Raw genomic sequence first — 72,089 nt, 5'->3', positions numbered from 1 at the left:
AGTAACCAGTTCTCAAACAAGTAATCTCAAATCACTCAGGTATTGAGGATTTAGTGTCTAATAATTTTAATGAAATTTACTTATGACAAATTTTCATCTCTTACAGTAAAGTTTCATAGGTCTGTCCGATACTAGTCTTCCCAAAGTAAGTATCTATGCAAATGATTACGACATTGCCATGTCCACATAGTTCAAGAAACAGAACTACTAGTCATCTTGCATTCTAGTTGTCTAACGTTTTCTATGCGTCCATCTTTATAGAAAACTCCGACCAGGGACCATTTTCAACTTTTGACATTCAAGTTCACTTGATAGACATTTCTTAGTCACAGGACTGGTCCTGGCAGTCTATCTTGAATATTTCTTCAAATTGAAGGGACTCATCATTTAATAAACCACAAATTAAATGGAAAATGAATTCTATTCATTTATTGTGAATGATTAACCAATAATGTTTTACAAAGTATTAAACTCTAAAACTTTAAAACATTAAACAAGCATCAAAGACTTTCTCCAATATGCTTGATTCCCATAGCTGCAGTGTGCGAGTTGTGCTTCGCCTGCGGCAGAGGTTTAGTCAATGGATCTGATATGTTGTCATTAGTTCCAATCTTTCTTATCTCGACTTCTTTTCTTTTAACGAACTCTCGTAGAAGGTGAAATCTACGAAGTACATGCTTGACTCTCTGGTGGTGTCTAGGCTCCTTTGCCTGTGCAATAGCTCCGTTATTATCACAATACAGGGCTATTGGTCCTTTAATGGAGGGGACTACACCAAGTTCACCTATGAACTTCCTTAGCCATATAGCTTCCTTTGCTGCTTCATGTGCAGCAATGTACTCTGCTTCAGTTGTAGAATCCGCAATGGTGCTTTGCTTAGCACTTTTCCAGCTTACTGCACCTCCATTGAGGCAGAAGACAAACCCAGACTGTGATCTGAAATCATCTTTGTCGGTTTGGAAACTTGCGTCCGTATAGCCTTTAACAATTAATTCATCATCTCCACCATAGACCAGGAAGTCATCTTTGTGCCTTTTCAGGTACTTCAGAATATTCTTGGCATCAGTCCAATGTGCCTCTCCTAGGTCAGACTGGTATCTGCTCGTAGCACTGAGTGCGTACGCAACATCCGGGCGTGTACATATCATAGCATACATTATTGAACCAATCAATGATGCATATGGAATCCCATTCATTCGTATACGCTCATCAAGTGTTTTTGGGCACTGAGTCTTGCTTAGAGTCATTCCATGAGACATGGGTAGGTAGCCTTGCTTGGAGTCTGCCATCTTGAACCTATCAAGCACCTTATTGATATAAGTGCTTTGACTAAGTCCAATCATCCTTTTAGATCTATCTCTGTAAATCTTGATGCCCAATATGTACTGTGCTTCTCCTAGATCCTTCATCGAAAAACATTTCCCAAGCCAAATCTTGACAGAGTTCAACATAGGAATGTCATTTCCGATAAGTAATATGTCGTCGACATATAATACTAGAAAAGCAATTTTTCTCCCACTGACCTTCTTGTATACACAAGATTCGTCTGCGTTCTTGATGAAACCAAAGTCACAGACTGCTGCATCAAAACGTATATTCCAGCTCCTGGATGCCTGCTTCAATCCGTAGATTGATTTCTTTAGCTTGCATACCTTTTTAGCATTCTTTGGATCCTCAAAACCCTCAGGCTGTGTCTTAAACACAGTTTCTGTTAAAACGTCGTTTAAGAAAGCGGTTTTGACATCCATCTGCCATATTTCGTAATCGTAATATGCAGCGATTGCTAACATTATCCGAATAGACTTTAGCATTGCAACTGGTGAAAAGGTTTCATCGTAATCCACACCGTGGACTTGCCTGTAACCTTTTGCAACCAATCTAGCTTTGAAAACTTCAAGTTTCCCATCCTTGTCCTTTTTCAGTTTGAAAACCCATTTGCTTCCAATGGCTTGGTAGCCATCTGGCAAATCGACCAAATCCCATACTTGGTTTTCACACATGGAGTCTAATTCAGATTGCATGGCTTCATGCCATTGCTTGGAGCTAGGGCTCGTCATAGCTTGTTTGTAAGTTGCAGGTTCATCACTTTCAAGTAATAGAACATCATAGCTCTCGTTCGTCAAAATACCTAAGTACCATTTCCGGTTGAGATCTATATCTCTGCGATCTACGCGGGGTTACATCTCTAGATTGTCCTTGATTCTCACCAGATACTTCTAAAGATCTCTGAGTTTCATCTTGAATGTCATCTTGAGCATTCTCTAGAGTTTGTTGTTCGACTCGAATTTCTTCGAGGTCTACTTTTCTCCCACTTGTCATTTTGGAAATGTGATTCTTTTCCAAAAAGATACCATCTCGAGCAACAAACACCTTGTTCTCAGATGTATTGTAGAAGTAATACCCCTTTGTTTCCTTTGGATAGCCCACAAGGATAAATTTGTTAGATTTCGGATGAAGTTTGTCTGAAATTAATCGTTTGACGTATACTTCACATCCCCAAATCTTAAGAAAACACACTTTTGGAGGCTTTCCAAACCATAACTCATATGGAGTCTTTTCAACAGCTTTAGAAGGAGCTCTATTTATAGTGAGTGCGGCTGTATTTAGTGCATGTCCCCAAAATTCTATTGGAAGTTCGACCTGACCCATCATTGATCTAACCATGTCTAGCAAGGTTCTGTTCCTCCGTTCCGACACACCGTTCCATTGTGGTGTTCCAGGAGGAGTAAATTCTGATAGAATTCCACATTCTTTCAGATGGTCATCAAATTCATAGCTCAGATATTCACCGCCTCTATCAGACCGCAGTGCCTTAATCTTCTTGCCTAATTGATTCTCTACTTCACTCTGAAATTCCTTGAATTTGTCAAAGGATTCAGACTTATGCTTCATTAGGTAAACATAACCATATCTACTGAAGTCATCAGTGAAAGTGATAAAGTAGCTGAAACCACCCCTAGCATTTGTACTCATTGGTCCACATACATCTGTATGGATTAAACCCGATAGTTCAGTTGCTCTTTCTCCAACTTTAGAGAAAGGTTGCTTTGTCATTTTGCCAAGTAAACATGATTCGCACTTACCATAATCCTCTAAGTCAAATGGTTCTAGAATTCCTTCCTTTTGAAGTCTTTCCATGCGTTTCAAGTTAATATGGCCTAATCGACAATGCCACAGATAGGTGAGATCTGAATCATCCTTTTTGGCCCTTTTGGTATTTATGTTATAAACTTGTTTGTCGTGATCTAATAAATAAAGTCCATTGACTAATCTAGCAGATCCATAAAACATCTCTTTAAAATAAAACGAACAACTATTCTCTTTTATTAAAAAGGAAAATCCCTTAGCATCTAAGCAAGAAACAGAAATGATGTTTTTAGTAAGACTTGGAACATGGAAACACTCTTCCATTTCCAAAACTAGCCCAGAGGGCAACGAAAAATAATAAGTTCCTACAGCTAATGCAGCAATCCGTGCTCCATTTCCCACTCGTAGGTCGACTTCACCCTTGCTTAACTTCCTACTTCTTCTTACTCCCTGTGAATTGGAACATAAGTGTGAGCCACAACCTGTATCTAATACCCAAGAAGTTGAATTAGCAAGTATACAGTCTATAACGAAAATACCTGAAGATGGAACGACTGTTCCGTTCTTCTGATCTTCCTTTAGCTTCAAGCAATCTCTCTTCCAATGCCCTTTCTTCTTGCAATAGAAGCATTCGAATTCAGAAGTGGGTTGACTGACCTTCCTCTTTTCAGACTTGGTGCCAGTTTTCTTAGTTGGGCTGGCCTTGTTGCCACCTTTCTTAGCATTCCTCTTCTTTCCAGATTTCTTGAACTTGCCCCCACGCACCATAAGCACATCTTTCTTATCACTTTTGAGCGTCTTTTCAGCGGTCTTCAGCATACCGTGAAGCTCAATGAGCGTTTTGTCTAGACTATTCATAATGTAGTTCAGTTTGAACTGATCATACCCGTTATGAAGAGAATGGAGGATGGTGTCTACAACCATTTCCTGAGAGAACTGCTGATCCAGCCGACCCATATTCTCAATGAGTCCAATCATTTTGAGAACATGTGGACTTACGGGCTCGCCTTTCTTAAGCTTGGTCTCAAGAATTTTCCTATGAGTCTCGAATCTTTCGACCCGAGCCAGATCTTAGAACATGTTCTTTAACTCACTGATGATCGTGAAAGCATCTGAGTTGATGAACGTTTTCTGTAGATCTGCACTCATGGTTGCAAGCATTAGACATTTCACATCCTTGTTGGCATCAATCCAACGATTGAGGGCTGCCTGAGTGACCCCTTCGCCTGCGGCTTCGGGAATCGCCTCTTCCAGGACATACTCCTTTTCTTCTTGCATAAGAACTATTTGCAAGTTCCTTTGCTAGTCAAGGAAGTTTTTCCCGTTCAACTTCTCCTTTTCGAGAATTGATCGAATGTTGAATGAATTGTTGTTTGCCATAATTAAAACTACAATTGAAAAAGAATAAACAAATAAATAATCATTCACAGTTTCTCTTAATAAACTTAAATTTTAGCATACATGCATAATTCAATGTTCCTTAAGCATTTTATTCAAGTTATGTGTTCCGGCATGTGTGAATAAAATGATTCCAAGATCCTAAAATACATTGAAGAATTAAGCACATTATGTATTTAGACTCAATTCTAAAATCTTTTAGGTAAGCAAAAGCCTTTTGCTAATAGTCTAGAAACTACTCTTGGTTGATAGGTACGTCTAAGAACTTATTAGGTAAACCTATCGATTTTTCCACGACATAAAAGGACTCCTTACTTATATCGTTGAGTTTCACCAAAACTAACATGTACTCACAATTATTTGTGTACCTTACCCCTTTAGTATCGATAAGTAACACCTCGCTATGGCGGAAACCTATTACTAAGATAGATGTAAAGGATATCCAAGTAAGTGTTATTTTGGCATGGCACCTTTTAACTCAATTTTTAAGTTTGGAACTTAAGGCTCTTACTATGTTGGTTAGATTTTAAGTGAACTAAAATCCTTAATCATGCAACATAATCAAGCTTCGATCTCATGAATATTTAAGACATATTTAAAAGCAATAAATAACTTAAAGCATGCATAAGATAAATGTGATCTAGTATGGCCCGACTTCATCTTGAAGCTTTAACTTCAAAGTCCGTCTTGAAAATGGATTGGAAACTCCGTCTTGAATTTCGCCGTGGGAGGCGCCATTTTCTTCAAATAGGATAAGCTATAATTAAACTAATTACAACTATTTGATGGTACGCAGACCATATTTGAATTGAAAAACAAATTTGGTGCTTTAGTCCAATTACATTCAAATTAATGGTATGCAGACCATATTTTCTATCCTATTTGGGCCATACTAGTCACTTCATAACCTGGAAAACATTACATATACAATATATACCATTCATCCATTCATTATCATGAATGGCCCACATAATTGGTTAGTTAAAACACATTGTATGCATCACATAAATATTTGCAGCAATTAATTAAGGGCACCAATAACCTATCAATTATTCAGTCCTTATTAATTCTAATGAAGTTGTTTAACCTTAAAGGATTTGTAGACCTAATCAAGAGTTTATGACTAAAAGTGCTCCCACTTAAACCAATAAATTCATATGCTTTACTAATTTTAAACATAAAAATGTATTTCTAGTCTAACCGGAAACATACAAATTTAATTAAAATTTAAAGCTCATATAAATTTATAATTGAATCCATTTATTTAATTTATTTTTCAGTTGAATTAAACGAATTTAAATTAATTCAAGGTTTAATTTTAGTAAAATAATTAGTATAAATAAAATTTATAATAATTATAATATTCAAAATTAAAATCCGAGAAAACAATTTAAATTATTAATTTTAAAATTAATTAAAATTATTTCCGAACTGAAAATTTCAAATTAAAATTCAAAACGACTCAATCGTAACACGACGAGCACTTGGGCTTGCGCCCAAGCCCCGTCGAGTGCACGAGGCTTAACGCCCCTCGACCGATCGTACAGCACCACGCAAGCAGGCCACACGCAACGCAGCAAGCACAGGCCACGTTGCGCGCAGCCCGCTCGCTCGTCGCGCCTGCTTGCTTCGCGTCTGCTTGCTTCGCTGGGCGCGGCAGCGCGCGCTGTGGCGCAGTACGCTTGCTGCCCACACGCGTCTGCTCGCTGGCTTGCGCCTTGGCCCATCGCCCTGTTAGGTTATGATACATATGACATTACATAGATCATGCGGAAACAACCATTAACCCAGGACAACATATTATTTACACATAATCATATAGCATAATTTAGATGCATACTCTTTGTTGCGTGCCCTCCCTAGCTGCGCCCGAACCGAACAAGAACAAGTCTTTAGGACTCCAAGTGTCGTCCCTCCGTAGATAGTCCACAGCACGTCCGGATCCGCCTTAAGATTGACCAACTAGAATCGCCCTTAAGGTACTAGAAAATTTCGGCACTTTTATGAGCAAGATGTGTGTTTTAATTTTCTCTCAAAAACTCACTTTTTGAATACTTTTAAACTTGTTATAAATTGTGAGCCCTAGCCTCATATTTATAGGGGTATGGAAAGGGAATCGAAATCCTATTCAGATACAAATTAATTAAACCTAGAATCCTACAAGAACTCTAATTTAATTAATTTTATCAAATAGAATTAGGAATTTAATCATTAACCGAACTCTGCATGTTTTAGGAAACGTGCACGAACACAAACACTTGCACACACACGCACGGCTGCCACGATGGGCCCCATGCGTGCGCGCGAGCAGCCCACGCAGCGCCCGCGCGCGCTGCGCGCTGCGCGTGCTTTGCGCGCTGTGCGCGCTGCGCAGCCTGCTGGGCCTGGCCTTGCGCTGGGCCTGGCGTGGCTGTTTGTGCGGCGCGCTTGGCTTGCTGGGCGATGGCCTGGCTTCGTGCTGGGCCTCTGTCCGGCAGGCCTCGTCCGATGCTTATTCGTACGATGCGCTTCCGATTAAATTTTCCGATTCCGGAATTCATTTCCGATACGAACAATATTTAATATTTCCGATTCCGGAATTAATTTCCGTTTCGAACAAATATTTAATATTTCCGTTTCCGAAATTATTTTCCGATTCCGGTAATATTTCCGATTCTGACAATATTTCCGTTTCCGGCAATATTTCCGATTCTGGCAATATTTCCATTTCCGATAATATTTTCCGATACGTACCATGTTTCCGTTTCCGGCAACATCTACGACTTGGATAATATTTATATTTCCGATACGATCCATATTTCCGTTTCCGGTAATATCATCGTTTCCGGAGTATTCATTTCTTGCCTGTGACGATCTTAGCTCCCACTGAAACCAAGATCCGTCGGTTCCGAATATTCATAGATGGAGTATTTAATGCCATTAAATACTTGATCCGTTTACGTACTATTTGTGTGACCCTACGGGTTCAGTCAAGAGTAAGCTGTGGATTAATATCATTAATTCCACTTGAACTGAAGCGACCTCTAGCTAGGCATTCAGCTCACTTGATCTCACTGAATTATTAACTTGTTAATTAATACTGAACCGCATTTATTAGACTTAACATAGAATGCATACTTGGACCAAGGGCATTATTTCCTTCAGTCTCCCACTTGTCCTTAGGGACAAGTGTGCATTTACTAATTCCTTTGTCGCTCGATGCTTGCTCTTGAACATAAGGTAAGAGTTGTCATCCTTATTACGTCCAGAGGTGTTCCTCGGTTTCAGAGTTCAACTGATCAAATAAACAGATAATCATAGCCTATAATTCATCCGAGCACGGCCATGCATTTCACAGTTTCTAGCTCTCCGAGTGGCCTTGTACAACTTTTAAGCATCTCATCCCGATTTATGGGAGGACAATCCCAATCTTGCGATCTTGAGATTAGACTTCGTTTGATAGGTGATTACCTGAGCGTTGCCTTTATAGCCTCCTTTTACGGTGCGACGGTTGGTCAACGTCAAAGCAACCAGTTCTCAAACAAGTAATCTCAAATCACTCAGGTATTGAGGATTTAGTGTCTAATAATTTAATGAAATTTACTTATGACAGACTTTCATCTCTTACAGTAAAGTTTCATAGGTCTTGTCCGATACTAGTCTTCCCAAAGTAAGTATCTATGCAAATGATTATGACATTGCCATGTCCACATAGTTCAAGAAACAGAACTACTAGTCATCTTGCATTCTAATCGTCTAACGTTTTCTATGCGTCCAATTTCATAGAAAACTCCGATTAGGGACCATTTTCAACCTTTGACATTCAAGTTCACTTGATAGACATTTCTTATTCACAGGACTGGTCCTGACAGTCTATCTTGAATATATCGTCAAATTGAAGGGACTCATCATTTAATAAACCACAAATTAAATGGAAAAATGAATTTATTTCATTTATTGTGAATGATTAACCAATAATGTTTTACAAAGATTTAAACTCTAAAACTTTAAAACATTAAATAGAGACATCAAAGCCATTCTCCAATATGCTTGATTCCCATAGCTGCAGTGTGTGAGTTGTGCTTCGCCTGCGGCAGAGGTTTAGTTAATGGATCTGATATGTTGTCATCAGTTCCAATTTTGCTTATCTCGACTTCTTTTCTTTCAACGAACTCTCGTAGAAGGTGAAATCTACGAAGTACATGCTTGACTCTCTGGTGGTGTCTAGGCTCTTTTGCCTGTGCAATAGCTCCGTTATTATCACAATACAGGGCTATTGGTCCTTTAATGGAGGGGACTACACCAAGTTCTCCTATGAACTTCCTTAGCCATATAGCTTCCTTTGCTGCTTCATGTGCAGCAATGTACTCCGCTTCAGTTGTAGAATCCGCAATGGTGCTTTGCTTAGCACTTTTCCAGCTTACTGCTCCTCCGTTGAGGCAGAAGACAAACCCAGACTGTGATCTAAAATCATCTTTGTCGGTTTGGAAACTTGCGTCCGTATAGCCTTTAACAATTAATTCATCATCTCCACCATAGACCAGGAAGTCATCTTTGTGCCTTTTCAGGTACTTCAGAATATTCTTGGCAGCAGTCCAATGTGCCTCTCCTGGGTCTGACTGGTATCTGCTCGTAGCACTGAGTGCGTACGCAACATCCGGGCGTGTACATATCATAGCATACATTATTGAACCAATCAATGATGCATATGGAATCCCATTCATTCGTCTACGCTCATCAGGTGTTTTTAGGCACTGAGTCTTGCTTAGAGTCATTCCATGAGACATGGGTAGGTAGCCTCGCTTGGAGTCCGCCATCTTGAACCTATCAAGCACCTTATTGATATAAGTGCTTTGACTAAGTCCAATCATCTTTTTAGATCTATCTCTGTAAATCTTGATGCCCAATATGTACTGTGCTTCTCCTAGATCCTTCATCGAAAAACATTTCCCAAGCCAAATCTTGACAGAGTTCAACATAGGAACGTCATTTCCGATAAGTAATATGTCGTCGACATATAATACTAGGAAAGCAATTTTGCTCCCACTGACTTTCTTGTATACACAAGATTCGTCCGCGTTCTTGATGAAACCAAAGTCACTGACTGCTTCATCAAAACGTATATTCCAGCTCCTGGATGCCTGCTTCAATCCGTAGATTGACTTCTTTAGCTTGCATACCTTTTTAGCATTCTTTGGATCCTCAAAACCTTCAGGCTGTGTCATAAACACAGTTTCTGTTAAAACGCCGTTTAAGAAAGCAGTTTTGACATCCATCTGCCATATTTCGTAATCGTAATATGCAGCGATTGCTAACATTATTCGAATAGACTCTAGCATTGCAACTGGTGAAAAGGTTTCATCGTAATCCACACCGTGGACTTGCCTGTAACCTTTTGCGACCAATCTAGCTTTGAAAACTTCAAGTTTCCCATCCTTGTCCTTTTTCAGTTTGAAAACCCATTTGCTTCCAATGGCTTGGTAGCCATCTGGCAAATCGACCAAATCCCATACTTGGTTTTCAGACATGGAGTCTAATTCAGATTGCATGGCTTCTTGCCATTGCTTGGAGCTAGGGCTCGTCATAGCTTGCTTGTAAGTCGCAGGTTCATCACTTTCAAGTAATAGAACGTCATAGCTCTCGTTCGTCAAAATACCTAAGTATCTTTCCGGTTGAGATCTATATCTTTGCGATCTACGCGGGGTAACATTTCTAGATTGACCATGATTCTCACCAGATTCTTCTAAAGATCTCTGAGTTTCATCCTGAATGTCATCTTGAGCATTCTCTAGAGTTTGTTGTTCGACTCGAATTTCTTCGAGGTCTACTTTTCTCCCACTTGTCATTTTGGAAATGTGATCCTTCTCCAAAAAGACACCATCTCGAGCAACAAACACTTTGTTCTCAGATGTATTGTAGAAGTAATACCCCTTTGTTTCCTTTGGATAGCCCACAAGGATACATTTGTCAGATTTTGGATGAAGTTTGTCTGAAATTAATCGTTTGACGTATACTTCACATCCCCAAATCTTAAGAAAAGACACATTTGGAGGCTTTCCAAACCATAATTCGTATGGAGTCTTTTCGACAGCTTTAGACGGAGCTCTATTTATAGTGAGTGCAGCTGTATTTAGTGCATGTCCCCAAAATTCTAATGGAAGTTCGGCCTGACCCATCATTGACCTGACCATGTCTAGCAAGGTTCTGTTCCTCCGTTCTGACACACCGTTCCATTGTGGTGTTCCAGGAGGAGTCAATTCTGATAGAATTCCACATTCTTTCAGATGGTCATCAAATTCATAGCTCAGATATTCACCGCCTCTATCAGACCGCAGTGCCTTAATCTTCTTGCCTAATTGATTCTCTACTTCACTCTGAAATTCCTTGAATTTGTCAAAGGATTCAGACTTATGCTTCATTAGGTAGACATAACCATACCTACTGAAGTCATCAGTGAAAGTGATAAAGTAGCTGAAACCACCTCTAGCATTTGTACTCATTGGTCCACATACATCTGTATGGATTAAACCCAATAGTTCATTTGCTCTTTCTCCAACTTTAGAGAAAGGTTGCTTTGTCATTTTGCCAAGTAAACATGATTCGCATTTACCATAATCCTCTAAGTCAAATGGTTCTAGAATTCCTTCCTTTTGAAGTCTTTCTAAGCGTTTCAAGTTTATATGGCCTAATCGACAATGCCACTGATAGGTGAGATCTGAATCATCCTTTTTGGCCTTTTTGGTATTTATGTTATATACTTGTTTGTCGTGATCTAATAAATAAAGTCCATTGACTAATCTAGCAGATCCATAAAACATCTCTTTAAAATAAAACGAACAACTATTGTCTTTTATTAAAAAGGAAAATCCCTTAGCATCTAAGCAAGAAACTGAAATGATGTTTTTAGTAAGACTTGGAACATGGAAACATTCTTCCAGTTCCAAAACTAGCCCGGAGGGCAACGACAAATAGTAAGTTCCTACAGCTAATGCAGCAATCCGTGCTCCATTTCCCACTCGTAGGTCGACTTCACCCTTGCTTAACTTTCTACTTCTTCTTAGTCCCTATGGATTGGAACATAAGTGTGAGCCACAACCTGTATCTAATACCCAAGAAGTTGAATTAGCAAGTATACATTCTATAACGAAAATACCTGAAGATGGAACGACTGTTCCGTTCTTCTGATCTTCCTTTAGCTTCAAGCAATCTCTCTTCCAATGCCCCTTCTTCTTGCAGTAGAAGCATTCGGATTCAGAAGTGGGTTGACTGACCTTCCTCTTTGCAGATTTGGCGCCAGTTTGCTTAGTTGGGCTGGCCTTGTTGCCACCTTTCTTAGCATTCCTCTTCTTTCCAGATTTCTTGAACTTGCCCCCACGCACCATAAGCACATCCTGCTTATCACTTTTGAGCGTCTTTTCAGCGGTCTTCAGCATACCGTGAAGCTCAGTGAGCGTTTTTTCCAGACTATTCATACTGTAGTTCAGTTTGAACTGATCATACCCGCTATGAAGAGAATGTAGGATGGTGTCTATAGCCATTTCCTGAGAAAATTGCTGATCCAGCCGACTCATATTCTCAATGAGTCCAATCATTTTGAGAACATGTGGACTTACGGGCTCGCCTTTCTTAAGCTTGGTCTCAAGAATTTGCCTATGAGTCTCGAATCTTTCGACTCGAGCCAGATCTTGGAACATGTTCTTCAACTCACTGATGATTGTGAAAGCATCTGAGTTGATGAACGTTTTCTGCAGATCCGCACTCATGGTGGCGAGCATTAGACATTTCACATCCTTGTTGGCATCAATCCAACGATTGAGGGCTGCCTGAGTGACCCCGTCGCCTGCAGCTTCGGGCATCGCCTCATCCAGGACATACTCCTTTTCTTCCTGCATAAGAACTATTTGCAAGTTCCTTTGCCAGTCAAGGAAGTTTTTCCCGTTCAACTTCTCCTTTTCGAGAATTGATCGAATGTTGAATGAATTGTTGTTTGCCATATTAAAAACTACAATTGAAAAGAATAAACAAATAAATAACCATTCACAGTTTCTCTTAATAAACTTAAATTCTAGCATACATGCATAATTCAATGTTTATTAAGCATTTTATTCAAATTATGTGTTCCGGCAGGTGTGAATAAAATGATTCCAAGATCCTAAAATCATTGAAGAACTAAGCACAGTTTGTCGACTTAATCCTAGAACATCTTAGGTAAGCAAAAGCCTTTTGCTAATAGTCTAGAAACTATTCTTGGTTGATAGGTACGTCTAAGAACTTATTAGGTAAACCTATCGAATTTGCCACGACATAAAAGGACTCCTTACTTATATCGTTGAGTTTCACCAAAACTAACATGTACTCACAATTATTTGTGTACCTTGCCCCTTTAGGACCAATAAGTAACACCTCGCTGAGCGAAAACTATTACTAGATTGATGTAAAGGATATCCAAGCAAGTGTATATTTTGGCATGGCACCTTTTAACTCAATTTTTAAGTTTGGAACTTAAGGCTCTTACTATGTTGGTTAGATTTTAAGTGAACTAAAATCCTTAATCATGCAACATAATCAAGCTTTTGATCTCATGCATTTTAAGACATATTTAAAACAATAAATAACTTAAAGCATGCATAAGATAAATGTGATCTAGTATGGCCCGACTTCATCTTGAAGCTTTGACTTCAAAGTCCGTCTTGAAAATCTCCGTGGGAGGCACCATTTTCTTCAAATAGGATAAGCTATAACTAATTACAACTATTTGATGGTTCGCAGACCATATTTGAATTGAAAAATAACTTTGGTACTTTAGACCAATTACATTCAAATTAATGGTACGCAGACCATATTTTCTATCCTATTTGGGCCATACTAGTCACTTCATAACCTGCAAAACAGTACATATACAATATATACCATTCACCCATTCATTATCATGAATGGCCCACATAGCTGGTTAGTAAAACACATTATGCATCACGTAAACATTTGCAGCAATTAATCAAGGGCACCAATAATCTACCAATTATTCAGTCCTTATTAATTCTAATCAAGTTGTTTTAACCTTAAGGATTTGTAGACCTAATCAAGAGTTTATGACTAAAAAGCGCTCCCACTTAAACCAATAAATTTATAGGAAAATTTGGTATTATTAATCCAATCTTTGGCCGGTTTTTTTTTATTAATCCCGCCTACGACATATTTTTTTAATAATCCCACTTTTACTACCCAACGACTTTTATTGAGCTTAAGTGACAGATAACCGGTGAAAAAATCATCGAGATGGTGATGAATTGATGATGATGACTGAATATATCGAGAGAGAGTACTTCCACGTAGGGACATATTACCGCCTACAATAGGTTTATGACGTGTTGGGCCCAATAAAAGTCGTTGGGTGGTAAATGTGGGATTATTAAAAAATATGTCGTAGGTGGGCTTAATAAAAGAAAATCGGCCAAAGGTTGGATTAATATTACCAAATTTTCCTAAATTTATATGCTTTACCAATTTTAAACATAAAAATGTATTTCTAGTCTAACCGGAAACATACAAATTTAATTAAAATTTAAAGCTCATATAAATTTATAATTGAATCCAAAAAGTTTAATTTAATTTCAGTCGTATTTAAATTAATTCATGATTTTAATTTTAGTAAAATAATTAGAATAAATAACATTTATTATAATTACAATATTCAAAATTAAAATCCAAGAAAATAATTTAAATTATTAATTTTAAAATTAATTAAAATTACGTGAACTGAAATTTTCAAATTAAACATTCAAAACGATCTTTAATCGTAATGCAAACACCCTACGCGTTGCACGCCCATGGGCCGCACGCACACAGCCATTGCTGGCCATGTGCGCGCGGCCCATGTGCTCGTCGCATAGCTGCTGCATCCCCATCGCAAGCCTCCGCACGCATTGTGTTAGGTTATGATACATATGACGTTACATAGATCATGCGGAAACAACCATTAACCCAGGACAACATATTATTTACACATAATCATATAGCATAATTTAGATGCATACTCTTTGTTGCGTGCCCTCCCTAGCTGCGCCCGAACCGAACAAGAACAAGTCTTTTAGGACTCCAAGTGTCGTCCCTCCGTAGATAGTCCACAGCACGTCCGGATCCGCCTTAAGATTGACCAACTAGAATCGCCCTTAAGGTACTAGAAAATTTCGGCACTTTGTGAGCAAGATGTGTTTTAGTTTTCTCTCAAAAACTCACTTTTGAATACTTTGAAACTTTTTTATAATTATGACCCCTAGGCCTTTATTTATAGAGTTATGGAAAAGGAATCGTAATCCTAGTAGGATACGAATTAATTGAAATTAGAATCCTACATGAATTCTATTTAATTAAATTATCCAATTAGGAATAGAAATTTAATCATACACTGACTCTTGCAGATTCAGGAATCACGCATGAGCACAAACTCACACACACACGGCAGCCACAAGGGCTGCCCATGCGCGTGCGAGCAGCAGCCCACGCAGCACGGCCCACGCATCCGTGGCCCTTGGCGCGCGCTGGGCTTGTGGCGTGCGTGCTTGCTGGGCGATGGCCCGGCTTCGTGCTGGGCCTTCGTCCGGCAGGCCTCGTCCGATGCTAATTCGTACGATACGCTTCCGATTAAATTTCCATTTCCGGAATCTATTTCCGATACGAACAATATTTAATATTTCCGATTCCGGAATTAATTTCCGTTTCGAACAAATATTTAATATTTCCGTTTCCGGAATTATTTTCCGATTCCGGTAATATTTCCGATTCTGACAATATTTCCGTTTCCGGCAATATTTCCGATTCTGGTAATATTTCCATTTCCAATAATATTTTCCGATATGTACCATGTTTCCGTTTCCGGCAACATCTACGACTTGGATAATATTCATATTTCCGATACGATCCATATTTCCGTTTCCGGCAATATCATCGTTTCCGGAGTATTCATTTCTTGCCTGTGACGATCTTAGCTCCCACTGAAACCAAGATCCGTCGGTTCCGAATATTCATAGATGGAGTATTTAATGCCATTAAATACTTGATCCGTTTACGTACTATTTGTGTGACCCTACGGGTTCAGTCAAGAGTAAGCTGTGGATTAATATCATTAATTCCACTTGAACTGAAGCGGCCTCTAGCTAGGCATTCAGCTCACTTGATCTCACTGAATTATTAACTTGTTAATTAATACTGAACCGCATTTATTAGACTTAACATAGAATGCATACTTGGACCAAGGGCATTATTTCCTTCAGTCTCCCACTTGTCCTTAGGGACAAGTGTGCATTTCCTAATTCCTTTGTCGCTCGATGCTTGCTCTTGAACATAAGGTAAGAGTTGTCATCCTTATTATGTCCAGAGGTGTTCCTCGGTTTCAGAGTTCAACTGATCAAATAAACAGATAATCATAGCCTATGATTCATCCGAGCACGGCCATGCATTTCACAGTTTCTAGCTCTCCGAGTGGCCTTGTACAACTTTTAAGCATCTCTTCCCGATTTATGGGAGGACAATCCCATTCTTGCGATCTTGAGATTAGACTTCGTTTGATAGGTGATTACCTGAGCGTTGCCTTTATAGCCTCCTTTTACGGTGCGACGGTTGGTCAACGTCAAAGCAACCAGTTCTTAAACAAGTAATCTCAAATCACTCAGGTATTGAGGATTTAGTGTCTAATAATTTAATGAAATTTACTTATGACAGACTTTCATCTCTTACAGTAAAGTTTCATAGGTCTTGTCCGATACTAGTCTTCCCAAAGTAAGTATCTATGCAAATGATTATGACATTGCCATGTCCACATAGTTCAAGAAACAGAACTACTAGTCATCTTGCATTCTAATCGTCTAACGTTTTCTATGCGTCCAATTTTATAGAAAACTCCGATTAGGGACCATTTTCAACCTTTGACATTCAAGTTCACTTGATAGACATTTCTTAGTCACAGGACTGGTCCTGACAGTCTATCTTGAATATATCGTCAAGTTGAAGGGACTCATCATTTAATAAACCACAAATTAAATGGAAAAAATGAATTCCTTTCATTTATTGTGAATGATTAACCAATAATGTTTTACAAAGATTTAAACTCTAAAACTTTAAAACATTAAACAGAGACATCAAAGTCATTCTCCAATATGCTTGATTCCCATAGCTGCAGTGTGCGAGTTGTGCTTCGCTTGCGGCAGAGGTTTAGTTAATGGATCTGATATGTTGTCATCAGTTCCAATTTTGCTTATCTCGACTTCTTTTCTTTCAACGAACTCTCGTAGAAGGTGAAATCTACGAAGTACATGCTTGACTCTCTGGTGGTGTCTAGGCTCTTTTGCCTGTGCAATAGCTCCGTTATTATCACAATACAGGGCTATTGGTCCTTTAATGGAGGGGACTACACCAAGTTCTCCTATGAACTTCCTTAGCCATATAGCTTCCTTTGCTGCTTCATGTGCAGCAATGTACTCCGCTTCAGTTGTAGAATCCGCAATGGTGCTTTGCTTAGCACTTTTCCAGCTTACTGCTCCTCCGTTGAGGCAGAAGACAAACCCAGACTGTGATCTGAAATCATCTTTGTCGGTTTGGAAACTTGCGTCCGTATAGCCTTTAACAATTAATTCATCATCTCCACCATAGACCAGGAAGTCATCTTTGTGCCTTTTCAGGTACTTCAGAATGTTCTTGGCAGCAGTCCAATGCGCCTCTCCTGGGTCTGACTGGTATCTGCTCGTAGCACTGAGTGCGTACGCAACATCCGGGCGTGTACATATCATATCATACATTATTGAACCAATCAATGATGCATATGGAATCCCATTCATTCGTCTACGCTCATCAAGTGTTTTTGGGCACTGAATCTTGCTTAGAGTCATTCCATGAGACATGGGTAGGTAGCCTCGCTTGGAGTCCGCCATCTTGAACCTATCAAGCACCTTATTGATATAAGTGCTTTGACTAAGTCCAATCATCTTTTTAGATCTATCTCTGTAAATCTTGATGCCCAATATGTACTGTGCTTCTCCTAGATCCTTCATCGAAAAACATTTCCCAAAGCCAAATCTTGACAGAGTTCAACATAGGAATGTCATTTCCGATAAGCAATATGTCGTCGACATATAATACTAGGAAAGCAATTTTGCTCCCACTGACCTTCTTGTATACACAAGATTCGTCTGCGTTCTTGATGAAACCAAAGTCACTGACTGCTTCATCAAAACGTATATTCCAGCTCCTGGATGCCTGCTTCAATCCGTAGATTGACTTCTTTAGCTTGCATACCTTTTTAGCATTCTTTGGATCCTCAAAACCTTCAGGCTGTGTCATAAACACAGTTTCTGTTAAAACGCCGTTTAAGAAAGCAGTTTTGACATCCATCTGCCATATTTCGTAATCGTAATATGCAGCGATTGCTAACATTATTCGAATAGACTTTAGCATTGCAACTGGTGAAAAGGTTTCATCGTAATCCACACCGTGGACTTGCCTGTAACCTTTTTCAACCAATCTAGCTTTGAAAACTTCAAGTTTCCCATCCTTGTCCTTTTTCAGTTTGAAAACCCATTTGCTTCCAATGGCTTGGTAGCCATCTGGCAAATCGACCAAATCCCATACTTGGTTTTCAGACATGGAGTCTAATTCAGATTGCATGGCTTCTTGCCATTGCTTGGAGCTAGGGCTCGTCATAGCTTGCTTGTAAGTCGCAGGTTCATCACTTTCAAGTAATAGAACGTCATAGCTCTCGTTCGTCAAAATACCTAAGTACCTTTCCGGTTGAGATCTATATCTTTGCGATCTACGCGGGGTAACATTTCTAGATTGACCATGATTCTCACCAGATTCTTCTAAAGATCTCTGAGTTTCATCCTGAATGTCATCTTGAGCATTCTCTAGAGTTTGTTGTTCGACTCGAATTTCTTCGAGGTCTACTTTTCTCCCACTTGTCATTTTGGAAATGTGATCCTTCTCCAAAAAGACACCATCTCGAGCAACAAACACTTTGTTCTCAGATGTATTGTAGAAGTAATACCCCTTTGTTTCCTTTGGATAGCCCACAAGGATACATTTGTCAGATTTTGGATGAAGTTTGTCTGAAATTAATCGTTTGACGTATACTTCACATCCCCAAATCTTAAGAAAAGACACATTTGGAGGCTTTCCAAACCATAATTCGTATGGAGTCTTTTCGACAGCTTTAGACGGAGCTCTATTTATAGTGAGTGCAGCTGTATTTAGTGCATGTCCCCAAAATTCTAATGGAAGTTCGGCCTGACCCATCATTGACCTGACCATGTCTAGCAAGGTTCTGTTCCTCCGTTCTGACACACCGTTCCATTGTGGTGTTCCAGGAGGAGTCAATTCTGATAGAATTCCACATTCTTTCAGATGGTCATCAAATTCATAGCTCAGATATTCACCGCCTCTATCAGACCGCAGTGCCTTAATCTTCTTGCCTAATTGATTCTCTACTTCACTCTGAAATTCCTTGAATTTGTCAAAGGATTCAGACTTATGCTTCATTAGGTAGACATAACCATACCTACTGAAGTCATCAGTGAAAGTGATAAAGTAGGTGAAACCACCTCTAGCATTTGTACTCATTGGTCCACATACATCTGTATGGATTAAACCCAATAGTTCATTTGCTCTTTCTCCAACTTTAGAGAAAGGTTGCTTTGTCATTTTGCCAAGTAAACATGATTCGCATTTACCATAATCCTCTAAGTCAAATGGTTCTAGAATTCCTTCCCTTTGAAGTCTTTCTAAGCGTTTCAAGTTTATATGGCCTAATCGACAATGCCACAGATAGGTAAGATCTGAATCATCCTTTTTGGCCTTTTTGGTATTTATGTTATATACTTGTTTGTCGTGATCTAATAAATAAAGTCCATTGACTAATCTAGCAGATCCATAAAACATCTCTTTAAAATAAAACGAACAACTATTGTCTTTTATTATAAAGGAAAATCCCTTAGCATCTAAGCAAGAAACTGAAATGATGTTTTTAGTAAGACTTGGAACATGGAAACATTCTTCCAGTTCCAAAACTAGCCCGGAGGGCAACGACAAATAGTAAGTTCCTACGGCTAATGCAGCAATCCGTGCTCCATTTCCCACTCGTAGGTCGACTTCACCTTTGCTTAACTTTCTACTTCTTCTTAGTCCCTGTGGATTGGAACATAAGTGTGAGCCACAACCTGTATCTAATACCCAAGAAGTTGAATTAGCAAGTATACAGTCTATAACGAAAATACCTGAAGATGGAACGACTGTTCCGTTCTTCTGATCTTCCTTTAGCTTCAAGCAATCTCTCTTCCAATGCCCCTTCTTCTTGCAGTAGAAGCATTCGGATTCAGAAGTGGGTTGACTGACCTTCCTCTTTGCAGATTTGGCGCCAGTTTGCTTAGTTGGGCTGGCCTTGTTGCCACCTTTCTTAGCATTCCTCTTCTTTCCAGATTTCTTGAACTTGCCCCCACGCACCATAAGCACATCCTGCTTATCACTTTTGAGCGTCTTTTCAGCGGTCTTCAGCATACCGTGAAGCTCAGTGAGCGTTTTGTCCAGACTATTCATACTGTAGTTCAGTTTGAACTGATCATACCCGTTATGAAGAGAATGGAGGATGGTGTCTATAGCCATTTCCTGAGAAAATTGCTGATCCAGCCGACTCATATTCTCAATGAGTCCAATCATTTTGAGAACATGTGGACTTACGGGCTCGCCTTTCTTAAGCTTGGTCTCAAGAATTTGCCTATGAGTCTCGAATCTTTCGACTCGAGCCAGATCTTGGAACATGTTCTTCAACTCACTGATGATTGTGAAAGCATCTGAGTTGATGAACGTTTTCTGCAGATCCGCACTCATGGTGGCGAGCATTAGACATTTCACATCCTTGTTGGCATCAATCCAACGATTGAGGGCTGCCTGAGTGACCCCGTCGCCTGGAGCTTCGGGCATCGCCTCATCTAGGACATACTCCTTTTCTTCCTGCATAAGAACTATTTGCAAGTTCCTTTGCCAGTCAAGGAAGTTTTTCCCGTTCAACTTCTCCTTTTCGAGAATTGACCGAATGTTGAATGAATTGTTGTTTGCCATATTAAAACTACAATTGAAAAGAATAAACAAATAAATAACCATTCACAGTTTCTCTTAATAAACTTAAATTCTAGCATACATGCATAATTCAATGTTTATTAAGCATTTTATTCAAGTTATGTGTTCCGGCAGGTGTGAATAAAATGATTCCAAGATCCTAAAATCATTGAAGAACTAAGCACAGTTTGTCGACTTAATCCTAGAACATCTTAGGTAAGCAAAAGCCTTTTGCTAATAGTCTAGAAACTATTCTTGGTTGATAGGTACGTCTAAGAACTTATTAGGTAAACCTATCGAATTTGCCACGACATAAAAGGACTCCTTACTTATATCGTTGAGTTTCACCAAAACTAACATGTACTCACAATTATTTGTGTACCTTGCCCCTTTAGGACCAATAAGTAACACCTCGCTGAGCGAAAACTATTACTAGATTGATGTAAAGGATATCCAAGCAAGTGTATATTTTGGCATGGCACCTTTTAACTCAATTTTTAAGTTTGGAACTTAAGGCTCTTACTATGTTGGTTAGATTTTAAGTGAACTAAAATCCTTAATCATGCAACATAATCAAGCTTTTGATCTCATGCATTTTAAGACATATTTAAAGCAATAAATAACTTAAAACATGCATAAGATATTTGTGATCTAGTATGGCCCGACTTCATCTTGAAGCTTTGACTTCAAAGTCCGTCTTGAAAATCTCCGTGGGAGGCACCATTTTCTTCAAATAGGATAAGCTATAACTAATTACAACTATTTGATGGTACGCAGACCATATTTGAATTGAAAAATAACTTTGGTGCTTTAGACCAATTACATTCAAATTAATGGTACGCAGACCATATTTTCTATCCTATTTGGGCCATACTAGTCACTTCATAACCTGCAAAACAGTACATATACAATATATACCATTCACCCATTCATTATCATGAATGGCCCACATAGCTGGTTAGTTAAAACACATTATGCATCACGTAAACATTTGCAGCAATTAATCAAGGGCACCAATAATTTACCAATTATTCAGTCCTTATTAATTCTAATCGAGTTGTTTTAACCTTAAGGATTTGTAGACCTAATCAAGAGTTTATGACTAAAAAGTGCTCCCACTTAAACCAATAAATTCATATGCTTTACCAATTTTAAACATAAAATTGTATTTCTAGTCTGACCGGAAACATACAAATTTAATTAAAATTTAAAGCTCATATAAATTTATAATTGAATCCATAAATTTAATTTAATTTCAGTCGCATTTAAATTAATTCATGATTTTAATTTTAGTAAAATAATTAGAATAAATAACATTTATTATAATTATAATATTCAAAATTAAAATCCAAGAAATTAATTCAAATTATTAATTTTAAAATTAATTAAAATTACGTGAACTGAAATTTTCAAATTAAATATTCAAAACGATCTAATCGTAACGCAAACACCCTACGCGTTGCACGCCCATGGGCCGTACGCACACAGCCATTGCTGGCCATGTGCGCGCAGCCCATGCGCTCGTCGCATAGCTGCTGCTGTCCTATCGCAAGCCTCCGCACAGCGCCCCATCGCACGCGAGCTATCGCTCGCAGTGCGCGCGCGCGAGATCGCTCGCTGGGGCGCGACATCGCTCGCTGGGCGAGCGACATCGCGCGCTGTGCGCGCGAGCCATCGCTCGCTGGGGCGCGACATCGCTCGCTGGGCGAGCGACATCGCGCGCTGTGCGCGCGAGTTGTGCTGGGCGCAGCGCTCGTGGCACGCGAGCTTGCGCTCGCTGCGCGCGAGGCTGCGCGCACTTGTGCGAGGCAGCGCGCGTTGTGGCGCAGCTCGCTTGCTGCCCACACGCGACTGCCTTGGCTCGCCCCTCGCCCATGCCCATTCGTTCATTGCTCGTGGCACACGACACAAGGCAGGGCTGCTGCCTTGTGCTCGTGCACTACGCCCTTGCTCATTGCATTCGTGCCGCACGGGCGACGAGCTCCCTTGCTCGTCGTCGCATGCCCGCATTATACAACACCCCTTAAGGGTAACACGAAGCGTCCATTGCTTTGTGCGTGCAAGTTATTTGAACGAATCGCATAAAAATTTAAAATTTATATTTAAAATTAATGACAAATTAATAAATATTATTAATTTCATAATTTTAGGGCGAAAAAATCGAAAATTTATTATCCAATTGATTTCCGATTGATATGGATTCAAGTCTAGGTCATAAAAATTTAAAATTTATCGTAAATTTACAATTTTTATGGTGGTTTTTAATCATAGGTTTCTAATTAAATTACAATTAATTATGAAAATCAAATTAATTCTAAATTATTCTAATTTTCAACAAATTAATCATAATTACAAATTAGATTGCATAATTAACAAGACTAGGCATTCAAACTTGTTAAACATATGCAGTAGGTCAATCAAAAATTCAAGATTTATCAACAAGAATCGCAAATATTTAATTTAACATCTTAAATTTACGAAATTTTGCATTCGAAAAACTAAAACCTTCGAAAAGTCATAGTTAGGCTTCGAATTTGAGAATTCTGGGTTCGGCAGAAAAATACTATTTTTGTCAAAATTTTAGAATGCCTTTTACATGCGGAATTGACACAAAAATCACTCAATTCGGATGAGTAACGAAGAAACTGCCGAAAAACTGCATACGTATAATTAAATAAACGCAATTTGCAATTAATTAACAATTACGAAAATTAATCACCCCTTTTAATTCTTGCAAATTTGTAATATTTAACCATGTTCATGCAATTTAGATTATGAAAATAATAAGGGGCTCGTGATACCACTGTTAGGTTATGATACATATGACGTTACATAGATCATGCGGAAACAACCATTAACCCAGGACAACATATTATTTACACATAATCATATAGCATAATTTAGATGCATACTCTTTGTTGCGTGCCCTCCCTAGCTGCGCCCGAACCGAACAAGAACAAGTCTTTTAGGACTCCAAGTGTCGTCCCTCCGTAGATAGTCCACAGCACGTCCGGATCCGCCTTAAGATTGACCAACTAGAATCGCCCTTAAGGTACTAGAAAATTTCGGCACTTTGTGAGCAAGATGTGTTTTAGTTTTCTCTCAAAAACTCACTTTTGAATACTTTGAAACTTTTTTATAAATTATGACCCCTAGGCCTTTATTTATAGAGTTATGGAAAAGGAATCGTAATCCTAGTAGGATACGAATTAATTGAAATTAGAATCCTACATGAATTCTATTTAATTAAATTATCCAATTAGGAATAGAAATTTAATCATACACTGACTCTTGCAGATTCAGGAATCACGCATGAGCACAAACTCACACACACACGGCAGCCTCAAGGGCTGCCCATGCGCGTGCGAGCAGCAGCCCACGCAGCACGGCCCACGCATCCGTGGCCCTTGGCGCGCGCTGGGCTTGTGGCGTGCGTGCTTGCTGGGCGATGGCCCGGCTTCGTGCTGGGCCTTCGTCCGGCAGGCCTCGTCCGATGCTAATTCGTACGATACGCTTCCGATTAAATTTCCATTTCCGGAATCTATTTCCGATACGAACAATATTTAATATTTCCGATTCCGGAATTAATTTCCGTTTCGAACAAATATTTAATATTTCCGTTTCCGGAATTATTTTCCGATTCCGGTAATATTTCCGATTCTGACAATATTTCCGTTTCCGGCAATATTTCCGATTCTGGTAATATTTCCATTTCCAATAATATTTTCCGATATGTACCATGTTTCCGTTTCCGGCAACATCTACGACTTGGATAATATTCATATTTCCGATACGATCCATATTTCCGTTTCCGGCAATATCATCGTTTCCGGAGTATTCATTTCTTGCCTGTGACGATCTTAGCTCCCACTGAAACCAAGATCCGTCGGTTCCGAATATTCATAGATGGAGTATTTAATGCCATTAAATACTTGATCCGTTTACGTACTATTTGTGTGACCCTACGGGTTCAGTCAAGAGTAAGCTGTGGATTAATATCATTAATTCCACTTGAACTGAAGCGGCCTCTAGCTAGGCATTCAGCTCACTTGATCTCACTGAATTATTAACTTGTTAATTAATACTGAACCGCATTTATTAGACTTAAATGCATACTTGGACCAAGGGCATTATTTCCTTCACATTGGTGCTCGCTGCGCGCGCCAGCGCTCATCGGCCGCGAGCTATCGCTCGCAGTGCGCGCGCGACATCGCTCGCTGGGCGCGCGAGCCATCGCTCGCTGGGCGGGCGACATCGCTCGCTGTGCGCGCGAGCAATGCTGGGCGCAGCGCTCGTGGCACGCGAGCTTGCGCTCGTGGCACGCGAGCTTGCGCTCGCTGCGCGCGAGGCTGCGCGCTCTTGTGCGAGGCTGCGCGCGTTGTGGCGCAGCTCGCTTGCTGCCCACACGCGACTGCCTTGGCTCGCCCTTCGCCCATCCCCATTCGTCCATTGCTCGTGGCACACGACACAAGGCAGGGCTGCTGCCTTGTGCTCGTGCACTACGCCCTTGCTCATTGCATTCGTGCCGCACGGGCGACGAGCTCCCTTGCTCGTCGTCGCATGCCCGCATTATACAACACCCCTTAAGGGTAACACGAAGCGTCCATTGCTTCGTGCGTGCAAGTTTTATGAACGAATCGCATAAAAATTTAAAATTTATATTTAAAATTAATGACAAATTAATAAATAATATTAATTTCATAATTTTAGGGCGAAAAAATCGAAAATTTATTATCCAATTGATTTCCGATTGTTATGGATTCAAGTCTAGGTCATAAAAATTTAAAATTTATCATAAATTTACAATTTTTACGGTGGTTTTTAATCATAGGTTTCTAATTAAATTACAATTAATTATGAAAATCAAATTAATTCTAAATTATTCTAATTTTCAACAAATTAATCATAATTACAAATTAGATTGCATAATTAACAAGACTAGGCATTCAAACTTGTTAAACATATGCAGTAGGTCAATCAAAAATTCAAGATTTATCAACAAGAATCGCAAATATTTAATTTAACATCTTAAATTTACGAAATTTTGCATTCGAAAAACTAAAACCTTCGAAAAGTCATAGTTAGGATTCGAACTTGAGAATTCTGGGTTCGGCAGAAAAAAACTATTTTTGTCAAACTTTTAGAATGCCTTTTACATGCGGAATTGACACAAAAATCACTCAATTCGGATGAGTAACGAAGAAACTGCCGAAAAACTGCGTACGTATAATTAAATAAACGCAATTTGCAATTAATTAACAATTACGAAAATTAATCACCCCTTTTAATTCTTGCAAATTTGTAATATTTAACCATGTTCATGCAATTTAGATTATGAAAATAATAAGGGGCTCGTGATACCACTGTTAGGTCAAAAATCACTCAATTCGGATGAGTAACGAAGAAACTGCCGAAAAACTGCGTACGTATAATTAAATAAACGCAATTTGCAATTAATTATCAATTACGAAAATTAATCACCCCTTTTAATTCTTGCAAATTTGTAATATTTAACCATGTTCATGCAATTTAGATTATGAAAATAATAAGGGGCTCGTGATACCACTGTTAGGTCATATGATACATATGACATTACATAGATCATGCGGAAACAACCATTAACCCAGGACAACATATTATTTACACATAATCATATAGCATAATTTAGATGCATACTCTTTGTTGCGTGCCCTCCCTAGCTGCGCCCGAACCGAACAAGAACAAGTCTTTAGGACTCCAAGTGTCGTCCCTCCGTAGATAGTCCACAGCACGTCCGGATCCGCCTTAAGATTGACCAACTAGAATCGCCCTTAAGGTACTAGAAAATTTCGGCACTTTTATGAGCAAGATGTGTGTTTTAATTTTCTCTCAAAAACTCACTTTTTGAATACTTTTAAACTTGTTATAAATTGTGAGCCCTAGCCTCATATTTATAGGGGTATGGAAAGGGAATCGAAATCCTATTCAGATACAAATTAATTAAACCTAGAATCCTACAAGAACTCTAATTTAATTAATTTTATCAAATAGAATTAGGAATTTAATCATTAACCGAACTCTGCATGTTTTAGGAAACGTGCACGAACACAAACACTTGCACACACACGCACGGCTGCCACGATGGGCCCCATGCGTGCGCGCGAGCAGCCCACGCAGCGCCCGCGCGCGCTGCGCGCTGCGCGTGCTTTGCGCGCTGTGCGCGCTGCGCAGCCTGCTGGGCCTGGCCTTGCGCTGGGCCTGGCGTGGCTGTTTGTGCGGCGCGCTTGGCTTGCTGGGCGATGGCCTGGCTTCGTGCTGGGCCTCTGTCCGGCAGGCCTCGTCCGATTCTTATTCGTACGATGCGCTTCCGATTAAATTTTCCGATTCCGGAATTCATTTCCGATACGAACAATATTTAATATTTCCGATTCCGGAATTAATTTCCGTTTCGAACAAATATTTAATATTTCCGTTTCCGGAATTATTTTCCGATTCCGGTAATATTTCCGATTCTGACAATATTTCCGTTTCCGGCAATATTTCCGATTCTGGCAATATTTCCATTTCCGATAATATTTTCCGATACGTACCATGTTTCCGTTTCCGGCAACATCTACGACTTGGATAATATTTATATTTCCGATACGATCCATATTTCCGTTTCCGGTAATATCATCGTTTCCGGAGTATTCATTTCTTGCCTGTGACGATCTTAGCTCCCACTGAAACCAAGATCCGTCGGTTCCGAATATTCATAGATGGAGTATTTAATGCCATTAAATACTTGATCCGTTTACGTACTATTTGTGTGACCCTACGGGTTCAGTCAAGAGTAAGCTGTGGATTAATATCATTAATTCCACTTGAACTGAAGCGACCTCTAGCTAGGCATTCAGCTCACTTGATCTCACTGAATTATTAACTTGTTAATTAATACTGAACCGCATTTATTAGACTTAACATAGAATGCATACTTGGACCAAGGGCATTATTTCCTTCACGCCCTTGCCTACTCGCCCACTGTGCGCACAACACTCGACACAAGGGCAGCGTGTTGCCTTGTGCTCATGTGCCATGGCTCTTGCTCGCTGCATTGTACCGCATGGGCGACGAGCTCCCTTGCTCGTCGTCGCATGCCCGCACTATACAACACCCCTTAAGGGTAACACGTAGCATCCATTGCTTTGTGCGTGCAAGATTTATGGGCGTGTTATATAAAAATTTAAAATTTTTAATTCAAAATTAATGACAAGTTAATAAATCATATTAATTTCATAGTTTTAGGGCGAAAAATCGAAAATTTATTAATCAATTATTTTCCGATTAACATGGATTCAAATCTAGGTCATAAAAATTAAAAATTTAACATAAATTAACAAATTTTATGGTGGATTTTAATCATGGATACCTAATTAAATTATTAATTAATTATGAAAAACAAATCAATTCTAAATTATTCAAATTTCAACAAATTAATCATAATTACAAATTAGGTTGTATAATTAACAAGTCTAGGCATTCATAATTGTTAAACATATACTGTAGGTCAATCAAAAACTCAAGATTTATCAACAAGAATCGCAAATACTTAATTTAACATCTTAAATTTACAAACTTTTGCGTTCGAAAAACTAAAACCTCCGAAAAGTCATAGTTAGGCTTCGAATTTGGGAATTCTGGGTTCGGCCGAAAAACAGTATTTTTGTAAAACTTTTAGAATGTCTTTTACATGCGGAATTGACACAAAAATCACTCGATTTGGATGAGTAACGAAGAAACTGCCGAAAAACTGCGTACTATAATTAAATAAACGCAATTTGCAATTAATTACGAAAATTAATCACCCCTTTAATTCTTTGCAAATTTGTAAAATTTAACCATGTTCATGCAATTTAGATTATGAAAATAATAAGAGGCTCGTGATACACTGTTAGGTTATGATACATATGAAAATCATGCGGAAAAACCATAAAGCCAGGAAACATATTATTTACACATAATCATTTAGCATAATTCAGATGCATACACTTTGTAGCGTGCCCTCCCTAGCTGCGCCCGAACCGAAAAAGAACAAGTCTTTAGGACTCCAAGGGTCGTCCCTCCGTAGATAGTCCACAGCACGTCCGGATCCGCCTTTATTAAATAAAATCTATCTACCAGGATTAGGATTTAATCATAGAACAAATTCTAATAGCTTTAGGATTTGTATTGCACACAACCGTACACGAGCACGAGCACAAGCACCACCCGCGCAAGCCTTGCAGCCCACGCGAGCTGCACTTGCTCGCAGCCCAAATGTCGCAGCCCAGATTTGCTCTACGCGCGCCAAGGCCTTGCTGGGCCTGGCCTTGCGCTGGGCCTGGCGGGGCTTGGCTGTGTGCGATTGATGCGTGTGGCTTGCTGGGCGATGGCCCGGCTTCGTGCTGGGCCTTCGTCTGGCAGGCCTCGACCGATGCTAATTCGTACGATACGCTTCCGATTAAATTCCCGATTCCATAATTTATTTTCGATACGAACAATATTTAACATTTCCGATTCCGGAATTAATTTCTGTTTCGAACAAATATTTAATATTTCCGTTTCCGGAATTATTTTGCGATTCCGATAATATTTCCGATTCTGACAATATTTCCGTTTCCGGCAATATTTCCGATTCCGGCAATATTTCCATTTCCGATAATATTTTCCGATACGTACCATGTTTCCGTTTCCGGCAACATCTACGACTTGGATAATATTTATATTTCCGATACGATCCATATTTCCGTTTCCGGCAATATCATCATTTCCGGAGTATTCATTTCTTGCCTTTGACGATCTCAGCTCCCACTGGAACCAAGATCCGTCGATTCCGAATATCCATAGATGGAGTAATTAATTCCATTAAATACTTGATCCGTTTACGTACTATTTGTGTGACCCTACGGGTTCAGTCAAGAGTAAGTTGTGGATTAATATCATTAATTCCAGTTGAACTGAAGCGGCCTCTAGCTAGGCATTCAGCTCACTTGATCTCACTGAATTATTAACTTGTTATTTAATACTGAACCGCATTTATTAGACTTACCATTAAATGCATACTTGGACCAAGGGCATTATTTCCTTCAACACGTGCATAGCCTGCTCCCAGAAGGGCTATGTTGCTTCTCCCAGATTTGCCTCCCTCTACTTGTACAGTCTTACCTTTGGCAGCGCAACACAAGGCATGTAGTTCTCTTTCTCACATCTGGCCACATATATGAATGTAGGATTACCTTTAACTATAACATTTCCGATGGCACGAGCTTTTAGTGACTGCTTTCACTGCTGATTCTGAGCGACTATGCAGGATGCCTGTTGCAGACCGCTTCCGCATCGAACACACATTATGTATTTTTCACTCTCACTCTTACATATGCTCTCTCTGTTGGATGTTTCCTTGATTGAAGTTGCATAGAACAAACAAATTACATGCTAGGATTTCAGCAACTGTTACATATACAATAACGCTTCCTCTAATGCTCAGGATGATGCCCCCACTATTGAGGCTGCAAAGGAGTTGTTGCGTACCAAGCATGTCTTGGTTGAGGTTGGCCCAACAATATCCCCCTCCAAGAGAAATGCTCTACAGTGGTGCCTTAACAAGTGGCATTAGAAGAGCCTGACCTAGAGGATGTTGCTGAGGCTGTTGTTGAGGATACTATAGAACACATGCATGTTGAGGCTGATTTGGAACACACCCATACTGAAGATGGTTTAGAGCACACTCCTGATGCATGAACGGTTCGTTAAGTCCTACCTTTTGTATGTAAACATGGTCTTTTAAGGAACTATTATGTTTTTGTGAAAGTTAATTAGTTCCACAACCATGTGCACCTTTTGCAAACAATCATCGCTTATGGTTGGTGACTTTAGTATTTAGCCTATCTTGTGTGGTGGGGATTTTTTTGAGGAACATAAAACAATCATGCTTTTATGTTCCTGCGAAATAACCAATTGCACCTTTTGGATCCCATGTAAAATGTGTAATAGGGATGTGAATGTAACCTACATTCACTGATTATCAATGCTTATTTTGTTCTGTATTAATGTTCTTGGACATTATGCAAGAAACACACTCTAATTATGTACATGCACAAATCTTGCAACAGGCTTCAATATTTATCACAGTTAGTTTGCAATCATACATGTGCCTAGCTATTGTCGTATACTAATTCCGCTCAGGATTTGCTTTGCATTTCGATATTCTTTTAACACTGACTTGGGGGACCGTGCACAATAACGCACGGGCCAACAACTAGTAAATAAAAATACTAACATCTTAAATGCATACATCCGGTAAGACCAATATACAAGTATCTAACCACTTAACTCTAGATTACTTTTCTTAAGGTTACAATTTTCCAACCGCGTTGACTTTATGACACTTTTAAACACAAACACCTCCCCTTGGCTTGGTTAGGTAATTAATGGACACTTTTAAGTCGTTTAGTCAACCCCAATTAAATTAAACAAGGTCATTAGATATGAATTACATAACATATAGTGTATGCAAAGGAAAGCTAACCTTTGTCTTGGAATTATGGCATCTTAACGCATATATGGACCCACCATAACCCAATCCAACGGTCCAAGTAGCTAGCAAATCGTAATCTTAATAATTTTTCTATTAATTTTTTTTTTTCTTTCCCTATATTTTCCTTGTTTGCTTCAAAATATCAAAAAGGAAACATACCTAATTAATTAAATTAAATCAAGAGTAAATTGCAATATACTAAAAATCATACCCCAAATTATACCAAAATAAACTAAAAAAGTATTATCTTTGAAAATAATGCTAGCACCATGTGCTAATATAGATTAACTTTCTATATATATGTACTATAAAGTTTACAAATGTTAATAAATCATCTTCAACTCCTTTATAGTTTCAAAGAAAAAAAATGGATTATGACTTATATCCAAGCAAAATCATGGAGAGGCAATCAACAATAGGGAGTATAGGGTCATGCTCTTCTAGGCTATACTACGGGCGGCTCTCGGAAGGCAAGGCGTTTGAATGGGAGGCGCGGCCAGGGAAAGCCATCACGCCTCAACCGGATAATATCTTACCGCCTCTTAGCCCACCACCGGCGGTGTTAGCAATGGGCCTACCGAAGCCATGCTTCGACGTGGTCGATGATGAGCCTAAGGCAAAAAAGTGGTCTAGTGCATGGTTAGTAAAGAAATTCAAGAAAACAATGACGGGTCATTATAACTATAAAGTTGTAGGGTTTCCTAGAAGGATGTTCTCTAATAATGAAGGGAATAAACAACAAGAACAAAAACAAGAACAAGAACAAGATTGGAAATTCGAGTCGCAAAGGTCGTATGATCATCATCGTTGTGAATCGGCACGGTATTCGAGTTCTTCGTTTGCATCAACGTTGACGTGTTCATCAAGTAATTCGTTTAGAGATCATCAGAAGACTTCAACCAATGGTGATATTCAAAGTAAGGCGTTGTTTCGTGGGAAGCCTTTTACTTGTAACCCTAGAGGGTTGAGTGACATGGTTGTATTTTTTGTGAAAAAGTCCTGATGTTTTAATTTACTTTTTTCTTTTATATATGCTTTTTATTTACTAATTTAGAACCTTTGTTTTCTATGATTTGAGATGTTATTTAACTTGAAACTTGTGTCATGCAATTATATGTCTTCATAATTAATCTAACGGTTTTTCTAACTTGTGCATGGTGATAGACTTAGAAAGTTAGAAACCCGTAAAAAAATTGCTATCATATTATTAATTTCCTTTGTTTCAATAACTATGTGATTCTTATTTACGTACTTTTTTATCTTTTTTCTAATCTCATTTCCTACTTAAACAAAGAAACACTTTCCTACCTTCCTACTAGAGCTGTCAAAAACTGACCCGACCCGAGAAACCGACCTGAATCGACCTGTATTTTTAAGGACCCGGATCCGACCTGAGACCCGAAATTTTGTTAAAATAGGAAACCCGTAACCCGATCGTATCCAACCCGTTAAAATCGATAACCGATTTCGACCCGTTAATGCATGACCCGGACCCGAACCTGATACCCGACCGAAATATAACCGATAACAAAACTGAGTCAGCTTACCCGACCGAAAAATGACCCGAACCCGATTCAACACCCGACCCGATTTCAACCCGAAACCGATTATAACCCGATGAAACCTGTTATTGACTAAATTCGCGACAACCCGTTATCCGAATTTACGCAACCTGTTGACAACCCGGTTTGTCATTGACCTAACTAAATAATAACTTAAATCAAGTTAATATATTTTTTATAATTACCTAATCTAGAACAAGTGAAAAGCGTTAAACCAAATTTAACTAAATTTATAAAAGTTAATTATAAGCTTAAAACTTGACTAATTCTGATAGCTATCGACCCGGTCTTAACCCGTGTTCTATAGTGACCCCGACCTGAATTTTAACCAACCCGGTAATTATCCGATTCGAACTTGACCCGACTCGTTAAGACCCGAACCCGTAATTGTACCCGATTAGAAAAAGACCCGACCCGAACTCGAACCGAACCCGACCTATACCGAAATGAAAAAATAACCCGACATGACCCGACAAATTTTCAACCTGACCGAACCCGACCTGAACCCAACCTGCACCCGGTGATAAAATGACCCGACACGACCCGACCAGATTATGACCCGAGACCCGAGACACGAGATGACCAAACCCAGACCCGACTCGAGTAACCGTTTTGACAGCTCTACTTCCTACTACTATAAATATTATTTCCTGTCTTTATTTTGTTAAGGTTATTTTTAAAGATAGTTTTAATTTTATAAAAGGCCTATTCGGCAAACATGTTTGCGTAATACCAAGTATTTTCTTTTATAAAAAAAACCATTTGGAATACTTTTTTTTAAGTTTGAGAAAATTACAGTAGTACTTGTGACGTTTTTTTTATATTCTTGCGGAATATGGTGCATTTTTTTTGACGAATAGAGCTTATTGGATCTGATTAAACCTGATTTCAAATCTTTTTTGACATGGATATACGATTAGACCTGATCGATTGCAAATTTTTTGACATGGATATACGATTAGACCTGATTTCAATAAAGTAAACTTGAGTGGATAAACTTAGAGGAATTGAAATTTATAACGCACAATTAGAACTATTTAAACTTATTGTACATGAATTTTATTTTATTTTCTTGTTAAGGTGAAGAGAATCCAACCCAATATGTTACTCGTGTTTATAAACGTACTCTTTACACACTCTAAGCAGTTTGGACTTGTTCTTCTTTTTGGACGGGGTGGACTACTCTTATGGCAAATTCAAAATTCTTAAGCATTGGAGGAGTTGATGTACGTAAATAATCCACTAAAAATGTTTTAGAAGGTCAAATAACAACCTACCCTATAATTCCTCATATCCGTTGTAAATACCTAACTAACTAAGGTGAACAGATTTTCAAAATTTCAAACCCACAAATGACAAATCCAATAACCTTACCTTAAACCAACAACTTAACAAGTTTATAGCTCATTATTTTGAACCAAAAACCAAAACCAAAACCAAAACCAACGTCTTCAAAGATCAATTTTCTACAGAATGCAAACCAAAAACAGGAAGCAGCCTAGTTCAAAGCTTAAATCCTTTTACCTTTCATGTCGAAACCATTTACGATGTTCAAACTCATCATCAACATCTACTAAGGTAGTTGTAACACCAATTCCAATCTCGAAAAAAGTAACCCTAGCTTCTCATCATCATAAAAGGAGATCATCACCCGCGAATTATCCCTCTTCTCTTAGAGATGATCATAGGAATGAATTGGTTGAAATGCAATGGAAACGAGTGCACAAATTGGAAAGAGAGTTAGTAGACGTTGAGGAGTGGCTTTGTACTGAATTAGCGCGATTAAAGAGATACTTAAGGACTAATAACAACACCAATTATGAACCACATTGTATTACTAAATTTGTTGGTGATCAAAGGGGTGTTAAGTTTGGAAGATTAGACGGCGATGGAGGTTATCTTTACTCGTTCAATGGTAACAAGGTTCTTCATGGGACTTGCAAGGATTTGGTTATCCAATTTTCTTCTCCGTCACTAGTCCCACAAGAGATTGGATCCAATGTTTCAGAGGTAATGTACTAACAAAGATGAACTTAATTAAGCTTTTGTGCGATATTTAGGGCTTGTTCGGTATTTTGTTTGTTTCCGGTTTTCTGTTTTTTTACAAAACTAAAAACCAAAATATGAAAACTGGAAAAAGTAATTCACAGTTTATTGTTGTCAGTTTTCTAAATCAACATATAGATTACTATAGGTATGACTATTTTTTAGTTTATGATTCAATCTAAATCATACTGACTTATGAAACCAAAAATTGAAAACTGGCAATGATAGCGAACGGACCTTTAGTTTTTTGTTTTCTCATTTGAATTAGTCGTTCATATGTTATTCATGTCGATTTTGAAAACTATCAACTCAAATCAGATATCACTTTTTCTATTTTCTAAAATGTAAAGAAAGCATTAAAAGTTATCTTGGACCTTGGATAGTCTACATTCTATAGGTAATTCCTTAACAATGCCGATACCCCAAGTCAAATGTGGGCTTATCATGTACTCGAATTGCTCGAATTGAATATTGATAGTGTGAGTATGTGTTTAATATGTTCCCCTTTTGGAGATGTATATTTAGCATAACTTGTGCGGAAGATAATGGAATCTCTTAATGGTAACAAATACTTCTTAATTAATAATTAGAAGATGAACAAAATTAAGCTTCAATTCTACTTTGTTACAGGTATTGAATCAAATGGCTGCAATGGGAAAAGAAAATCTAGTCAGTTGGTTGCTTAAGTCGATGCCAATGACCGACATTTCAATAAAAAACACACATAAATTGACAATAAATCCATGTAATACTCCAAATGATTTATTGGAAGCTATTCTCCTAGATGCACTTAAGAAGGTAAGGAACCTTGTAATTGAAGGGCTCCATATTCAAAAGGGTGATAAAGAAGTTGTAAAACAACGACAACAAATTGCTCGAAGAAGAAGCAAAAATGGTGAAAGAAAGCTTGATGATCAGGCTAAGGGTGACGCGGTTCTTATTATGGCAATGCTTATACAGCCGAGAGATCCTCAGAAAGGGTATGAACCAGTTAATGAGATGATGATTGGTTTCGTCGAGGCAGCGAAAAATGCACAAGATGATGAACAAAGTGGGTTTGTTATTAAGGGAGTTCATGTTGCTGGATTAGTAGCTAGGAAAAGAAATGGCCAGGCTATTCACAATTGTTTGTGGTATTTGTCTGCCTAATTAAGCTTATTTTACTTGAGACTTGTAATGGAAATGAATTTCACGATTTTAATGTCTAATTATACAACAAAATCCAGGGATGATTCTGAAGGGATATGGTGTAATTTTCTGTAATCTAATATGCAATGCACGTTATGTACAATGCACGTCTTAGACCACGTAACATTGGTGGGCGCATGTACCAAGCAGTCCGTACATTGAACCAAACAAAATAAAGGTATGTGCAATGCACGTTTTAGAGCATGTACATTTGTGATACCTCTTCTCTCTCTACAAGATACTCTTTCCCAAAAGAGCCTTTTTTCCAAAAACACCCAACATTAGTGAGTTCTTCAATCTCTCTTTTTTACTATTAGTGATTGCATAATATATTCTTTATTTATTCAACATCATAATTGTCTTTCACAAACAAAATAACTCTCAACTTGTCAACAAGAATCAATTCTTGGAGGTGTCTTGGCTAAAAGCTACCTTGAAATAACTCTCCATGAAAAACTACTCAGAAGCCTCTCAAAAACCTCAATGTTAACCAAGAGATAGTTCTAGTTGAAGAGCTACTTGGAGAGCCTCCAAGAGCCCCGATGTACCTGATCAAGGTGAAAGAAGTCTAATTGGACTCTCTGGAGAGAAAATCACTTTGTACGGAGTACTGGATATAAGTCTAGTTGGACACAAGTCACAGTGGGTAAAGAAAAAATATCGCAGAAGAAAAATACTCCATATATATCAGCAATTGCGCGTGTTAACTAGCTTAATTTTACCGTCACAGCCTAGACAGCTGATTACTGATCGATCACATTACATAAACGGTCGATAGTTGAATACTCAGCCGGATGCTGAACATATTAATGCCAAAATATAGAGCTTGGACATAAATCACATTAACATGTTAACTTTAACCTACACTAAACTGATGGACTAAGAATTGTATAATCAATAGTTTCAAGCCCCCCTTTGCCTAAATGAAACAACATATATTACATGATTTCTACATGAATAGCGCCTCTTCACAGATAACTTACAAGGTCAAGTGGGCGTTGGTTGCTATGGCCGAAGGTTATGTTAGATGATTTTCCGTACACCTAGAAGTTCCAGTAGTGCATAAGCAATGAGATCACTCTGTAGCTTGAATTACTTGTCCTTGATGATTACTGCTGGAGAGAAAAGATAAAAGCTCTTTAACAGTTTAACCAAGATGCGGGAAATACAACAGCTAGTCAGCTACTAGATGGTAGTCCAAGTTAAGTCCTGAACAATTACAGATATTTTACCTCTGGTGTCGATATGAATGATTCCCTGAAAACATAAAAACAGGTCATCAGGACTCTTTGCAATGGTTTAACTGAGAGATCAACAAATAATATTAGGCGGATTATGTTGATTGTAGCCTACCTACGCCTCTCTGACTTGGCATACTGTTTGGACATCATGGATGCCTGGAAGAAGAAACACCACAACGTAGATTAAGCATTTGATCAATATCATATAGACAGAGTACATTTTTTTTGTTGCATATGCTAACTGAGATTTATGACTTTTAAATTGAAAATTCATAAGCAGTTTGGAGTATATTATCTAAGCCCTGAAAATATTTCCCATTTACTTGGTAGTTTTGGCAGTAATCCCTATGGCGTACTTTTGAGAGAACATCAAAACCCTATTTCCGAAAAGGTTGGGTACAAAATCATTTTATAACTACATGGATAACAAGAGTCACTTAGTAAGGCTATGATACCTGCTCTTGAATTATGCTTCTTGCCTCGACAAGTTGCGCTTCAAGTTCAAGCTCCCTTTCACTGACTTCTGAAGTAACATCAGCTCCTTTTTGTGCATCTTGAAGCTGACATAAGCGCTCCTTCAATGATCAAATAGGGAGCCAACAATTAAAAACATGTCAGACAAGGCAATACTAAGAGAACATCTACAAAATGACGGGGGAAAGGGGAGGATACACCAGAAGAACCTTTATTGAAGACATCTTTGCACGAAGGTTTTCTTCAATTTGACCCCTGCCCATGTGGAATGGAAGGTCAAAGACATCCTGCAATAAGGACAAGGACAAAAACAATAATTACTTTCAAATACACTGGATAAGAACTCATCTATTTTGAATTTGACAACTTGAAGTACCGTCTTTCCGCCAAAAGGAGACTGTGAAAGGTCATTATCATGCTTTTCAATGGTGGTGAGAGGTTGCTTCGATGAACCATTCGGAGCATTAAGGAAACCACGCATATCCTCCTGTCATCATGATAAGCCAAAATTTCAAGGTCATTATCAACTTCAGATATGTGTTATCAAGTTCAGCTGAACAGATTCTTATCTCTGCTTACTCCTCCCCTCCCCCCCCCCCCGCCTGTTCAATTATCATTGAGAATAACAATCTCATAAGTTAATTGCATATTCATTATTCAAATGACATTTAATTTTCTACATTATAAAGAAAGGAGTTACGGTTGAATGAATAATGCCATCAATGCTAAAGGAGCAATTGAGGATTTGACGGGAAGTAACCATCTTTTACAGAAGATAGAATCTCCATGTTACACTGACATGCACTTTTACAAATGACATCATTTCCTGTAGCTAAAATATCGTAAAAATAGGCGTAGCAGTTAACTAGAAGCTGATTCAAATCCAAATTATCACTTCTCTAATTGGTATAGACTCTCATCACCTAAAACAGTACATGATTCTTTATGTAATTTTAGGAGATTATACCAACGTAGACCCCAAAAGAATGACATATTGACATCATTTAACTGTCTAGGATACGACAAGAATTTAACACATCTCAACAAGTTCTGTCAGTTAGAAATATAATAATCAAGTCTAGTAAAAATGGAATTGCGTGTTCAGATAAGCATCTGTAATAAGTTAGAGAATAAGGCAACAAGGTGTAATGATTCAAACAAATAACTAGAACAGCTGAGAACTGGGATAACGTTTTGATAAAATGCAAAAAGAATAACGCTTAAAAGAAGACGACATCATTACATGCCTACCTGCATTGATCTCAACAAGGCCCTCACTTCGTTGTTCTCTTGCATCAGTTCTTGATTTTTGGCCTCGTAAGCATCAACCTGCAAACAAACATGTTAAAGGTAAGCCAAGCCCTTTTCCACCAAAAGTCGGCAATGGAATGATCAACACCATCAATTACTACATACAATCTTTTTATAGAAGTCATTGTCTGTCTTCTTTCCATTCCATGTACCACGCTGCCTCCCTTCTTTCTGCAGACAAGTGTGATGACAACTAGAATGAACAGCTACACTTTTATTGACAACAAAAGGAAGCCTATCCACCGTCAGTTTCTATGCATACCTGCAGTAAATTCATTATCTCCATGCCAGATCTAGATTCTTTCTTCTTCTCATTCACAACTTGGTTGAGTCTCTCCTGCAAGTAAACTTTTTTTTATCAAGGTCTGGTGGTCCACAGTTTCAACACTTCAAGTCTTGCGTATTAAAGGGATACAGCATAAACTCCAGACTTTTCAACCCAAACTTACCTGCAATTTTATGTACTCTTTCTCTCTCCTCTTCATTTCATGCATTTGTTGAGTTTTCACTTGCTTTTGTTGGATACACACAACAAAACCCTAAGTGTCAGGAAAAAGACTTGAATTGGAGGGGTAGGGGTGTCCACCTGCCAGAAATAAAATTCTAACCTGATTGCCAATGACCATTTTCTGGAATTCATCTCTCTCCTGCTGCAACTTCTCAATTTGTCCTTTAAACCCAGCTCTTGACTTGGCTTCCTAAACATATGAAAAGCAGAAGCCAACACAGTCACAAGCGAACTATGGCAGAGTATCACTTCAACAACATAGTCAAATACTAAAAGATATGCAAGCCCCCAACAGTCCAACATGCTAGCATGATAAGCACTCTTGATTTTGCAATCTTACAACTTTTACTAGATTATACCATTCTTACTCTCTAAAATGTAGAAGCATAGGAATATCTCGCGTGTATTACTCTTTATTGTTTTAAATTCCACAAAATATAAAAGATCAATTATCTACTTATACAATTCATCCTCCGCCCCTCTTGTTGTTCATTTGAACAAACATGGTGTATACTCACATCAGATCTGTAAGGTGAACCTCAGTAAACATGATAATCAATAACCAAATAGTCGATCTATCAATACCGTTCGAGTAATGGTTGCTATCTCCCTATCTTTTGTCGCCAGCTGTGACTCAAGCCTCTCGATCTTGGCCTCCAACCTTGATATGTCTGAGTTAAGTCTACAATAGAATACAGTAAAACAACGATAAGAAAGTGTGTATACGATTGATGAACACATTACACAATCAATCACGCAAGCAAATGCCTTGATAGTTCCAATTTCATGTAAGATGAAGTTAGAACAAAGTTTCCATATTAAAGTAAGCATTCATTTATGCCAATGACACCAGGTGATATCAGTAAAAAAAAGCATCTAGAATTCTAGATCAATGTATGTGCAGAAAAACTTATTCTATCGGTTGAGTTATCGTCAAAATTGGCTGTTTTTCGAGATTGATATAATAGACATAAGAATCTTTCCCAAATTAGTTTGAAAACCATCCGTACACCTAGATCAACATATGGGACTGTTTTTAAACCGAATTCACTAAATAAGACATGTGTATTTTACTACCTTTTTCTCTTCCTTTTTATTCCTTCCTCTAATTAATGAACAGCTTCTATGAAGCCCTATGCCACCTCCAGCTTCCTCACTCCCATCACTCAGTGTTGTCATAACCTACTTAGTCTGCTTACCACTTAAAAAAATCTCTCCCTTTCCAAAACAAGCCTTCCTTTTCTTCTCTGATTTTTACTTTGCACCCAAGATGTCCCCCTTGGACTACACAAAAAAAAAAAAAAAAACTCATGTCGCTCTTATGTCTTATCTAGCACTCCTCCACGGGGATCCCACATTCCCACGGCAACCACTCTGAAGTTCCCCTCCCACTGTAGAAAATTAAAAGCCCTGATTTTAAGCATCCAAAGTGTTTTGCCTTCTAACCTGGAAACCGCTCAACAGAAACATCCCTCAACAAAAAAATCTCCCCCCCCCCCCCCCCTTCCTTTTCTTCTCTAATATTTACTTTTCAACCAAAAAGTCCCCTTTGGACACCACAAAAACAACTCCCATCACTCTTATGTCTTATCTAACAGTCCTCCACAGGGATCCCACAGCAAGTACTCAGAAATTCCCTGCCAATGTTAGAAAAAATCTTCATCTAAAACATTCATAGTGTTTGGCCTTCTAGCCTGTAAATCCCTCAACAGAAATTACTGTCATGTAAGTATGTAACACCTCTAGATTTGAGTAGATTAGCATCAAAACATACACCCATTGTTGTGACTGGAAAGACCCACTCTTTTGAATACCCGCTGTATCCCTCTTCTATACATGTATACAACACCACTACCTGACTGCCTGTTGTCGCCTACAGTCAGCCACCACCACTCCCATCTACTGGCAGCAACCGTTAGCGCTACAAACTACCTCTAAAGTGTAAACAAAACCGAAAAAAGCCAAAGAAAAAAAGATAATAAGAAAAACGGAAGTAGTAAAAGCACACGTGCCTCGTTTAGTACTCCTATAAAACAGTATATACATATGGTCCATATGTACCCAATTGATTTTTTTTAACACCTTAAAGTGTGGGGTATTTAGTTGTACCCACTTCGGAGGAGACCCCAATTATTAGTGCCAACCTGGTAGGCTAGTAATATGGCCCCAGATGCCAACCTGGTAGGCTAGTAATATGGCCCCAGAAAGACTTATGCAATACCAAAGATAATTTCACTGAAATTTCACAACCATCTCCGTGTCATTCTTAACAAATCCTAACAGGCTATGCCGGTGGTTCACAACTTCAAATGTTGTCATCATTTTGTGCTAATTCCACATGCTCCAATCCTTGTATCAAGAACGAAACGCCAAGTCAAGTATGATGCTCGACCTGAGGTTAAAAGACTGGGCAGAATAAAAGACATTTTAGCAAGGTAACAAGGAGCACATAACATGGCCTTCAATCAAGTTGATCATCTTAAGCAGACTTTGGTCAATCGATTAGGACTGACACTGCAGTAGCCGTAAATTCAGATATATAAATATTTACAACTATCACAATATTGTATGTCAAAAAGTTAAAACCCCAGGAATACGCAATGAGCTATTTTGATTATGCAATCACACAGACGAACTCCCAATCATTTTGAAATGCAAAGTTGATTGTTCCAAGTTCGAAAATTATTGGGATAAACAGTTTTCAAGCGCCCACTATGCAGCCCAAGAGCAACTGATCCAACACTCTCATAGTGCTATGTGTCAAACTACTACAAGGTCAGACAAATTAACCAGACGAGAAGTTGGACTAGTTAACAGTGATTATCATTTCAGAGTCATGACTGACGACTGAAACAAGGAGTACATCTATAATTAGTTTATTACTTTCCATCACCTTTTCTATTATTGTAGCTCAACAGGTCGAAGAAATAATTACTTAACAGGGCAGAAAGGCTCATTAGCTGATTAGCTTAGAGACAGGAGATTGTATTAGGTTTCCCAAGACCCAGTAACATGAAGTGGGGAAATGTGAATATGTGATACATCCCCGTAATGAAAGACATACAAATAAGGCGTTCAAGCAAACAATACCATATGCTTTTATCTAAAGAATATGAAGCAAGTTGACTGCAAGTGAAGTAGGTATAGCCATTTAACTGTTAGAAGGCTGCGCAAGTTGCTTGTTTGTGTGTTTGAGCTAAATGATTAGAATTCAGGGTGACCATTTAATTGGAGATGTTTATGTGAATATACCTGACTTTAGCTCAACATTAAAGCCCACAATGTTATGGTCCTTTATCCAATCTGGAGTTTTGAGATAATAAAGTATGCAAAAAGATGGAAATTGGCACTCTACCAAGGAATTGCGAGGTAAAATATGATTTGTTGTCCTTTGCCAGTAAATTGACATCTATAAAACAAAAAGACTCGATGAGGGGGGGAAACGGATGACAATCCACATGGTTTGAATGTAACATCAAAGGAAACCATCAATCCGTAACATTAAGAAATCAAGGTATGCAGATTTACATCACTTCAATATCCATACACAACACAGGATGCATAAAATTCAACCACCAACATCCTACTTAATCTACTGATTGTCTGATCCATTTAGGTAAGTATGTAAAACAAAAAATCCCTCTGAAACTCAGATGAACCTCACACAAATGACTTCACGTCAGGAAAATGCAACAACAGAGCTTGAAACACAAGTGAAATCTTTGTTGATTGAAATAAATTAAGCTTTCAGAAAGGATGTGTGCGGCTTAACAATATCCAAATGACAAGGAATTCAAACAGATTCAGTTAATCAGGCACAAGTTGCACAACTAACATTAACAATATACAAGACTAGCTACTTGCTAAGTAGATAAGAACCTAATGCCTAGTTTTCCACACTTTCGTGGCAGTACTGAAAGCATCTTAAGTGGATCACGACTAACAGAAGCTTCAATGTGAACTCATTTCAGTAAGCGCGTGAAGATGGTTGATTTTTCTTTTTAGCAAATCACACATTCAAGGAAAAACTGCAAACGCCAGCACTTCCGAGTTACACTCTTATAATTTTAGAAACAAATACTAATAGGACCGCGAGATCATCAGAATCAAGAGCCCAAATAAATCAGAATTTCCATTCCACTAGATCATCAATTCGAGTATCTCCGAAGATTTACTACCAAAATTGGACTAACACATTAAACCAAAATCAGCTGCAAAACAAGAAAATCCAGCAATTCATACCGATGTCTTTGCTCATTAGACGATTCCCGAAACTCGATATCGCGCTGCCTCTGCTGCAACAATGAGTGCACACAATTACAAGTACGGGCCACTGAGACCTACCAAAACAACACAACACAAAGCCAGGCCTATTAAATCCACTCACATTGCACAAATTCAATAGAAAATCGAACAAGATGATAAGAAACATACAGGATCATTGGCAAACAGATCAAGCGAAGCCGAAAAGCCAAATGTAACAAGAGTCTGGTTCAAATACTTAATACAATGCTCCAAATTGTTCACATCCGCAAAATTCGTCTCACTGTTATCAATTTTTTTTTCCAAAAACAAAAAATAAAATCAAAATCGAAACCCTAAGTTCAAATTGAGTTCGACATTAACGAAACTGACCTCATTGCGAACCTCGAGGAAGGTGAAGACTGCAAAAATCAACAACAAAAATCGCAGAGTTAGAGAGAGAAAGAGAGATAGTTTTGGAGAGAGAGGAGAGAGAAAGTACGAACAGGAGGAATGGCGAAGTCAGAGTCAGGAGACGGCATTATTATTATTATTATTAATGATAATGAGATAAATATAGTTTGTTGGCAGCTTCAGAATAGCGAGTGTGGGAAGAAGACGACGACACAGAGGAGAGATAAAGAGTATTTTAGGGATGGATCTTTGGAGAAGAAGGTGATAAACTTTTGGAGGAGAGAGAAAGTTAATTTGAAAATGAAATGGTTGTTTTGGGAGGAAAAATTGAAAAATGGGGATGATTTGTGTTTGAAAATGGGGGGTTTTTAGTTAATTAGTTACTGATTGCAGGGAGTTAATTAATAATTAGGGAATTAAGGAATAATTGCAACATTACATGTTCTCTTCTAATCAACCATCACTATTTGTTTCACGTGATTGATGTGAGTGTTGGTGTGTTTCCTTCCCACAATTCAACACCATGGAGTCATGGACTGGAGTGTGTGGTCTTTAATGTTTTTGGATGTAAGAATAACCAGACTCATTATTCGTCACTTTCTTTTTTTTTTGGTGAAAAAAGGTTGAGCAAAAGAAGTTTACGTTCCGCCGTTATGCCCATTATAATCCGAAAAGACTAAATTTAAACAATAGCTAAGAGGAATAGACAAATGGGAGCTTGCTCCTTATGAACAGTAATCCACTCCACTTAATCTTTTATTTTTATTTTTTTATTCTTATTTTTTGTGTTTTTATATGTTTAGTGTTATGGGAGAATAAGCAATTAGATAATATCATAATTATTTACCTAACAATCTCCTCTAATTCTATCCACAGTCACTACGAATTTATGCATTAATTAGAGATGGATTTATAGACGGGTACAATAAGTATCTCAAACTTGAGACGGATTACTAAAATTTCTTCTATAAATTAAAATTGAGATGGACTTGTATATGGAGTTTTAAAAATTCTGTCTCAAATTTGTAATGGATTTGCAAGAATTCCGTCTCAAAACTTTTGAGACACCCTCTATAAAGACGCCCTATTTTCGTCTCAAATCCATCTCTAAGCATCATTTTGAGACGGATTTAGACTATTTAGAGACGAAATTCCTCGTCTCTATAAAATGATTATTTTGTAGTGAGTTCATTGGTACAATCATACTACTCCGTATTATATTAAAACTGAATTTTATATGTTTTAAATAATTGGAGTTAATTGCACTTCGGTTGAATATAGGACTATGGTTTGAGTAGTTATATAGGAGTAATTATACTGACCGGATTTCTATAAAGAATGAATCGCGCAAATAATTTATTCGGAGTATTATTTAGGGTAGGCTTTCGACAAGTCCGTGTGTAACATGCATTATTTCCTTTTCACATTGGACATCCCCACCAATAGGGTATGACCTCAAACCTACTTTACCACATTATATACGAAATTTATGTATACTATATATAAATAAAAGATGGTTGTGGACGACCCAAACCGTGTTTCGTGCCGAGCTCACGTGCCTTGGGGACTGAATTGGCTTGACGTCACTTGTTACGTGTCGTGTCGGTCCATGCTCAAAATTTCAAAAATGTGGCACATGCACTACCCAAGCCCACGTACACTCGTGTCGGGTCGTCGACTTAAGCCTAATTTCACCCAATGTAACGTGCTTTGCCGCATACCGCGCGCAACGCGCGCTTCCAACCACTAGTTAACATCAAAAGAATCATTTCTCCCATTTCTTGCAAGAGCACCTGCCACCTTGTTCCTGTCTCGATCAATGTGTTGCAACCTAGTTTCGTAGAAAGATTGGTACAACTCCCTACATTCATGCAATATGCCAAAGTACATGTCAGTTTCTATATCAGTTCGGTTGAGGAGATCGATTGCTCTTTGACAGTCTGTGAAGATGATGATCTTGTTATATTTTTCCCTTAATGCGCACACCATTCTTTCTTTAATCCCAATGAGCTCAGCTTGGAGAGGGTTCAGAGTATAAGTTTGTTTTTGAAATCCCTGCAACCAGTTACCTGCAAAATTCTGTAATACTCCTACCACACTTGAGAGACAACTAGGAGTTATGAAGGATGCATCTACATACACATGGACAAACCCCAAACAGTGGTTACAACTTTGCTAGTTGGGTATTGGTTTTTCTATGGTTATTGTGGGTTTCCTAACAGCTATGAATTCCTGAGCTAGCCTAACAACTTTGTCTATGAGTATTTGGGGTGATTGGCTTGGTTTGTTCGGAAACACTAGGTTGTTTCTCTGTTTCCACAGCTCAAAACACACAAAGACAAACAAGACACTCCAACTGATTCCTCCTCTCCTATGATTGAGACCTAAGTTTGTTCTAATACATGACCTCATGTCCCCTTGGCGCGTGTTCAGGTCCAAATTCAGATCATCCCACACCCCTTGAGCCACTACACAATCACGCATGACATGGATGGAGTTTTCCACCTCCTGCCCACAGGGTTGGCAATAAGGATCATTCACAATGCCTCTTATGTGCAAGAGATGACAATGTGGGATTCTATCCCACCAAAGAAGCCAAAGAAAAAATTGAAGCTTGGGAGGCACTTTAGTTTTCCAAATCCAGTCAAGGTTTGGTTGGTCTAAGTTCATGGTGGCTGCTCTATATGCTAGAGATGAAGATGAAGGAAATAATGCCCTTGGTCCAAGTATGCATTCTATGTTAAGTCTAATAAATGCGGTTCAGTATTAATTAACAAGTTAATAATTCAGTGAGATCAAGTGAGTTGAATGCCTAGCTAGAGGCCGCTTCAGTTCAAGTGGAATTAATGATATTAATCCACAGCTTACTCTTGACTGAACCCGTAGGGTCACACAAATAGTACGTAAACGGATCAAGTATTTAATGGCATTAAATACTCCATCTATGAATATTCGGAACCGACGGATCTTGGTTTCAGTGGGAGCTGAGATCGTCACAGGCAAGAAATGAATACTCCGGAAACGATGATATTGCCGGAAACGGAAATATGGATCGTATCGGAAATATAAATATTATCCAAGTCGTAGATGTTGCCGGAAACGGAAACATGGTACGTATCGGAAAATATTATCGGAAATGGAAATATTGCCAGAATCGGAAATATTGCCGGAAACGGAAATATTGTCAGAATCGGAAATATTACCGGAATCGGAAAATAATTCCGGAAACGGAAATATTAAATATTTGTTCGAAACGGAAATTAATTCCGGAATCGGAAATATTAAATATTGTTCGTATCGGAAATGAATTCCGGAATCGGAAAATTTAATCGGAAGCGCATCGTACGAATAAGCATCGGACGAGGCCTGCCGGACGAGGCCCAGCACGAAGCCAGGCCATCGCCCAGCAAGCCAAGCGCGCCGCACAAACAGCCACGCCAGGCCCAGCAGGCTGCGCAGCGCGCACAGCGCGCACAGCACGCGCAGCGCGCAGCGCGCGCGGGCGCTGCGTGGGCTGCTGCTCGCGCGCACGCATGGGGGCCCATCGTGGCTTCCATGCGTGTGTGTGCAAGTGTTTGTGTTCGTGCACGTTTCCTAAAACATGCAGAGTTCGGTTAATGATTAAATTCCTAATTCTATTTGATAGATTAATTAAATTAGAGTTCTTGTAGGATTCTAGGTTTAATTAATTTGTATCTGAATAGGATTTCGATTCCCTTTCCATACCCCTATAAATATGAGGCTAGGGCTCACAATTTATAACAAGTTTCAAAGTATTCAAAAGTGAGTTTTTGAGAGAAAATTAAAACACACATCTTGCTCATAAAGTGCCGAAATTTTCTAGTACCTTAAGGGCGATTCTAGTTGGTCAATCTTAAGGCGGATCCGGACGTGCTGTGGACTATCTACGGAGGGACGACACTTGGAGTCCTAAAGACTTGTTCTTGTTCGGTTCGGGCGCAGCTAGGGAGGGCACGCAACAAAGAGTATGCATCTAAATTATGCTATATGATTATGTGTAAATAATATGTTGTCCTGGGTTAATGGTTGTTTCCGCATGATCTATGTAATGTCATATGTATCATAACCTAACAGTGGTATCACGAGCCCCTTATTATTTTCATAATCTAAATTGCATGAACATGGTTAAATATTACAAATTTGCAAGAATTAAAAGGGGTGATTAATTTTCGTAATTGTTAATTAATTGCAAATTGCGTTTATTTAATTATACGTACGCAGTTTTTCGGCAGTTTCTTCGTTACTCATCCGAATTGAGTGATTTTTGTGTCAATTCCGCATGTAAAAGGCATTCTAAAATTTTGACAAAAGTAGTATTTTTCTGCCGAACACAGAATTCTCAAATTCGAAGCCTAACTATGACTTTTCGAAGGTTTTAGTTTTTCGAATGCAAAATTTCGTAAATTTAAGATGTTAAATTAAATATTTGCGATTCTTGTTGATAAATCTTGAATTTTTGATTGACCTACTGCATATGTTTAACAAGTTTGAATGCCTAGTCTTGTTAATTATGCAATCTAATTTGTAATTATGATTAATTTGTTGAAAATTAGAATAATTTAGAATTAATTTGATTTTCATAATTAATTGTAATTTAATTAGAAACCTATGATTAAAAACCACCATAAAAATTGTAAATTTATGATAAATTTTAAATTTTTATGACCTAGACTTGAATCCATAACAATCGGAAATCAATTGGATAATAAATTTTCGATTTTTCGCCCTAAAATTATGAAATTAATATTATTTATTAATTTGTCATTAATTTTAAATATAAATTTTAAATTTTTATGCGATTCGTTCATAAAACTTGCACGCACGAAGCAATGGACGCTTCGTGTTACCCTTAAGGGGTGTTGTATAATGCGGGCATGCGACGACGAGCAAGGGAGCTCGTCGCCCGTGCGGCACGAATGCAATGAGCAAGGGCGTAGTGCACGAGCACAAGGCAGCAGCCCTGCCTTGTGTCGTGTGCCACGAGCAATGGACGAATGGGCATGGGCGAAGGGCGAGCCAAGGCAGTCGCGTGTGGGCAGCAAGCGAGCTGCGCCACAACGCGCGCTGCCTCGCACAAGAGCGCGCAGCCTCGCGCGCAGCGAGCGCAAGCTCGCGTGCCACGAGCGCTGCGCCCAGCATTGCTCGCGCGCACAACGAGCGAGGACTCGCGCGCACAGCCAGCATTGCTCGCGCGCACAGCGAGCGATGTCGCCCGCCCAGCGAGCGATGGCTCGCGCGCCCAGCGAGCGATGTCGCGCGCCCAGCGAGCGATGTCGCGCGCCCAGCGAGCGATGTCGCGCGCGCACTGCGAGCGATAGCTCGCGTGCGATGAGCGTTGGCGCGCGCAGCGAGCACTAATGCGTGCGGAGGCTTGCGATGGGGATGCAGCAGCTATGCGACGAGCGCATGGGCTGCGCGCACATGGCCAGCAATGGCTGTGTGCGTGCGGCCCATGAGCGTGCAACGCGTAGGGTGTTTGCGTCACGATTAAAGATCGTTTTGAATGTTTAATTTGAAAATTCCAGTTCACGTAATTTTAATTAATTTTAAAATTAATAATTTAAATTATTTTCTTGGATTTTAATTTTGAATATTGTAATTATAATAAATTTTATTTATTCTAATTATTTTACTAAAATTAAAATCATGAATTAATTTAAATACGACTGAAATTAAATTAAACTTTTGGATTCAACTATAAATTGATATGAGCTTTAAATTTTAATTAAATTTGTATGTTTCCGGTTGGACTAGAAATACATTTTTATGTTTAAAATTAGTAAAGCATATAAATTTGTTGGTTTAAGTGGGAGCGCTTTTTAGTCATAAACTCTTGATTAGGTCTACAAATCCTTAAGGTTAAAACAACTTGATTAGAATTAATAAGGACTGAATAATTGGTAGATTATTGGTGCCCTTGATTAATTGCTGCAAATGTTTACGTGATGCATAATGTGTTTTACTAACCAGCTATGTGGGCCATTCATGATAATGAATGGGTGAATGGTATATATTGTATATGTACTGTTTTGCAGGTTATGAAGTGACTAGTATGGCCCAAATAGGATAGAAAATATGGTCTGCGTACCATTAATTTGAATGTAATTGGTCTAAAGTACCAAAGTTATTTTTCAATTCAAATATGGTCTGCGAACCATCAAATAGTTGTAATTAGTTATAGCTTATCCTATTTGAAGAAAATGGTGCCTCCCACGGAGATTTTCAAGACGGACTTTGAAGTCAAAGCTTCAAGATGAAGTCGGGCCATACTAGATCACATTTATCTTATGCATGCTTTAAGTTATTTATTGTTTTAAATATGTCTTAAAATGCATGAGATCAAAAGCTTGATTATGTTGCATGATTAAGGATTTTAGTTCACTTAAAATCTAACCAACATAGTAAGAGCCTTAAGTTCCAAACTTAAAAATTGAGTTAAAAGGTGCCATGCCAAAATATACACTTGCTTGGATATCCTTTACATCAATCTAGTAATAGTTTTCGCTCAGCGAGGTGTTACTTATTGGTCCTAAAGGGGCAAGGTACACAAATAATTGTGAGTACATGTTAGTTTTGGTGAAACTCAACGATATAAGTAAGGAGTCCTTTTATGTCGTGGCAAATTCGATAGGTTTACCTAATAAGTTCTTAGACGTACCTATCAACCAAGAATAGTTTCTAGACTATTAGCAAAAGGCTTTTGCTTACCTAAGATGTTCTAGGATTAAGTCGACAAACTGTGCTTAGTTCTTCAATGATTTTAGGATCTTGGAATCATTTTATTCACACCTGCCGGAACAATAAATTTGAATAAAATGCTAATAACTTGTTGAAATTGCATGATTGCTTTGATTTTCAAGTTATTATTCATGATAAATGTTTAGACTTTGCATGCTTCAATGTATGTTTTAATTATTGTTTATAATTAATATCTTGCACTGCAATAAATCCTTTTAGAAAGGTAACAGTAAATTTCCTCGATTGGTAGTGAATCCAAGAACGATTCACGGAAATGAGAGAAAGTGAGCAATTTAAAATGTACGTTTCTTTTAGCGACTTTTATGGTTGTTTTCGAATATCAAAATCGAATGGCAAACCAATTGGTGCTTGTGAATTCAAAATACAATGTAGTTTTGAGATCATAAAGCATTGAGTTTAATACGCTCAGCTTTACCAATGGTTAACAACCTAATATCTTTGTCCATTTAATTCTCGAATGAGTCTAGTCCCTAGACATTCGAATAGATCGATGCTTAGAGAACTTTAGAAGCTTCTGGTAAGATCATCTAGTTGAAACAAAATATTCAACATAAATTAAAATGGTAAAGAACCTTGTTGGTGACATTGGACATGTCTAACAAAGTATAAAAGTCAACACTAAAGAATTCAATTCTTAAGACTATAAGAAAGGGTACAAGAAATAGGAAAACGAGGAACAAATGAAAGGAATTTACGATTCCGTTTCTACCTATAAGTTTATGATTAAAGAGAAGTGACCTAGCAATCAAACTTCCTTGGTATCATATACCGCTTGAGGTTCTTACTTCGGTAATAACTCAAAAAATGGAAGCTAGGCTACACTAATGGCCTACAAGTGGGAAATGAAGCATGGTAATGCTACATTAGTTGTAGGGTCATCTAGTTTGTTTTAAAGGCTGGAACTAAATGGCTATTTTGTTCCATAACCAGCATACCTAAATTTCTGCTTCAAACACAGAAAGACTCACATTCAGAAGAACAAAAACAATGCTTGTTTGTTTGTTTATTTGAATGAAATGGTCATTTACGGGATGAGTCAATATGCTTGATTAAAACAAACAACTCTTTAACAATAAAAACTTTACTAGGTTCAAATCAAACCCTTGATTTGAGTTCCACTAATCTTTGGCATTGTTGCTTAGACCATATCAACAAGTTAACATTCACAAGCTCTATTTTAAATGGACTTTTGAAAGTTGGTTGATTTCTAGATCAACTTAAGACAAGCTAGTCTTACTTGTTGAAAGTAACAAAGAATATGAACTATTGTTAGAACGCCTAGACGATAGAGTTCAAAGCTAAAGAAAGGTTTTATGACTTTATTATTTCACATGGATTTGAGTGAATATAGGTTTATTTACTCAAATGTGATATAAGTTGAATCTGTTTGGCTAGTTCAAAGATTCAGAAGTATAAAATCCACTTGGCAAGAAATCATAAAGATCTAGGTTAGATCATGTTGATGATTACTTGAGACCAAATATGATCATCAATGATTGTGTGGTGTAATTTCACAATCTAGGTCCATAAGATATGGCATATCTTAGTTGGAATAATCGAAGTCAATTAGTACTTGATTCGATTAATGATGAATCATAAAGACTTTTCCTATAATTTCTAAAACAAAATGCTCAACTACCACCAAACTAAACCAAAATTCGTCAAAGCTATTGAAAAGTAAATTCAGAATAACATTTCATAAAATATATCTAGAGAGTTGTAAAACTCAGTGGGAGCTTAGTGTTTGTCATTCGACAAACTAAGGCCCAAGTATAGATATATGTTTCATTGTGATTTATTCAAATGAGACACAAGGGTATTGTTTCTACCACGAATTTTTGAGAACATAATGTTTGTTTGCTCGAAATGATGTCCTTTTGGAGATTCGTTTCCAAAATGACAAGTGGGAGAAAATAGACCTCGAAAGTTTTCGAGGCGAACAACAAACATAAACGGACATTCCGGAGGCTTTTCGAAGTGCTTCAGAAAATCCGAACTTATTCTTTAAGACTTTAGAAGTGGCTTTAAAGAATAGACATCTCTTAGAAGACTTTACAAGTGCTTCAAGGAGAACAGAATATTCAAAGGACTTTAAGTGGCTATTGATATTCTAATGTTTGATGTTCTATACCCAAGTAGGCATAGAATTCAAGTCACTGAAACTATGAGATTCTTCTATTAGATAGTAAAGAAACATAGAGATCAGGTCAATGAAACTATGAGATTCTTCTATTAAATAGTGAAGAAACCTACAACTTGCAGTCAAACTATTATCATGTAGATTAATGAGTTTGTGACTTGTAAGAAAGCTATGACGAAACCCAGATTCCCTAAAATGGTTAGAGGCCATATATAGACTCAAATGTTTTAAATGGTTAGAGGCCATAAAACATACTCAATGTTTTGATGACAAAATTGAAATTTTGTTGATTTGCAAGAATAGTTTCACACCTATTAGTTGCAAGTTTGTTTTAAGGATAAAAACCATCAAACATGAATTGTGTTCACACACAAAGCTAGATTAGTTGCTAAAAGTTACAAGCAAATTCACGATGTGGATTGTGTTGAAACCTCATGCAAAATCGTAATGCTTCAAGTCTATAATTCAAGCAATGATTGCATATTGGTAAATATGGCAATTGGATGACAAAAGTATTCCTCAATCAAATGTTGGAATAAACTATGTACATGGCATGTCATAGGATTTGTGGATCCAAATAAATGCTTGAAAAGGAAAGCTAGCTTATAAAATCTAAGTACAGATTTAAGCAAGCAATTGGGAATTGGAACTGTATTTTAAGTGAAGCTAATAAGCATTTTAGTTTCATAAAAATGTACATAATTCTTATAGATATATAAGAAGTTTAGTGGGAGTACATAAAACTTAATTGGTCCTATGTGTATCACACACATATCTCTCTATTGTAAAATAACATTCAAATGCTAATGACTTAGATTTGAAATTATTCATCAATGATGGACCATGGCGAAACTTAGTACATACTGGGTATTAAGATCTATTTACAAAGATCTTATGATATTGTTTTGGATTAAGTAATGGCATTTACTAAATCAAACACGAAAGTCTCCATTGGAGATATTCGACCCATGTGAATAAATCTAAGTAAAGGATGTTTGAACTATGTATAAGCATTTACTAAGTTAAACATCAAAGAGTCTAAATGAGATTCTTAAACCTATATTATATGTCAAAGAATTTAGCTGGATTCAGTATCTGCTGAAATTGAATGAGCTAAAATTACATGAATAGAATTCAATTGGGAATTATTCTGAAAAAGAATTTATCATGTATGATATAATATGAGGATCGCCAAAAACGTATCGTATGACTTTAGGCATGACGAACATATACCAATCTCTATTGATCTAAGTGAAGATCAACTAGGTTGAGATCAAGAATACTTATGGTACTTGAAAAAGTACATAGGAATAGTTCTTGATTCAAGGAAATAAAGATATGCTAAATATTGATGCTACACGCATAAACACTGGCAAAGGATCAAGCAAGACCCTTTGGAGTTAACCATTGATAAGGACGAGCTATAGAGCATCGTGTTTTGAAATGGCAACATGGATTGGAGACCATGAGTTGTTGCGTGGGAAATTAAAATATTAATTTCTATGTTCTAAGATATAGTTGGAGAGTCTTCCACATATCTATGAACTGCTTGGATAGGTAAATCCAAACAAAGCATCACTAGCAACCTATACAGTTGAAGTAAAAGTGATTGTTGCCTAAGAAGCAATAAAACAGGGTTGTTTAAAGTTCTTCACTGAACTTGGGTAGATCACCTATCTGCTGGCTTGATGGTTCTTCATTGAAAAATGCGTAGAACCACTCTTGAAGCAAGAAAAACGTCTGCTAACTTGATGGTTCTTCATTGCAAAGTGAGTAAAACCACCATCGAAGTAAGATAGACTAGATCACATAATAAACAAACTCGAAAAGATCTTATCATCATATCTCGAAGAACATTCGATGAAAAGGATATTAAGATTGGCAAAGCATGATAACTAAACCTATGCAACAAGTGAGAAGCAACACTCACATTGTAGCACTGGAAATCAAGCATAGCTTTGAATTCCATGAATTGTTTTAGAAGATGGGTTTGAGGCCCATGGTTATAAAACATTGGGGTTGAACATTTATCATATATGAAATGTATTTTCATATTCCATTTAATCTTGGTTTAGTATTAAATGATGAGTCCCTTCAATTTGACGATATATTCAAGATAGACTGTCAGGACCAGTCCTGTGACTAAGAAATGTCTATCAAGTGAACTTGAATGTCAAAGGTTGAAAATGGTCCCTAATCGGAGTTCTCTATAAAATTGGACGCATAGAAAACGTTAGACGATTAGAATGCAAGATGACTAGTAGTTCTGTTTCTTGAACTATGTGGACATGGCAATGTCATAATCATTTGCATAGATACTTACTTTGGGAAGACTAGTATCGGACAAGACCTATGAAACTTTACTGTAAGAGATGAAAGTCTGTCATAAGTAAATTTCATTAAATTATTAGACACTAAATCCTCAATACCTGAGTGATTTGAGATTACTTGTTTGAGAACTGGTTGCTTTGACGTTGACCAACCGTCGCACCGTAAAAGGAGGCTATAAAGGCAACGCTCAGGTAATCACCTATCAAACGAAGTCTAATCTCAAGATCGCAAGATTGGGATTGTCCTCCCATAAATCGGGATGAGATGCTTAAAAGTTGTACAAGGCCACTCGGAGAGCTAGAAACTGTGAAATGCATGGCCGTGCTCGGATGAATCATAGGCTATGATTATCTGTTTATTTGATCAGTTGAACTCTGAAACCGAGGAACACCTCTGGACATAATAAGGATGACAACTCTTACCTTATGTTCAAGAGCAAGCATCGAGCGACAAAGGAATTAGGAAATGCACACTTGTCCCTAAGGACAAGTGGGAGACTGAAGGAAATAATGCCCTTGGTCCAAGTATGCATTCTATGTTAAGTCTAATAATTGCGGTTCAGTATTAATTAACAAGTTAATAATTCAGTGAGATCAAGTGAGCTGAATGCCTAGCTAGAGGCCGCTTCAGTTCAAGTGGAATTAATGATATTAATCCACAGCTTACTCTTGACTGAACCCGTAGGGTCACACAAATAGTACGTAAACGGATCAAGTATTTAATGGCATTAAATACTCCATCTATGAATATTCGGAACCGACGGATCTTGGTTTCAGTGGGAGCTGAGATCGTCACAGGCAAGAAATGAATACTCCGGAAACGATGATATTGCCGGAAACGGAAATATGGATCGTATCGGAAATATAAATATTATCCAAGTCGTAGATGTTGCCGGAAACGGAAACATGGTACGTATCGGAAAATATTATCGGAAATGGAAATATTGCCAGAATCGGAAATATTGCCGGAAACGGAAATATTGTCAGAATCGGAAATATTACCGGAATCGGAAAATAATTCCGGAAACGGAAATATTAAATATTTGTTCGAAACGGAAATTAATTCCGGAATCGGAAATATTAAATATTGTTCGTATCGGAAATGAATTCCGGAATCGGAAAATTTAATCGGAAGCGCATCGTACGAATAAGCATCGGACGAGGCCTGCCGGACGAGGCCCAGCACGAAGCCAGACCATCGCCCAGCAAGCCAAGCGCGCCGCACAAACAGCCACGCCAGGCCCAGCAGGCTGCGCTGCGCGCTGCGCGTGCTCGCACAGCGCGCACAGCACGCGCAGCGCGCAGCGCGCGCGGGCGCTGCGTGGGCTGCTGCTCGCGCGCACGCATGGGGGCCCATCGTGACTGCCATGCGTGTGTGTGCAAGTGTTTGTGTTCGTGCACGTTTCCTAAAACATGCAGAGTTCAGTTAATGATTAAATTCCTAATTCTATTTGATAGATTAATTAAATTAGAGTTCTTGTAGGATTCTAGGTTTAATTAATTTGTATCTGAATAGGATTTCGATTCCCTTTCCATACCCCTATAAATATGAGGCTAGGGCTCACAATTTATAACAAGTTTCAAAGTATTCAAAAGTGAGTTTTTGAGAGAAAATTAAAACACACATCTTGCTCATAAAGTGCCGAAATTTTCTAGTACCTTAAGGGCGATTCTAGTTGATCAATCTTAAGGCGGATCCGGACGTGCTGTGGACTATCTACGGAGGGACGACACTTGGAGTCCTAAAGACTTGTTCTTGTTCGGTTCGGGCGCAGCTAGGGAGGGCACGCAACAAAGAGTATGCATCTAAATTATGCTATATGATTATGTGTAAATAATATGTTGTCCTGGGTTAATGGTTGTTTCCGCATGATCTATGTAATGTCATATGTATCATAACCTAACAGAAGAGAACTTCCCTTCAATGACAGAGGGGGAGATGGGGGTGTCAATTTGAGTGTGATTTGGTTTGAGAAGTGAGTGGATTCGTGGTAAGATTTGACTAGGGATGGTGATAGACAGATGATCAAAATTCCATTGACCTTCTACAATACAAGTGCTCAATAGTCTGTGTTCTTCATATTCAGTGATAGGGCCACATATGAGACTTTGAAGAGTGCCACTTCCTATCCCGGCCTTAAACAAATACGGAGGGAGTAATCTAGGAAAATTTGCCAATTACTACCTAGGTCTTTAATGATTTTGCGAATTACTACCTACGTTGTTAAAAGTTGTCAATTACTACCTAGGTGTTTAGTTATTGTTGTAAATTGCTACCTTAGTTCATATTCTAGCCAATTAATCACTAATTATATCATAATTAACCATTAATCATATTTTTTTTTTACTAATTAAGAAAATTAAAATTAAAAAATCGAACCTACTACTGTTGAATTGAAGGTGAGTTTCTAACTGGAAATGAAACTCTAGATCTAGCTTCCAACTGGGTGAGTTTGCGATGGTGGAGGGAGTAACTGAACTCTAATAATCATGTCTCTCTTTGTTGAAGCTGCACGTACAATCAATCAAAATCAAACAAAAATCCAAATTAATACCCAAAAAATCAATACTCCAATTTGAAGAAAGAAACCCCTAAATTTCTGGCTAGTCTCACCAGAGCGAGCCTTGTCACCATTCTGTGGAATAGAAATTACGATCATTTCATAAGGAGCCTTCCACGTAGGAGCAACACGAAAAACCTTCGACGACGGTGGATAACTTTCAGGTGACAATAGCAACCAGATTTGTTGGTGGAGCGTATAGAACCGGACCATCGTTGTCTTCCTCATCTTCGTCGTTTTACACTTTCTTCCGAACTATCATCAACTTCACCACCAACAACGCCGTCTTCTCTATTACTCCTGCGCATAAACTTATCCCCTCGTCGTCGTTTACTCCTCAAATCCCTCCTTATTTTGGTCTCTAATCCCCCGATCTCTATCTTTCTTCGCAGTCCGATCTCTAAGAATTTTATTTTAAGGGAAATTCGATCTCTAAGAATTATTACGGGAGTTTAATTTTTCTTTTTTGGGTTTTTTTGGATTTTCTAATTTTATTAGTTTTGGATTTTTAATTTTATTTTTTTAATTAATAAAATATTTAAAGTTTAATTAATAGTTGATTATGATATGATTAGTAATTAATTGGCTAAAATATGGACTAAGGTATCAATTGACAACAATAACAAACCAACTAGGTAATAATTGACAAATTTTAACAACCTAGGTAGTAATTCGCAAAGTCATTAAAGACCTAGGTAGTAATTCGTAAAATTTTCATTAATCTATTTGTGAAAATGTTAAAATTCAAGACATGTTTAAGAACTTTCATGCTGAGCCAAGATTCATTATTCTACAATCTCGAGCATGCTCGGCTCATCAAAACCCATTGTCTATTGCTTCCCGTAGCCTTTAGCTGATCAGAACGGTTAAGCTGCGTTAATCAATCAGGCAACCAAAAAGGAAATAATCGAAAATGAAAAAGAATGAACATTAGATCAGATCGAAGTCGACCCTAACATTTCTCTCTTTCCGACTGGAATCAATTTCTCCCTCCTCCAAAAAATCCACTGATCAAACCCCCAATTACAGTCCTTGATCGCCACATTTCTCATCAACAGATCCAGATCTCCAATGTCCTGCTTAGCTCTTTCTCTCCAACCCGTCAATGGGCCCGACATCCTCCTCCAAACCCGCGAATGGTTTCCCCCAGCCCGAGCCCTCGTCGCCGTCTCCGCCTTCCGAACCACCCGTCTTGCCTTCTCCTCCGCTGCAGCCGCCACCTCTTCTCTCTCCTCCAAACACCACAACGACGACGTCTCCGGCGATCCCACCATTGTCGGCGACGATCCACTTGCTGCTTCAAGCGGTCAGGTAATTGTGGGTGTTGAATCTCGTTACCGCGTTGTTTATCGTTTGGTGAATTCAATTTATGTTCTGGGTGTTACAACTGTTGATGATGATGATGATAATAGTACTACTACGAATAATGTTTTTGAGTGTATTAGTATTGTTAATCAAGCTGTTAGTGTCGTGGTTACTGCTTGTAGAGGGGTCGATGTGACCCCTGAGAAATTAGGGAAGAAATATGCTGAAATTTACATGGCAATGGATATTGTTTTGAGGGGTGTTAGTAATATTCGTCTGGCAGCTATGCTGGGCTCTATGCACGGTGATAGTATTGCTAAGATGGTACATTCTGCTGTTGATACTGAGAATAAGGTTAGAGGGGCGGATAATTGGGCTGGGGTTGCAGAGGGGTTGGCGGTGGAGCATGAGGCGGGGGTGGACTCGTTTTCGAGTATGAGGTTTGAGCTTCCAAGTGAGACTCTTACTGCAGGGGATGAGGTGGGGGCTAGTATTGCTATTGTAGGGCAGGCAGGGTTAGGGGAGCAGGATGGTGGGGTGAAGATTGAGGAGGAACAGGGGGTGAAGGATCCATTTGCAGCTAGTGATTCAGTTAGTAAGCCGGAGTCGTTGGTAGGGGAGTTTAAGAAGGATAAGGATGTGACTTTGGATATGACTAAGGCATTAGTGGGGCTCGAAGTGACTCCATTGCCGCCTGCTGAAGCTGCTAATCCTACTCGTATTGCCGTGGAAGGCTTTGAAGGGGATTATGGTGGGATTGAGTTTGGGAACGAGGAAGCGTCACTTAGAGAGACGTTTGAAGGGTTTAGTGATGCATTTGGTGGTGGGTTGGACGCGTCCGAGTTTGTGGGCCCCTCGAAAGTTGCAAAGAGGGAGGGTCTTGGTGGACTTGAGTTGTTACAGACGGGGCCAGATAGGGCTCCTGTTGCTGCCAGTGGTGCAGGGGCTACTCCACTTGAGAATCTGTTAGTGCAGAAGACAGAAATGAAGGGCCCTGAGATGTTCATTGTTGAGGAGATCAGTGCAGAGTTCAGGGAGTCTTTGCTTAGTAGAGTGGGATTGAGGGGTGTGATTTATTTGAGAACATTGTCTCCGAAGATGTCAGGTGAGAAAGAAACTGAGTTCTCGTTCAAGATTGATGGTACAAATTCTGTTAAAAGAACTGTTGTGCAGAGCTCTCGTGTTAGCAGTCTTGGCAATGGAATGTTTCATGTACGAACAGCAGCCTCTGAAGAGCCTTTACCTGTTCTAAAGTACAGTTTGATGCCCCAGATGACCCCCATTCCTTTGCGAGTTAGGCTGGTTAAACGCCATGTGGGGACTTTACTCTCTATCATGATACAATACGTTTCAAACCCTGATTTGCTGGTACCTCTCAGTGATGTGACATTTATTCTCAAACTACCAGTTGATCCTTCGATACTGAATGTCTCTCCTAAGGCTGTGTTGAATAGGTCTGAGAAAGAACTAAAATGGCATGTACAAGAGATCCCATTAAAGGGTACTCCTGGGAAGCTTAGGGCACGGATGCCTATTGATATAAATGAAGAGGACACTGAAGAAGAAATTGACGTTGTTTGTTATGTTAAGTTTTCTGTCAAAGGGGCAACCACGCTCTCTGGTGTGTCACTTTGTCCTGCTTCTGAAGCGAAAACAGACTTTTACGTGGTAGATCACAAGGTTGAAAGTGGGGATTACATGTGCAATTGACCTTTATGACACGGTACCATCCTCACTGCTTGTAGATTGTATCTTCTCGATTCTTTTCATGAATGGTTAGTCGTGTATAAGGTTTTGTATCCTTTGCCTGAAGTAGAGTGCATGTAGCTTTTGATTTGATATTTTGCTGGTGTGGAAGTCGAGTTTGTGCTTGCGGCTGATTTTCTTGTCTTCATTCTATTTTCATTTTGTAATTGATGGCACTTATCATAGAATTCATTGAAATTTCTATTCTGGTTAAATTGTACATTACATTCATCCAAGAAAATTTTACGACCTGTTGAAATTGAGCTGAAATCACTTACTTTTTCCTCTCATATGTGTTGCAAATCAGCTTTCTAGATTCATGTTCTTGTAATTGCTTGAACTGGAAATAGTTATTTTGAGTAAAATAACAAGTGAAATACTTAATATCGGAGAGTGAGGGAAACTCACTTCGATAGTGAAGAAATGTTATGTACAATTTGTACCCTCATGGTGTGAGGGACAGAGATTTTGTGCTGGTGTGGATTGAAGGTCCGAGTGGGCTTTTTCACTGGAATTTCTTTTGTTTTGGGTTTAGTTTGGGGTGTCCAAGTGCCATGTCTTGCCTAGGTTAACGAGTTGGTTTGGTATTTTGTTTGAAATGAAGAATTCCAGTTACGCCGGTGAGATTTTTACTGGGTTTTCTCTCTCTCTTCTTCTTTGTTGAAGGGCAAGTAATGTAGGGTTCCAATAGCTTATATAGGCTTTTAAAAGGATGATTTGCCACAGAAGATTATTACATGAAGGATAGGAAGCTAACTTACATATCTAGTGAACAGGATATATTTCATGAATTTTAAAGACTTTGGAATCAAGCTCTACTCTATATAAGTCTTTTTTTTTCGAACTTTGTCATTTATGTAAGTATTAGCTGAATTTATCTGAAATTGTCTGATATTGTAGCAAAACATTCAGATAGCAACCATTTTAGCAGTATCTATTCTGTCTGATTTTTTCTCAACTGTTTGTGTGTGTTAATTGTCTGAAATAAGTCGAACATAAACAAAACCATTTCCTTTATGACTCGTGTTTAGTTGTTGACTTGTTGTCCTCCGTGTTTGCTATCGTCTCATGACTTTGTAACTTTCTTTGCCATACTTCGGAAAAATTCACAGCTGCAAATCTTGTGCTTGACATGCTTTGGGGATTTATTTTCCCTGTATTTTCTGTAGCTTCCAGAACTCAGAAGGCTACATTTTCTGTCGCTTTGGTTGTCTGATTCAAAATCTCCGCTTCTTTAGCTTTATTCTTGGTTATATCCAGCAGCGTGAACTCCCTTAATGACAAACTCCTGGAGTTTGTTTTTCACTGAAATGTAGGCCATGGGCATTTCATTTAAGCCACCAACCGACCTGATGATCACTTGGTCAGTTTTCCTATCCAATCTCTGCCATTTGATTCAAGCACCGTGTAGTAACAAAATAGAAATCCAGCTCAAACAATTTCATCTAATTGCTTCAAGGTACCTAATTTATTGGGTATAGAGTTGTCACATGGGTCGGGTTGTGTCATGTTAGGTTTTTTTTTGTCTTCACCTTATTCTTATTATTTGTAGATCATATCAGAAAAATCAGATCAAGCCATATCAAACCAGACTAGAAAAAGAAAAAAACACTCACAAAAAAACATTCAGACCAGATTAGAAAAAACAAAAATCACTCAAAAATACATTCAGATTAGATAATACCAGAAATTAGAAAACCCAGACCAAATCAGGTGAAAAGAACAAGGCTTTAGTCAAATTATTTCCGAGTTTAAGTCACCTTTGGGTCGGGTTGAACAATGCTTGTTCATGACCCAACTGTAAAGATGGTTGTGGCCCGGGACGACCAGACACGAAGGTCTACGAGCACAAAGTCGTGGGCCGTAGGCTGCATATTTTTGGTAAAATCAAGACACGAGATGACAAAATACGCTAAATTTAGTAAAATTAGGCTTAGGCCTGAGGACCCAACCCGACATGAGGCCCGCGTGGCTGGGCCCTATTTTGAATTTTTTGGCCCATTACAAGCCGCCTCGATGACGATTGGGTTTTGTAAGGGCCGGGCCCGTTGAAGTTCATGGTCCCATGAATTTGGCCCGAAGCCCGACCTGATCCGACTCACAACCGTCTTTTAAAAGTGGGGATACTCTCTTCTTCTGGTGCGTGTCTCCTACGTTCTTGACTAGGGGTGTTAACGAGCCGAGCCGAGACCGAACTTAGGCAAGCTCGGCTCGAGCTCGAAACTTCTAACCTTAGGCTCGGCTCGAGCTCGAAGCTCGACGAGCCTTGAAAACTGAGCTCGAGCTCGGGCTCGAACCTAGGCTCGGTTCGGCTCGAGCTCGGGCTCGAAACCAAGCTCGATTCGGCTCGTGCTTTGTTCAAGCATAGGAATGACTGTAGCCCAATTCAAAATAAGCTAAGCCCAAAATAGACACAAAATATTAGACTTTATAGGGCCCAATAAATGGTATTATTTGATGCCATATCCAAACAGCCTAATAGTCATTTAGTTTTATAAGTGATTCTAGTTGGCTACTTATTTGCTTTTGCCGATATGGGACAATGAAACTTTGTCAGTAATAAAGTCTCAACTACTGCCATTAAATTGTCCTCCAAAAGTGTAATGCAACGTGCACAATTGTTTGAAATTTGGTTGAATGCCATATTGCCAACAAATAAATCCCATGTTCATTCCTTCTATAGTTCTATAACAGGCCTTAGACCAGTCATGGCAGCTCCAATGGTCGTTCCCCTGAAGGAATTTTCAGCAATTGGTGTATCAAGAACTCTTAGATCCTCATATTTGGGGGCCAGTCCTTTAGTCACTTTACATTCGCACCCCTTTCCATTTCCTCATCAAGACCTTGACGAAATGCTTCAAAGAGAAACACCTCAGCTTGACAAACCAAATGGCCCATATAAAGTATGATTATTGCAATATGAGTTTAATTTATATGCATCTCATTCTTTCATTCTTTTGCAATAACCAATGTGGGATAGTCTTAAGTAGTAAAAATTACAGTATTATTAAAGCTTGAGCTTGCTCACGAGCTTTCGAGCCGAGCTTAGGATAGCTCAGGCTTGGCTTGTTAAGATCTCGAGCCGAACCCGAGCTCGAGTCGAGCCCGCCCGAGCCGAACTTTGACCGAGCTTTAGCGAGCCGAGTATCGAATAGTTCACGAGCAGGCTCGGCACATTAACACCCCTATTCTTGACATTGGTCCCGTTGACATGCAATTTTAACCGAAATGTAGTCATAGTCTACATTTATGCTCTCTTCATTTTCAACCAATTGGGAAGATTCCTATATATTTGGGGAATAAGGAATGGGAAATGGGGAAGTAATACATTGCAGAAGTGTAGAACCAAACAATTTCTATGTTGTTTAAAAGCATTTGGCGGAAAATGTGTAGTTGGAATGAGAAGGACGTATGTACCGTATGTCATCATCAAGTGTTTATACACGCGATGTGTCCGTAATATTTTATTGAAATATTGTAACTTAATTAAACAAAGGTCATGAGAAGTAGTATTACTTAATTTATTTTTCATTTAGATAAATTTAACACGTTGACAAGGATACGACTCTATTTTATAGTGGGATAAAAAAAATAAAAGAATTCAAGTGTATCCTTGTAAAATAAGCTAGGATGAAAATATAATACGAAGTACGTGTTAAATTAAAGAAAATATATAAAAAGAAAGTAATTAAAGTAGGCAAGTAGTTATTGGGTTGTAGCAGAAGCCCATAATAATGTCAACCAACGCATCTCCCGTGATATTCATTCAATCTCACGTCGTTTTTACATGCATATATACCAACCATTATAACCTTCCTAATTAGAGGGCTGAAAATGATATAACTCCCCCGTTTGTTACTTCTACAGTTCTACCCAATTTCATCCCATCCAGAACGTAATCGTCTCATAACACATGTGATCTTAAAATATAAAAAGTTATTTTACACCCAAGCAACCGATGCCCATTCCATTTTATACTTTAATTAGAATTTTTACTTAGAAATTTGAATGTTCTTCCTAACGACTTTTTTTGTTTTGACTTAAATTTGTTATTTTTTGAAAGTAAAACGGATTGAGAAAGCAATTAAAACCGAACTTAAGTTAATTAGTTCTTACGCAAGAGTGCAAGATGATGTTTTAACTTAAGTTCGGCCAAATGTAAAATTGTACCCTTTACCAACGTGTATGTACAAGAGTTCTTATTTTTATAATCTGTTTCATTCGACTTATTTTGTCTGAACTTATGTTATCATAAATTAACTGGAATTATCTGAACTTATTTTGTGTAAAACAAGTAAAAATAAGTAGAATATGACAAAATCATAGTCTTTAATTATTCTTCTTCCACGTTATGTAAGGAGTACTATGTAGAAGAAATATAGAAGTACTTACTGTATACGGAGTATTTCGGCAAAAATAAACTAACCACAATATTATTACTCATGATATTCTTACATCTTAACTTTCTACTAGGCATATGATAATTAGTAATAATGAATTAATTAACTTGTAAGTGAAAACTCCTAATCAAATAAAACATCATAAAAAATATTTAAAAAAGGAAGAAAAAAGAAATTAAAAGCTCCTTTTAAACAAGTGATGAAAAATATAGAAGGGGCACATAATAATTGCCTTAATTATATTTTAGCATGATCTTCCACAAACTCCACTAACCATCCAACACTACTATACAACTATCTTCTCCCTCACGCTTCTGACTCTCAAATACTTGCATCATTCTTTTCTCCTCATGCCGGCCTCCTCTTCGTTTTAACTTGATCTTTCTCTTTTGTATTCCTCCAAAATCTGCGGCCCATATAGCAGTGATGTAGACGAAATTTGATATCAGTGTTCGGTTTATAAATTTCAAAACAAGGAATTACGAAAAGGTGCCGTGTTGGACACGTCAACAGTGACATGGCTTTTACAGCTTAAAACATTGAGAAGCTTCCAGGAAGCTGAAGAACAGTTCCGGTCACCGGAAATTAACCTCGACGACGTAGACGAAACCGACGGTATGGAATTCCGGCGAAACTGCCGGTTTTTAATGTCTCTCAGCTCCATTTCTGCCGGAACTTTGGGCAAACCGAACACCAACGCTGAATACCACGGCAACTTCACCGGAGATTTATCCGAATTATTATTCCGGCTATTATTATTTTTATTACTCCACAAACTTCTATTGAATACTTCAGTTTTCGGTTTCGCATTCGAGCGATTCCGACGTAACTTCCGGTAATTAAGAGACCGGCTAGGTCGAATACTACTAGGAAGTGTCTCGGAAGGCGATTCGGTAAGCTGAGGACGAGTCAAGCGAGCTGCAGCGGAGGAAAGAGAAAGCGAACGACGAGTAGGAGGAGGAGCGTAAGGAAGAAGACGACCGCAAAAGATGACGTCATCGGCGGTGGAGGTAACGAGGTCATCGTCATTATTGATTAGAAACTCAAAGAAGAAATCCGACGTTGGGTCGGAAGACGAGGAAGCAGAGGATCGCCGGCTATGATTCTCGGCAGCAACGACCGAGGCGGTGGTGGCGTTTTGTTGCGGAGGTGGTGGATCGACGACTGCGACGGGGAGATCACGGAGGGAGAGATTGTCTAGTTGTTGATCATCGTAGTAGTTTAATAGTTGTTGTTGATCTTCTTCTTCATGGTTATTATTATGCATTGTTGTTGGTTTTGGGAAATAGGGAGGAATAATGGTTTTATGCATCTTTTTGGTATAGAGTGAAAGGGTGTATGAAATGAGGGAGGGAAAATGGTATTTGTAGTGGGGGAAAATAAGAGATAAAAAGTAGGAAAAAATAAAAATAAAGGAATGGAGTGAAATTAAAGGGATGTGAGATTATTGCGAGAAAATATAATGATTTTTCTTTTTTGTGTGAAAAAAGAGAGAATGATTTGTTTGTCCTCTAGAAGCGTGAGAAAAAGGAGCGGGAGAAAGAGATGTGTAAGAGAATGAACTTATGAAGTGGGTTTTGAAAAAATAAATAAATTATGAGTTACTTATGACCCATTTTTTTAACACACAAACGACAATTATATTTGTTAGTTTTACAGAGTTCCTCAAGAGGGGGGGTTGAATTGATATTTTACGGTTTTATAAAAATTAAACTACTAGGAACATAAACAGTAAAATATGCAAGCAAGATTTAGCGTGGAAAACTCTCTAGGCCCAATAGAGAGGAACCCACGGCCCCTTTGGGGACTTAAACACATTCACTAATTAGGCAAAACAACTCAGTTTTTACAAACCTAATCTACTCGGGCCACAATCTGTTAATCGCCTCTGATTACAGATGACTAGGAACAACCCCTCGTAGTTCCTTCCCTTATAGAAACAGTCCCTCAACTGCTTCTCCTCACAGATCTCTTGTGAGATCTTCTCTCTTGCTCAAGTAAGCCTGACTCATGCTTATCATACAATAACTCAACACTTTAATTAAACGAATAGATATTAAATTAACACTAACATAAGATATAAAACCAAGTAACAAATATTGCTCTATATGGGAACATGAATAGACGCTTTAAAGATCAAAACTTTAAGGATGATACCTGAAAGCTTCCGGTTTAATGTTAATAAGTCTGATAAAAACTTTCGTGAAGATCTTGATCTAAGGTCTATTTATAAGAATCCAAGCTTTTACCCTAGATTCTAATTCAACACTAGTTAGGACTCTTTTTGAAAGATAGATTTTCGCAAATAACTCTTTAAAACGCGTTTTGATAAAATCAATCTTTACGGATTTGAGAGTTGTACTTCAACTCAAATTCTCAAGAGTATAACCTCAAGTAGGATAGTAAATTCGGTTTTAAACTTCGACGCTTATCTTTTGTAAAAATAAAACTGATTTACTTTGTTTCAAGATATTACTTGGACTCTACGAAATACTCTGTTCCCATACTAAGCTATATTTGAATTACACTGGTCTTATACCTTTCGATACTTATAAGACTTGCTTAGGCTTCACCCTTCTTGGTCCTTGATTTAATCTTTCCATACGCTTTGGACTTGTTTTCTTCATAGCTTCTCAGCTGGCATCTTTATATGCTGTTCTTGCTACGAGCACTTGTGGCTTTATATTAACCTGTTCCTGACATTCCTTAGACAAACAGTCGTGAGTATAATTTAAGCTTGTCACCATCAAAACTCAAGAGTCAACAATTTTCCCCTTTTTGATGATGACAACCTTACAACTTGATAATAATAAAACATACTTAAATTGACCAAGGAATGAAACATGGAGCAACTGATATCCATACTCCAAACCTCAACCAGAAACAGAGGAGTCAAAACCGAGGTTTCGAACCCACGCATAGATGCAAATATTTTGAAAGCAAGTTGCCCCCCCACTATCTTCCCCCTTTGGAATTATCAAAAAGGGACCAGTTGAAAAACGATTGCACAAAACAGAAGGAAGTATATAGATGTGAATTATGTTACCCTATCAATCAGAGAAGCATCTTGCAACTCAAGTCGATCAACGAGTTTGACCGCACCCCTGCAAGCAAAACAAGGTAAAAGCAGCATGGAACACAACACAGGCAATAATCCTACAAGTTAGTGTGGGACAACTATCAGAACGTAGGAAAAGCGCACTAATGAGCATTAGTCATAAACTTTGCGCATACAAAACATCCAAAAACTAATTGTTCAGAGAGCAAGAAGAGATAAAATTGTTCAAGAGATAGCAAACTATTTAGGATGAGACAATCAGACAATGTATCAGGGTCAGGCTGGGGGGGGGTTGTCCAGGTGCAGCTTCCTCATCATTTTCCACCTCCTCGAGGACCATGTCAGCAAGGCGCTCCGTCATGTCGTTGAAGAACTCAGCCTGATCTTGCTGCATCTTGTGTATCAGCTCCTGCAAAGATGTAATAGCAGACAACATAACAACATTGTCCAACTGCAGTTGATCCACTTTGGCCATTAGGAGCTGAACTGAACCATCTGGTGAGGGAGCAGCAGATTGAGTTTCACCTTCCTTGTCGAAGTCAGAGTCTTCTACCCTATAGACCGGAGGTGCACCTTTCGAAGAACTGGCTAGACGGCTGCTGCGACGAATGGGTTGATGAGACACAGGAGAGGCTGGATTTGGCTTGTGAGATGAGGTGGCTTTGGCAGGGCTTTTCTCTTTTGGGCACAGGTCAACAGGAACACCCTCTGTCTGACCCTCGGTCTCCTCACAGGGAAAGGGCACCGCCTCCTCTTCATCCGAGAGCTCTTCTCCTTCATCTATCTCCTCCTCCATATCCTCTATTTCATCCCCCACTTCCTCATCCTATGGGGCCATGTCTCCAACCATCAGCTTCCCAACACAAACAACCCCATCAACAACATAAGACTTACACCATGTAAACATGCTTTATTAAGTATGTGAGCAGGAGTGAGGGGTTCAGCTGTGTAGTGAGTGAGATCGACCCCCACCTTTCTCATGATAAAAGTCAGTAGAGAGCCATACCCAACCATGTTATTCTGAGAGATGCAGTGGGTGAGGTGAGCAATAAAGACCATGGAAAAGTTAATTTGGCGTTGAGATTCAAGGAGAAAGATGTATATGAGGTCCAATCTACTGGCTAGGGATCGTTTGTCATGACGCGGAACTAGACCTCGACGCACCACATTAAACAAGACTTTTTGAAAGGGAGTTAGGAGTGATTGGTTTAGGGCTTTTGGGTGTTTTCCCTGACCCCCAAAGTAAGAGTAGACATCCGCCATAGTAGCACCTCCCAATTCAATTGGGCCTTTCCCCTTATGATAAACTTCCTCCCCCAGCACAGGAACTTTGAACCAGGTTCCCAATTTTTCAGCATCAAAACTAAATGACTTTCCTTTTACCTCCGACTGACAAACCCCCCCTTTGTTTATGAAATTCGAGCAAAATTCCCCCATAGCCTCAGGATACATGCAAGCCTTAGAACACACTTCAAACAAATAGGTCCAACCCTGTGACTCAATTGATTCTAGCAATTCGACAAAACCGACCTCTCGACACCAACTAAAATCAATACTCAACCCAGGGAGCATGCGATCGGGGGGAAAGTAATGAAATTTTATGGATTCGAGTTTTACCTTTTTCTCCGCTGGAAGGTGTGGTTCCCCCTGAGTTGGTGCAACGACTTCCTTCTTTAGAACTAGTTTCCTCTTTGTGGCGAGCTTGGCGGTAGACTTGGCTGCTGGTGGTTTGGGTGTTGGTTGTTTTGGAGCCATGGATTCTGAGTAGATTGTTTGAAGAGGGACGACGGTGATAATTGGTTCCGAGGGAGAGGAAGGGTCACTAGGGTTTGAGAATTGATGCTTGTAAAGGGTCATGATTATATATAGGAAAGGTAGTTGGCGAGTGGATAGGAGAGAGAGTAATTTTGAATTTTAAATTCTGGGATATGAGGGATAATCTGCGATGTTTATAGGGGGAATGATTGGAATATGAAGGGGTTTTGTTGGGAAATGGAATGTGGGAAGCGTGTTTGAGTAAAAAAAATGAACAGTAATGCATGCACTGGGTTCGTAAGATTCACTGAATCAAATTAAATGCTTTCCATTCATTTTTAGTTTTCCCATTTAAACTTAGAATTAATGCATGTTTTGTGAACAAGTGCAATCACCTTAGAAGTGTGCAGACGTGGCTGTGGTAATGCACAGCTGGGTTTTGCAATCTGAGTTTGATTGTTAGTCCATTCAAAAAAAACATGAGAAAAATATGTAAAAAAAAAAGAAATTACGTACTTTTTTTAATTTTTTTTTAATTTTTTGTGTTTTTTTTTTGTTTTTGAAAAATTCAATAAGGTTAGAGAATGAGTAGGGGCAACAAGTATCATTTTATTCGTATCATACCAAGTTCTAACCTTAGCTTGTCGTGTCTGTCCCTGTTTAGTGGTTTGGTTAAGATGTCAGCAACTTGATCTTCTGTGGGACAGAATTCGAGCTTGACTAGTTCCTTTTCCACATAATCTTTTAGAAAATGATGACGAATGTGAATGTGTTTGACTCTTGAATGATGAACTGGGTCCTTTGATATGCAGATAGCACTAGTGTAGTCACACAGTATAGGAACACATTTTAATTTCATACCAAAGTCTCTAAGTTGTTGTTTGATCCATAACATTTGGGAACAGCATGAGGCGCCAGCTACATATTCAGCTTTCGTTGTGGATAATGCCACAGTGTTTTGTTTCTTTGATGCCCAAGAGACGGCACATGCTCCTAGGAACTGAACCATTCCCGATGTGCTTTTTCTGTTTACTAAATCACCTGCATAGTCGGCATCTGTATATCCTTTGAGGTCAAAGTGATCATAGTTAGGGTACCATAAGCATAAATCATCTGTTCCTTTTAGGTATCTTAGAATTCTTTTTACTGCTGTAAGATGAGATTCTTTTGGGTTAGTTTGAAAGCGAGCACAGACCCCTACACTGAATGCAATGTCTGGCCTGCTGGCTGTGAGATAGAGTAAAGAGCCAATCATACCTTTGTACCTTGTTTGATCTACACTTTTAACTTCTTGATCCTCATCCAGTCTCGTGGTTGTACCCATTGGAGTGTGATTGCTTTTAGCTGACTCCATTCCATATTTCTTGATGAGATCCTTGATGTATTTCTTTTGGTGGATCATGATGCCTTGTTCCGTTTGCTTAATTTGGAGACCTAGAAAGAAGTTTAGTTCTCCCATCATGCTCATTTGAAATTCACGCTGCATTAAGTCAGAGAATTCCTTGCAAAGATCTTCATTAGTAGCACCAAATATGATATAATCAACATAGATTTGAACAATTAGTATGTCTGTATCTCTTGAATTAAGGAACAGGGTTCTGTCAACCTTACCTCGATTGAATTTATTGTCTAGTAAGAAATGAGAGAGACGTTCATACCAGGCTCTTGGAGCTTGTTTCAGTCCATATAGTGCCTTGTCCAATTTGTAAACATGTGCAGGATATTCTGGATCTTCAAATCCTGGCGGTTGTTCCACATAAACCTCCTCCTTAAGAATTCCGTTTAGGAAGGCACATTTTACATCCATTTGATAGATCTTAAACCCCATGTATGATGCAAATGCTATAAGTATGCGTATTGCTTCCATTCTGGCAACCGGAGCAAAAGTCTCTTCAAAATCTATTCCTTCTTGTTGATTGTATCCCTTGACAA

At 38.6% G+C, this 72,089-nt stretch overlaps 5 protein-coding genes across 6 annotated transcripts; 3 read left to right on the top strand and 2 right to left on the bottom strand.

The window, feature by feature from the left end:
* The first annotated feature begins 31,301 nt into the window (after nucleotides 1-31,301).
* On the top strand, nucleotides 31,302-32,243 carry LOC110776598 (uncharacterized). The gene has a single exon (XM_021981156.2). It carries the CDS (start codon nucleotides 31,464-31,466, stop codon nucleotides 32,097-32,099), a length of 636 nt encoding a protein of 211 aa, XP_021836848.1. The 5' UTR covers nucleotides 31,302-31,463; the 3' UTR covers nucleotides 32,100-32,243.
* Nucleotides 32,244-34,087: 1,844 nt separating this feature from the next.
* On the top strand, nucleotides 34,088-36,030 carry LOC130466907 (uncharacterized). Its single transcript, XM_056835471.1, has 2 exons — nucleotides 34,088-34,668; nucleotides 35,335-36,030. Exons 1-2 carry the CDS (start codon nucleotides 34,132-34,134, stop codon nucleotides 35,851-35,853), a joined length of 1,056 nt encoding a protein of 351 aa, XP_056691449.1. The 5' UTR covers nucleotides 34,088-34,131; the 3' UTR covers nucleotides 35,854-36,030.
* A 522-nt stretch (nucleotides 36,031-36,552) lies between these two features.
* LOC110776594 (uncharacterized) lies at nucleotides 36,553-44,440 on the bottom strand. 2 transcript variants are annotated; one of them, XM_021981150.2, is made up of 16 exons: nucleotides 44,175-44,440; nucleotides 44,062-44,090; nucleotides 43,861-43,972; nucleotides 43,669-43,766; nucleotides 40,012-40,108; nucleotides 39,527-39,616; nucleotides 39,368-39,430; nucleotides 39,181-39,255; nucleotides 39,024-39,089; nucleotides 38,859-38,936; nucleotides 37,984-38,094; nucleotides 37,817-37,894; nucleotides 37,589-37,708; nucleotides 37,246-37,289; nucleotides 37,125-37,149; nucleotides 36,553-37,007 (listed from the first exon to the last, which is right to left on the bottom strand). In XM_021981150.2, the coding sequence occupies exons 1-16, from the start codon at nucleotides 44,208-44,210 to the stop codon at nucleotides 37,002-37,004; spliced, it is 1,128 nt and encodes a 375-aa protein (XP_021836842.1). In that variant the 5' UTR covers nucleotides 44,211-44,440; the 3' UTR covers nucleotides 36,553-37,001. The 2 variants fall into 2 exon arrangements, with proteins under 2 accessions (XP_021836842.1, XP_021836843.1); XM_021981151.2 differs by having other exon boundaries at nucleotides 36,553-37,004; nucleotides 44,175-44,434.
* A 14,230-nt stretch (nucleotides 44,441-58,670) lies between these two features.
* LOC110776595 (uncharacterized) lies at nucleotides 58,671-61,214 on the top strand. Its single transcript, XM_021981152.2, has one exon. It carries the CDS (start codon nucleotides 58,965-58,967, stop codon nucleotides 60,906-60,908), a length of 1,944 nt encoding a protein of 647 aa, XP_021836844.1. The 5' UTR covers nucleotides 58,671-58,964; the 3' UTR covers nucleotides 60,909-61,214.
* Nucleotides 61,215-65,323: 4,109 nt separating this feature from the next.
* On the bottom strand, nucleotides 65,324-66,693 carry LOC110776596 (uncharacterized). Its single transcript, XM_021981153.2, has one exon. It carries the CDS (start codon nucleotides 66,654-66,656, stop codon nucleotides 65,811-65,813), a length of 846 nt encoding a protein of 281 aa, XP_021836845.1. The 5' UTR covers nucleotides 66,657-66,693; the 3' UTR covers nucleotides 65,324-65,810.
* Nucleotides 66,694-72,089: the final 5,396 nt, after the last annotated feature.

The sequence above is a fragment of the Spinacia oleracea genome, chromosome 2 (genome assembly GCF_020520425.1).
Source record: "Spinacia oleracea cultivar Varoflay chromosome 2, BTI_SOV_V1, whole genome shotgun sequence".
Taxonomy (NCBI): Eukaryota; Viridiplantae; Streptophyta; class Magnoliopsida; order Caryophyllales; family Amaranthaceae; genus Spinacia; species Spinacia oleracea.
Note: the sequence above shows the minus strand (reverse complement) of the source record. Positions and strands in the feature narration are given on the sequence as shown.

What these genes read in the sequence shown, in the direction of transcription:
- LOC110776598 (XM_021981156.2), top strand. Translation starts at nt 31,464, where the DNA reads ATGGATTATGACTTATATCCAAGCAAAATCATGGAGAGGCAATCAACA.
- LOC130466907 (XM_056835471.1), top strand. Translation starts at nt 34,132, where the DNA reads ATGCAAACCAAAAACAGGAAGCAGCCTAGTTCAAAGCTTAAATCCTTT. An exon ending in TTGGATCCAATGTTTCAGAG is followed by an intron (nt 34,669 to 35,334) that starts GTAATGTACTAA and finishes ACTTTGTTACAG; the next exon opens with GTATTGAATCAAATGGCTGC.
- LOC110776594 (XM_021981150.2), bottom strand. Translation starts at nt 44,210, where the DNA reads ATGCCGTCTCCTGACTCTGACTTCGCCATTCCTCCT. An exon ending in TAGCAACCATTACTCGAACG is followed by an intron (nt 39,617 to 40,011) that starts GTATTGATAGAT and finishes TCATATGTTTAG; the next exon opens with GAAGCCAAGTCAAGAGCTGG. An exon ending in GAAGCATAATTCAAGAGCAG is followed by an intron (nt 37,290 to 37,588) that starts GTATCATAGCCT and finishes TTCTTCTTCCAG; the next exon opens with GCATCCATGATGTCCAAACA.
- LOC110776595 (XM_021981152.2), top strand. Translation starts at nt 58,965, where the DNA reads ATGTCCTGCTTAGCTCTTTCTCTCCAACCCGTCAATGGGCCCGACATC.
- LOC110776596 (XM_021981153.2), bottom strand. Translation starts at nt 66,656, where the DNA reads ATGCATAAAACCATTATTCCTCCCTATTTCCCAAAACCAACAACAATG.